We start from the raw sequence: 72,089 nt of genomic DNA on the forward strand, positions 1-72,089 counted from the left end.
GCAACCTATTTTTTGAAACATAGAGACATAGCGATGCAACCATATTTGGTCTGTCATCCTCACATCAATAAACTCTGGCTATGAATGTTTTTTTTTTTTAATTATACTATTGCTGTATGTTGAGACATAACAGGAATGATTTATGCAGACTGGCAATGCTAGTAATATGCATTGTATTTAAATTATTTGATCTAAATTAGATATAACTGATAATACAATTTAATATAGTATAAATTATACAAAGATTATACATTGATACATGCATTAAAAGAAGTAATTTCACATCACACTTCCCACACAGAAGATAGGTTGCTGTAAAAACAACCAGTGCACATTCTGATAATTCTAAAAAAAAAAAACCCTCACAATACTAAAAGAGAATAGTATGTACACACAAACACCCTGCTTATATAAAATGTGAGTATACCCGCGCTTAGGAATAAATAAATAAATATATAGTGAAGTGACTGATAACTGGTGATGGGCTACTGCTGATGACAAAGGTGCATTCCTTTAAATGTTAACTATATAGGTATCAGCGCTGCTCCACAATATAAGATAAATTATGAATATACATATCAATAAATAAAGCAATAAATCAATAAGTGAATAAAGTGCCACGTGCAAATACTTATATCTCAAAAAATGCTGATTTGAAGATGAATGCTGTTGCTAACATCACAGATATATCCTATTAAAATATATAGATATCAGTGCTACAAAATGTGTAATAACATGTTGTAATAACTTATTAAATATATAGATATCAGGGCCGTGATTTATTTATATATGATTTATGTATTTCTTTATCTATGTATTTATTATTATTGATTTATTTATTGATTCATAATTTTTCTTATATTGTGGAGCAGCGCTGATACCTATATAGTTACCCTGCTTATATACACCGCTCATAAAAAAATAAAGGAACACTTTGAAAACACATCAGATTTCAATGTAGAAAAATATCATGATGGATACCTATACTGTTTTGGACTGGGTAATGTGTTAGGAATAAAAATATGCCACATCATTTGATTGAAATGAAAATTATCGACCTTCAGAGGGTTGTGTTGAAAGACACCCCGAAAATCAAAGTGAAAAAATGAGCAGCAGGCTAGTAAATTTTGCTGAAATTTCATTGCAGAAACTCAAAATGGTACTTAGCAGTTTTTATGGTTCCCACGTGCTTGTATGCATGCTCCTAATGAGAGGATAGATGGTGTCCTGGGGTATTTCTTCCTAGATCTGGAACAGGGCATCACTGAGCTCCCGAACAGACTGAGGTGCAATCAGGTTGTGTCAGGTGGACAGAAACATAATGTTCCAGAGGTGTTCGATTGGATTTAGGTCAGGCGAGCATGGGGGCCATTCAATGGTATCAATTCCTTCATCTTCCATGAACAGGCTGCATATGCTCACCACATGAAGCCAGGTTTGTCATGCACTAGGATGAAGCCAGGACCCACTGCACCAGCATAAGGTCTGACAATGGGTCCAAGGATTTCATCCTAAAACCTAATAGCAGTCAGGGTGCCATTGTCTAGCCATGGATATGCCTCCTCAAACCCACTGACCCACCACCAAACTGGTCATGCTGCATGATGTTACAGGCAGCATAAGGTTCTCCACAGCTTCTCCAGACCCTTTCACGTCTGTCACAGGGTGAACCTGCTCTTATCTGTGAAAAGCACAGGGTACCAGTGGCGGGCCTGCCAATTCTGGTGTTCAATGGCAAATGCCAATTGTGCTCCACGGAGAAGTGAGCACAGATCCCACTCGGGTACATCAGGCCCTCAGGCCACCCCCATGAAGTCTGTTTTCTGTTTGTTTGGTCAGATACATTCACACCAGTGGCCTGCTGGAGGTAATTTGTAGGGCTCTGGCAGTGCTCAACGTGTTCCTCCTTGCACAAAAGAGCAAATATTGGTCCTGTTGATGGGTTAAGGTTCTTCTATGGCCCTGCCCAGCTCTCCCAGAGTAACTGCCTATCTCCTGGAATCTCCTCCAGGCTCTTAAGACTGTGCTGAGAAATACAGCAAATCTTCTAGCAATGGTACGTATTGATGTGCCATCCTGGAGGAGTTGGACTGACTGTGCAACCCCTATAGGGTCCAGATATTGCCTCATGCTACCAGTAGTGACACTGACCCTAGTGCAAATGCTAAACTAGTGAAAAACAGTCAGAAAAGATAAGTAGGGAAAAAATTGTCAGTGGCCTCCACCTTTAAAACCATTCTTGCTTTGGAGGTTGCCTCATTGTTGCCCATCTAGTGCACCTGTTGTTAATTTCATTAACACCAAATCAGCTGAAACTGATTAACAACCCCCTCTGCTAATTAACTAACCATATCAATTTCCCAGGAGTTTAATTGACTTGATGCTATACTCTGATTAAAAAGTGTTCCTTTATTTTCTTTGAGCAGTGTATAATTGCTGCTGGAGCTGTATCATAGCTGATTAGTCTGATCCATAGTTAAACTCACGGCTAACTAATAAGAACTGCACAGAATCTCTCCCTACATATATATATATATATATATATATATATATATATATATATATATATATATATATATATATATATATATATACACACACTATATTGTAAAAAGTATTGGGACGCCGGCCTTTACATGCACACGAACTTTAATGGCATCCCAGTCTTGGTCCGTAGGGTTCAATATTGAGTTGGCCCACCCTTTGCAGCTATTGCAACTCCCTCCTCATTGGATTACCCTTACATAGATTATCCCCCCTTCAATCCATAATGAATGCTGCTGCAAGACTTATCCACCTTACCAACCGTTCAGTGTCCTCCAACCCTCTCTGCCAATCCCTTCATTGGCTTCCACTCACCCAACGAATAAAATTCAAAGTGGTAACAATAGTTTACAAAGCCATCCACAACTCTGCCCCCAGCTACATCACTAACCTGATCTCAAAATATCAACCTAGCCGCTCTCTTCGGTCCTCCCAAGACCTCCTGCTCTCTAGCTCCCTTGTCACCTCTTCCCATGCTCGCCTCCAGGATTTTTCCAGAGCTTCTCCCATTCTTTGGAACTCTCTACCCCAATCTGTCCGACTGTCCCCTAATCTATCCATCTTTAGACGATCCCTGAAAACCCTTCTCTTTAAAGAAGCCTACCCGGCTACTAACTAATAACGCTGTTTCACTTGCTCCATCAGCTCATCCCCCACAGCTATTGCCTTTTGTATCAATTGACCCTCCCTTTTAGATTGTAAGCTCTAACGAGCAGGGCCCTCTGATTCCTTTTGTTTCAAATTGTAGTGTAAATGTAATGTCTGCCCTCATTTTGTTAAGTGCTGCGCAAACTGTTGGCGCTATATAAATCCTGTATAATAATAATAATAATAATATAACAGCTTAACCACTTCCTGCCCATCATATAGTAACATGACGGCTGCAAAGTGGCTGCACTATCCTGACTGGGCGTCGTGCAGAGCAGCGATACACCGCATTTCCAATCCCTGTAAATAGCCTATGACGTAGGCTCTTTACCATGTGACCAGATGTGTCCAACCACAGCTGATCACATAGTAAATAGGAAGTGCCGTTGATCGGCTTTCTTCAGTTCACGCCTAACAGGTGCGAGTAGAGGAGATCCGATCGGTGGCTCTCCTGACGGGGGGGGGGTCTGTGCTGGTAATCAGAGCATTGATTACCAGTGCAGACCCTTGGGGGATGCCACTAGAGCCACCAGGGATTTCCCACCCTTGGCCACCAGGGATGCCCACCCATGGCCACCAGGGATGCCAATCAGTGCTCAGGGAGCCTGTCAGTGCCCTCCTCATCAGTGCTGCCCATCATTGCCATCTATCAGTGCCGCCCACCAGTGCCGATCATTGCCATTTATCAGTGCCGCCCACCAGTGCCCATCATTGCCCATCAGTGCCGCCTATCAGTGCCCATCAGTGTCATCTATCACTCCCCATCAGTGCCCATCAATGCTGCCTACTATTAGTGCCAATCAGTGCCTATCAGTGCCCCCTATCAGTTCCCATCAACGCCGCATATCAGTGCCTATCAGTGCCACCTATCAGTGCCCATCAGTGCTGCATATCAGTGCTGCCTATCAGTGCCCATCAGTGCTGCATATATCAGTGCCCCATCATCAGTGCCCCCCCATCAGTGCCTCCTCATCAGTGCATGTCAGTGCAGCCTCATCAGTGCTTGTCAGTGCAGGAAAAAACGTATTTATTTACAAAATTTTATAACATAAACAAAAAACTTTTTTTTTTCAAACTTTTCGATCTTTTTTTATTTGTTTAGCAAAAAAGAAAAAAACTTGCAGTGATCAAATACTACCAAAAGAAAGCTCTATTTGTGTGGGGGGGGGGGGGGGTTGGAAGTGACATAAATTTGGTTTTGGTACAGTGTTGCATGACCACGCAATTACCATTCAAAATGCAACAGCGCTAAAAGCTGAAAATTGGCCTGGGCAGGAAGGGGGTGAAAATGCCCTGTATTGAAGTGGTTAAACTCTTCTGGGAAGGCTGTCTACAAGGTTTATGAGTGTGCGTGTGTGGGAATGTTTGACCATTCTTCCAGAAGCGCATTTGTGAGGTCAGGCACTGATGTGGATGAGAAGGCCTGGCTCAGAGTCTCCGCACAAATTCATCCCAAAGGTGTTCTATCGGGATGAGGTCAAGACTCTGGGCAGGGCAGTCAAGTTCCTCCACCCCAAACTCGCTCATCCATGTCTTTATCCACCTTGTTTTGTGCAATGATGTACTGTCATGTTGGAACAGGAAAGGGCCATCCTCAAAGTGTTTCCAAAAAGTTGGGAGAAAGAAATTGTCCAAAATGTCTTGGTATGCTGAAGACTTAAGAGTTCACTTCATTGGAACTAAGGGGCCAAGCCCAACCCCTCAAAAACAACCCCACACAATAATCCCCCCTCCACCAAATTATTTGGACCAGTGCACAAAGCAAGGTTCATAAAAAACATGGATGAACAAGTTTGGGGGGGTGGAACTTGACTGTCCCGACCTCAACACCCGATAGAACAGGTGTCCTTATACTTTTGACAATATAGTATATACAGTATACAGTATATATATATATATATATATATATATATATATATATATATATATACTGTATATATATATATATATATATATAAATATGGCATAGTGCCACAAAAATGTATAAATATTATTATTTCAATATTATCTAATATCATCTAACATAATACCGTTACATAACTACTAAAATATAAAACTGGAAAAATACATTTAAATATATTGAGATTATCCTTACTATTAAAACATATTCAATTATATCAATAAATTATATAAATAAAAGTATAATTTAAATGTGATCATGTAAAGATTTAATTACTGATTTCTAAACGCTTGAGTCATATTTATACAGCAATGAGTCTGACATTTACAAAACATTCACTGCAGAAGATTCTTCCAGTTTTATGGGTTTAAAACAACATTGATTGATTCACCACCAGTGTATGTTTAATGAAAGTCACATTGACAGTTTCATAAATATGCCCTTTGTTGGTCTGGTAAATGAAACATGAGTCGACATATTGATACATGACTTTCTGTTAAGTCTAGGATCATTCTTCAGTCACCAATACTGAGCTGGTGTCACTGACTATATCTTTAAAATGTACATTCAGAAATGTGTTTGTCTGCTGTAGGAGTACCACTTCTAAACAAATGAAAGTGTTATCCCCATATAGTAACTAAAATATTAGCAAATGTATACCCGTTAATGAACATGTTCATTTAGAATGAATAGTTTTTAGGTTGTGTGCAAGTTATAGCGCACTGGTATTCTTTGCTAGCCAGTCAGACAATAGCTAAGCAGGACACGTATCACTGTATGTGATCAAGGAAAGCATTTAAAGTGGAGTTCCAGCCTCAAAACTAAAATTTTACATCCGCTTGCTCTAAGTAACCCGAAAAAGAATTGGATAATCATCATTTTTTTTTTTGCTTTACTTACCTTGTTTTTTTGAAGAAAATATACTTACCTTCCTTCCACTTCCTCCCTCTGCGGACGCAGCCCGCGCCGTCTCTTCCTGCTTGCATTGATTCCTGGGAGCTGAATGTCATCGCTCCCAGGAATCAATGCACCTGCTTTGGCCCTACTCGTCACTTCCGGTGCAGGCGCGTCATTCCCTGCTAAACCAGAAGCTGTGCAGGGAGGACGCGCCTGCACCGGAAGTGACGAGCAGGGCCGGTGCAGGGCATTCCTGGACTCCGGCGTCACCGAAGAGGACGCTCTGGCTTCAGCTGCCCACACCTGAGATGGCAGCGCTGGACAAGACATTTTCAAGGTAAGTATTTCTTCTAAAAGGTAAGTGAACCCGGGGACAGTTCAGAGGCTATAATTGCTGAAATGCACTAGCCCTAACTGTCCTAGTGTAACGTTCATGTGTTTTTGTTTGTGGATGGATTTACAGCTGCAGAATTATTACACTCAGTAGCCTTGTAGAGAATCTGTTGAACAACATATCCAACTCTCAGGACTTCATCACCGTGTACAGCCTGTTATATACTATATATATATTAATAGATGTTTAATGGAGGGATAGAGTATATGAGGATATATAGATGAGAGACAGGCTATTGTATGGTGAGCACTAGAAGTAGTATAGGAGAGTTGCAGGTGATGGTAAGCAGATAGGTTCTGATGTCAAGTATAGTGCAGATGGTAAGAGGACACAGATGGAGTATACTTTAGACAGAGAAACCTAGTGCAAGGATAGTTCAAGGTAGTCCCAAGAGCTAACAGTCTTATGCAGATGATAGTGAATAGATAGATACAGATAGTCTTGGTAATTGCAGTAGATGACAGTAGGAGATTGGTTAGTAAGAATCCCCTGCGGGGTACTTATCACTTAGATAGGTTAGGAAATACAATGTCCAGAGGAGAGGGGTGATCCCGTAGCGGGATACGGATCACCAGCGAGGTTTCCGGCTTAGTTCAGCAAGGAAGGTATGTCAGCAGCTCCGACTTCTCAGGCGTAGGTGCGATGAACATGTGGGTTTGAACGAGCGATGAGTGAGAGCAAACCGGCGATTGAAATAGCCGCTCATAGCGGCGCTCGGCAGTGATGTCATCCGGTCTTAAAGGTGTATGCGTCCTTTGTATATACAAGATGGGACGCCAAGAGAGGAGAAATATAGGAACAAGGGTACCATAGGTACCGGAACATTACACCTAGGGGTATTTTTATCAATAAAAAAGTTTTGAGGCCGGAACTCCACTTTAACAACAGCTAAACAAGTGGGGAAACAGAGTGTAAGCTGATTGCAACAATGCAGGCTGTAGGAGGGAGGGTGCTAACTGGGAGAAGGTGCGGAGCTGACCATAATTTGTGGAGTAAAAAGAAAGAAGCAGATGATTCTGGATAGGATGAGGGGAACAAAGCAGAAAGTAGGTTTTGTGGTGGTATAGTGGAAAATAATAATGATAGGGTATGGAGAGAAGTTGCACCATGGAGGAAAAGCAGAACAAAAGCTGACTGGAGTAGAAGTAAAAAGGAGGCAATGGTGAGCATATCCAGGGATAGGGAGAGCGGGACAAAGAGAGATAGAGGATGAAGACAGGTGATGGCCACTGACTAGGGGAAGAGGAAGACAGAAGAATGGGATGTGATAAGGCACAATGTATAGAAGAGGTAGAAGTATTGAAGACGTGAAGTTCTTGTAAAACATTAGTGGGTCACAGTGTGATGAGAGGAGAGTGCAAGGGAAGAAGATGATAATTGCTAATAGACCGAAGGTAGAGGGGGGAGAAATGTGTGAGCTTTTCACATGCTAATCTCCAAAATTTCCAGTAAACGTGTAATGTGTTCAATTTGGGTCTGGGGACCAGAAATATACTAGAAGACAGGGGGTTGGCTTGTAGGGTTCCAGCTATGGAAGAAAGGAGTAGCCTGGAAAGAAAAAAGTGTTTGGAGAGTATTTGGCTGGAGCAAGTTTAGGGGTAGGTTGATATCCTACTTGATAAAATAGGGTTTAAGCCAGAAAAAGAAGCAGAATACCCTTTCATTCATAAAGTGTAGGGGAAACAACACCCTAAGTTACTCGTGTCACCTTTTTTGGGCTCCACTTTTGAAAAACATGCCCAGTGATAAAGGTGGGTATATGGGCTTTTGAGGAGTGGACATACCCGCTTAGTGCCACACACCTTTTAGGGGAAGTGCATCCAAAAAGCCATGCATATAAAAAATACCCCACCAGGATAAAGCACCTCAAAGGCTACTATTGCTGTATAAAATATAATTTATTGGACATCAAAAGTACAAAAAACAGCACAAACCCATTGACCGAGTCAGTCAGCTAACCCAAACATCCCCCGACTCCCCCCCCCCCCACCCAGAGAACCCTCCCCCCCACACTACAGTGTCCCAAAAGAGGACCCTAACACCTAATCTATGGGCTAGCATCAACAGCAGGCCTGGGGATCATGGGCTTCCCACGTTGGGGAATGCTAAATTGTTTGAAAACTAGGCAAAATGTAAGGAAGTTAATGAACAATGAGATTCTGATGATTTACTTGTAAACATATTATATAAAATACCTTTTGTAGGTTGCTAAATTGGTCACATGACCACTATCTATGCAGGCAAGAGCTGGAGTAAGGCTGAAGCAGCTTATTACTTCCACTGATGCAATAACACAGCCCTGGGCTGGTGGGGAGGATTACGTACGGAAACTAAAGCAAACTGCCAAGATCCAAAATTCAGAGGCTGGCTGACAGCGCCTTGTCCTTTTTAGAACCGTTGCCAGTCAAGTAAAGGGTGTACAGTCACCAGATGGGCTGGATCACAGGATTTGGAAATTTTGTGGTCTGCCACGTCAGTCTATAGTCCTGAAGGTGATGACACCATTGTTGCTTTGCAAGCTGCTCCCAGCGTTGTCACCATACTAAAGGAAATGCCATTCTGTAAACTTGATAGGATAAACGTTTTGTTTCATACATTGCTGTATAAAAGGCTAAAAAGGTTATGCTAAGGAGGTTTAAAGCTGCAACACTGACTATATTTTATTTTTTTCGTTTTTGAATTGCGTACAGTATATTGAATTATTCTCTAATTCTGTAAGCACAATTGGTTAGCGCTGGACAGCTCAACAAGATATGTTATTTCGCAGTGCAACTTGAATTTATCAAACAGCAAAACAGCATTACGTGCTCTTTTCTTTTTATGTATTTATTAATTGAAGTGTATAGGAGATTGAACAATAAGTGGGAATATAACTTATTTTTTGCAGTTTTTACATTAAAGTATAAAATAATGTTTTTACATTTTTTCTTCCCTATTACCATCCCAGTGCTGCTGGTCTCCTCCAGCTTCTTTCAGCTACTTTCAGTCTGCGTGCATTTGCTCCAGCATCAGCTGCATATTGCCTTCATCAACTTCCCCATAGTGACAACAGTGGGTACACTTGCTAAATCCTGTATATGCTGGCACAGTTGCTTCTAGTCAATACCAGGGGTCTCCAAATTAGGGCCCGAGCATCATATCCAGCCCATTACAAGATTTTACATGGCCAGCAGCAACTCTGAAGTCATGTGTGGCTTCTGATTCACAAGGGTGACTGATGGAAGGGGCGGTGGGGGGTTCTGATGTAAAAAGGGGAGGCATCTGATGTATTTGGAGTGGCTTCTGAAATAAAAGGGTGACTGTTAGAAAGGATGGGGGCTTCTGATATTATGGTGGAGGCTTCTGATGTGAATGAAAGGGGCTTCTGATATAAAAGGGTGATTGATGGAAAAAGGGAGCTTCTGATGTGATGGAGGAGGCTCCTAATGTGATGAAGGAGGCTTCTGATATGATGAGGGAGGGTTCTGATATGATAGAGGAGGCTTCTGATGCGATTAGGGAGCTTTTGATGTAATGGGTAAAGCTTCTGATGCGATTGGGGAGCTTCTGATGTGATTGGAGAGCTTCTGATGTGATGGAGGAGGCTTCAAATGTGATGGAGGAGGCTTCTGATGTGATGGTGGAGGCTTCTGATGTGATTGGGGAGGATTCTGATGTGATTGGGGAGGCTTCTGATGTGATTGGAGAGCTTCTGATGTGATGGAGGAGGCTTCTGATGTGATGGAGGAGGCTTCTGATGTGATGGTGGAGGCTCCTAATGTGATGAAGGAGGCTTCTGATTTGATGAGGGAGGGTTCTGATATGATAGAGGAGGCTTCTGATGCGATTAGGGAGCTTTTGATGTAATGGGTAAAGCTTCTGATGCGAAAGGATGGGGGCTTCTGATATTATGGTGGAGGCTTCTGATGTGAATGAAAGGGGCTTCTGATATAAAAGGGTGATTGATGGAAAAAGGGAGCTTCTGATGTGATGGAGGAGGCTCCTAATGTGATGAAGGAGGCTTCTGATATGATGAGGGAGGGTTCTGATATGATAGAGGAGGCTTCTGATGCGATTAGGGAGCTTTTGATGTAATGGGTAAAGCTTCTGATGCGATTGGGGAGCTTCTGATGTGATTGGAGAGCTTCTGATGTGATGGAGGAGGCTTCAAATGTGATGGAGGAGGCTTCTGATGTGATGGTGGAGGCTTCTGATGTGATTGGGGAGGACTCTGATGTGATTGGGGAGGCTTCTGATGTGATTGGAGAGCTTCTGATGTGATGGAGGAGGCTTCTGATGTGATGGAGGAGGCTTCTGATGTGATGGAGGAGGCTTCTGATGTGATGGTGGAGGCTTCTGATGTGATTGGGGAGGCTTCTGATGGGATTTGAGAGCTTCTGATATGATGAAGGACGCTTCTGATGTGATGGAGGAGGCTTCTGATATGATGGGGGAAGCTTCTGATGTGGTTGGAGGGGTTTCTGATATAAAAGGGTAACTGATGGAAAGGGGGGAGCATTGATGTGATTGGGGAGCTTCTGATGTAAAAGGAGGGCCTTCTGATGTGAAAGGAGAGACTTCTGATGTGAGTGGGGAGGGTTCTGATGTGATTGGATGGATGGGCTTTCAAAGTAAAGGGTGACTGATGAAAAGGGGGGGGGGGGTATGATGTGATGGAGGAGGCTTCTGATCTGGAAGAACGGACGTCTGATTAGACTGGGGGGGAGGGCAGGGATGGAGGGCTTCTAAAGTGATTGCTGGGGCTTCTGTTGTGATTAGGGAGGCTTCTGATATGATTGGGGGAGGGGGGCTTCTGATGTGAAACGAGGGGACTTTTATTAAAAAATGGAGGACTTCTGATGTGAAGTTATGTATTGGATAGTGTTTATAATTTGTTTGAAGTTCATTCATCTATTTGTAAAATATACGAAATGACCCTTGTACTGAAAAAATTAGAGATCTCTGATCTACACCCTGTGACAGGTCGACATCGCAGGAGCACAATTGGATGACAGTTGTCACCCAATCGCAGAAAGTGTTTGAACAAGGACCTTCATAATAGGATCATCATTACTTTCATGAAAGCTGCCGATTTAAAATGATTGAAAATTTATTTTGAAATTTTAACCTGCTAAAGTGCAAATTACATTTTAGTAATTGAGTTTCTTGTACTTAAATACATATGGATTTTTGCTGTTCCTCTTTTACTGTTTCCCTTGATTTCTTTTGGTATCGGTTGTACCTGTATGTACCATGATATGTAAACTGCAAGGGAAGAGTCAGGTGTTGGATAATAAAAGACAGTAATAATATATGTCATGGTGTAGATAATAACTTCCTCTAAGCATTCAGTACTTGGTTTAATAGTTAATGTGTAATCTTTATGAAATGAGTGTGCTCGCTGGCTATTAGTCCCACCCTTAATAATTTGCATCAGAACAGCTGGATATAAGGTAGATTCTTCCCAAGCCTGTATTTTTTCAGTGTTTGTGTGCTTGCTGACTACATAGGAATAAGCTCCCATCACCAATGGCACACACAGGAGTTACCAACCTTCTTTTGTTCCTGGCTCTGGTCATATCCACAATTTTGGGCATTCAGGGCGCTACAGACCCTCAATGTGAAATATTGAGTGCTGCTGGGAATAGCAGCTCGGCCTTTAATTTGACCATCTCTCCTGAAACACTTTCTAATAATACAAACTACACTGGTAAGTTGATTTTTTTAATTAAATTTTATTATTATTTTATTGGACAATACATGGTACTTTATGATCAGGTTAGGTAGCTAGCTTGTATTGCTTTAAAGGAGGTTCAGGCCATCCAAAACTGATATGTAGGTGGATGTCTGTAAGTGGAATAACCCTAACTGATTTTTCTGATTTTTTTTTGGAGGGGGGGTTGTACCCTGGCACTAAGATCTGTGTCTAAACCTGGCCATATACCAGTAGGATTTCATTTCAAAGTTTGTGTGGAAATTCTGAAAAGTCGTTCATCAGAGCATTTGATTTTGCAATTATTAAATGAATTAATTTTGTTTGAATGCCCTTACAATTTCATGCAGACGTCTTACTTTAGTGGTATCCCAGAGGTATTAAACAGGTTTCTTTTGTGCCTAGAACACACACATTACAATATGTACACATTTTCTAGATGTAAACCACATTCACAGTTAGATAAAAACATTTCATCCAGCTCCTTTTTAATTTTCTCATCACTACGATTGAAAGGGATCATCAATTTAACCCTACTAACCATTAGAAAATCGAACATATGTTGTAAAAACCAAAGATTTTTTAAAAATTCTAGTAATGTATGACAATATATAATGTGTAGACATTTGGATGGGTCTTCTCCTTATCTGTGTAAATTTGGGAATGCAACAAGTGGAATAAGACTCCTTTGCTGCAGAGGAATAACTAAGGCAGGCCATACACAGTGCAAATTTCTTTGGTTGCAGGAAAAAAATGTTTGCATGATTCCCCCATCAACACAGATAGTGCTGATACAGGAATCCGTCCTGCCGGGCAATTGTCTGCTCCCAGTGGCAAATACTTAGTGATTACAGTGATTGCAGAAGACAGTGATTATCGCTAGCGGCTAAAGCAATCGCTAACAATAATCGTAGGAGAATGCGGCAAGGCTGGTTTTATCCAAGTTGATCGATTGATTACCTTGGTACATTAAACCTGTCCATTAACAGTTCAGCAGGAACCGCCCGAGATTCGAACCGTGTTTGGCCTGGCCTAAGGCTCACCATACATGTTACAATCTGATTGTATCTTTGTATAAACTACTATAGATTTAGCAAAACCATCCACTATGAGGTCTTTCTTAAACTATTTAATAGATTTTTATCTAATTAAGCAAGCACTTGCACTACATTGATGTTGCTAACGCTAAAGGAGATTGTATAGTCAGATTGCAACGTGTGTGGCAAACCTAATCCTCATTGTAGGACCCCCTGAGTACTATCAGTGAGTGGACTGTTTAGACTGGTAATATGTATCCAGGAATATTCGATTTGAAGCTCTGATAACTAGATTAGTGTTTAAAGCTTAACTAAAACCATTTTTATGACTGTACCTTTGTCTGCAAACTTTTTTCAAGCATTAGGCAGAACAATGGTCACAGAGTCAAACTGCAACCGTTCAACCGTATACCTAATCAAAGCCCTATTATAGCTCAGTTTAACTACCTCATGTTATTGCCTTATGGTTCTTATAGTTTATAGTCCCAGGAGTGATTTCCTGTAGAACAGTTGCAACCTCAGGAGTAATACTACTTTAGACCAGTTCTAGTCCGAGGAGTGATGCTACTGTAGAATAGATCTAGTTCTAAGAGTAACACTGCTGTAGAATAGTTCTAGGAGTAATACTACTGTAAAATAGTTCTAGTTCCAGGAATAATACCACTGTAGAACAGTTCTAGTTCTAGGAGTGATTTTATTGTAGAACAGTTGCAACCCCAGGAGTAATACTGCTTTAGACCAGTTCTAGTCTGAGGAGTGATACTATTGTAGAACAGTTCTAGTTCTAGGAGTGATACTACCTTAGACCAGTTCTAGTTCGAAGTGATACTACAGTAGAACAGTTCCAGTTCTAGGAGTGATACTACTATACAACATTGTAGTCCCAGGAGTGATACTACTGTAAAGCAGTTCTAGTTCTAGGAGTAATACTACTGTAAATCAGTTCTAGTCCTAGGAGTGATACTACTATAGAACAGTTTTGGTCCCAGGAATGATAATACCATAGAACAGTTCTAATTCCTAAGAGTGATACTACCTTAGACCAGTTCTAGTTCGAAGTGATACTACAGTAGAACAGTTCCAGTTCTAGGAGTGATACTACTATACAACATTGTAGTCCCAGGAGTGATACTACTGTAAAGCAGTTCTAGTTCTAGGAGTAATACTACTGTAAATCAGTTCTAGTCCTAGGAGTGATACTACTATAGAACAGTTTTGGTCCCAGGAATGATAATACCATAGAACAGTTCTAATTCCTAAGAGTGATACTACCTTAGACCAGTTCTAGTTCGAAGTGATACTACAGTAGAACAGTTCCAGTTCTAGGAGTGATACTAATATACAACCATTGTAGTCCCAGGAGTGATACTACTATAAAGCAGTTCTAGTCCTAGGAGTAATACTACTGTAAAGCAGTTCTAGTCCTAGGAGTGATACTACTATAGAACAGTTTTAGTCCCAGGAATGATAATACTGTAGAACAGTTCTAGTTCTAGGAGTGATACTACTATAGAACAGATGTAGTCCCTGGAGTCATACTACTGTAGAAAAGTTGGATATTCTGGAGTAATACTCCTTTTGAACAGTTGAAGTCCCAGGAGTGATACTACTGTAGAATGGTTCTACTCGCAGGAGTGTAACTGCTATGGAACAGTTGTAGTCCCAGGAATGATATTACTGTATAACAGTTCTAGTTCTAGAGTGATACTATTTTAGAACCATTGTAGTCCCAGGAGTGATACTACTATAGAACAGTTCTAGTCCCAGGATAATATAACTGTAGAACTGTTCTAGTTCTAGGAGTGATAATACTATAGAACAGTTATAGTCCCAGGAGTCATACTACTGTAGAACGTTTGTAGTCTCATCGGTAACTCTACTTTTGAACAGCTGTAGTCCCAGGAGTGATGCTACTGTAAAATGGTTCTAGTCGCAGCAGTGTTACTGTTGTAGAACAGTTGTAGTCCCAGGAGTGATATTACTGTAAAACAGTTGTAGTCACACAAGACATGCTACTGGAGAATAGTTGTAGTATCAGGAGTAACACTACTTATGGATAGTTGTAGTTCCAAGGGTGATACTATTGTAGAAAAGTTGTATTACCAGGAGTGATACTACTGTAGGACAGTTGTAGTCCAAGGAGTCATACTACTGTAGAACAGTTAGGCTCCATGTACACGGGACGTTGTAAATGGCCGTTTAGGAGCAGTTGGGTGTTTTTTTCAGAAGCCCCTGAACCCACCTACATGTTATCTTACCTGTCCATGTACACAGGGTCGTTTACAGTCATTTTTAGGCAGTTGAGTTCAGGGACGTTTTTTGGAACGCAATTATTTGCGTTCGAACGTGTGTTTCCCGGCGTTTCAAATGCAAAAAAGGGGAATGATTTTTTTGACCTCTAGGAACGGTTTTAAATGCAAACGCCCGCAAATGCCCGCTAAAGGCCCGCTAAACGCCCTAAAAAAAAAAAAAATATTCCAGCATTCAAGGGACTTTTAACAACATTCCGTGTACATGGAGCCTTAGAGTATCAGAAATACTACTACTTTTGAACAGTTCTAGTCCCATAGTCCCAGGAGTGATACTATTGTAGAACAGTTCTAGTCTTAGGAGTGATACTACTATAGAACAGTTGTAGTCCCGTGTGTGATACTGCTGTAGAATTGCTCTAGTCTGTCTGTTTAAGGACAACACATATGTATCCTTTTTTTCGAGTCACAAATATATTTCAGTCACAGTGAAAAATGGATGTACGGATGGGAAACTGCCTATATATTTCCCATATGTGATCTTGCAGGAAAAATTCTATTTTTTGAGTATGCTTTATTGCCTTTATACTGTATACAGTTTAGTGATGTTTTTATGGATGATCATAAGTGTTATACTGTATAAAAGTTGTCAGTTTTTACAATGCAAAATTGATTTATATGTTTTGCCATATATAACTTCAGTACATTTCCTGATATTTATTTCATATGACATAATTATCCCTTTAAACAAACAGGCCACATAATTACTCCAGGAAGAAGGAATACTGCATTTAATTTCCTCTCTTAATTAAATAATCAAAATAAGCTTGAGCCTCCTGCAGGATCATCTAGTCAATGTTCACACCATCCAATTGTGAATGTCTATGTCTTTTCAAAGATCGCTGATGCAAGCCAAAGACAATAAGACAATTCTTATTATTTTTGGATAGATTGGTGAGATAATAGAATCCTTGCCAGGATTGCATTACTATCTGCAACCCTATTAGAGTAATTCAGTATCTCTTTTTAACCTGGTGACCTTTAACATTGGGAATAAAAGCAGAGAAAATCTCATATCTTCTATTGTCGAGAGAATAGCAATCATAGGTGTGCACACAGGGTGTGCCAGGTTTGCCTGGGCACACACTAATCACTTGAAGTGGCACTGATTCCCTTTATTTAAACCCCTGATATTTCACCAAAGTCCCCTACTGGGGCTCCTAAAAACTTAGTAAAAAAATAATTCAAAATAAAACTACAGATATCATTTAGTGCCCTACTGACACCAATCCCTACCCTACTAACACTGTCCACTGCTCTACGGACACTGTCATTATATATACACAGGCACATGCACATATGTGTTTGAGCTTTGGAGTGCACACCCTAATGCAATACGTTGTACACACCTATGATAGCAATAGAAGGGGAATCTTTCAATAGGGGCATAAAGGAAAGGTTTGGGACTTTGAATGAGGTGGAGACCAGAACGCTGGGAGACATGGGTAATAAAAACATTTTATTCCTGTACAACATCAATAGACATAGTACAACATGTAAAATAGGGGCACTTCCTCTAGTGTCAACTGTCTAATAGGGCAGTTCCATCACTTTGAATAGATTTTCTTTCACTTCCTGGTCTGCCCATGTGAAAAAACAATAAAACAAAAGGACTGACAGAACTTTTAAAAACTCTCCACTCCAGTGAAAAAAAGTTTTCACTTTAGTTTTATTTGAACTTGTTGGGGAGGGGGGGAGTTAAACATTCACCTGGAAAATTAATTCTGATCACTTAATCTTCTACCAAGGTTAGTCAGCTTGTGGGCTTCTGAAAAGGAGAAGGTGCATACCTTAAACATACAATCATTTTAAATCCTACTGTTATCAAGATGATAAGGACACAATGATTGACCAGTACCTTTTGGATACTGAGGTTGATTTACTATAGGCAAATAGGCTGTTTTCTTTGCAAAGGATGGTACACTTTGCGGGAAGATTTGTCCCAGAGCTTTCAAAATGTGGTGAAATTTCACTTTGCAAGGCATACCCAATTACGTGAAAAGAACATAAAATAACAGCATATTTGCTTGTACATGATTGAATGATGGGATTAAACAGAGCTTCTCCCCATTTACTAAGCTCTGGGGATAAATCCCTTGCAAAGTGAGCAGTCTTATAGTCTTTAGTAAATCAACCCAACTGTACAGTATCTATGCATATTCCATCAATCGATTAAAATGACTTATGCTATTACCATATTGTGAATTTCCATGATAGCTTCTTTTACTACCAATAATATTTTCATTAGGGATCGACCGATTATCAGCAAAGCCGATATGTCGAGGGCCGATATGCACTTTGCCCGATATATCGAAATCGGCCTTTTGAATTACCGATATTGCCGATATTTCGGGAAAGTGCTTGTACCGGGGTGAGGCCTGCAGCTAGAGGCATCACCCCGATACCGGTGTCCATAACCGACGCTCGGCTGTCTTGTAATGACAACCGATGCGGCTGAGAAGCCGCTCGGCTATCATTCCAAGGAGCGGGAGGGGACGCCCCCCCTACCGCCGACTTCCGCGGCTCGCCCGGGTCTCCCGTCACACCGGGAGACCCGAGCATCCTACCTTCACCGCCGCCTTCTGACCGGGTCTCCATTTCTTTGAATTCAGCACTGCAGAGTACCCGGAAGTGATGTCATGACATGACATCACTTCCGGGTACTAGCGGTGCCGAATTCAAAAAACGTACAGCATTCAAAACAGCCACACTTGGCCTTTTGAATGCTTTTAAGTGCAGAGGAGGGATTTGGTGTCTTTTAGACCCCCAGATCCCTCCACCACAGTACCTGTAGACATTACAACAATAAAAAATATTTTTTAATGTCCGAAAATATTGGCAGATATCGGCCGATAACGATGACCAAAATACCGGTATCGGTATCATCGGTAAAAAAAAACAATTTCGGTTGATCAATAATTTCCATCACTAATCTTTCTTTCTTTTTCCTCTACCAGTTCTTCTGTTAAAGTTAATAGCTACAGCTAATACTAAAATTACTACTTGTTCCATCATTAGGATTGCTAAAACTCTTTACAGAAACTACTAATGCTACCATAACTAATAATTAACAAAACATGGGTAAAACAGGTTTCATTAGATAAGAATTAATTGCAGTTGTACCAACGCATTGCATAGTTATTGTCATTACCTACTGTTTACACAATGACAAAAGCAGTTAGCAAGCTTTGGCTTAATAGATTTAAGTACTGACTTGAAATAAAGCCACCATAGGATGATAGTTTTTAGAAAGCAATTCTTACTTTACATGTCCTAAGTTAAATAAGAATTCCAGATTTGGAGATTTTATACATAGTTACATTGGTCCATGCATATACTATACCTGGCCAACGCCCCTGGAAGCTTGAAATCACTGAAGAAGAAACCACTACTTCGGTGATCTCCACTTGTTTCTGGGTCCAATGCCATGTGGCTGCATTCTAAACACAGGATATTGGCCACTTGGCACAGGCATCATTCAGAGAAAACTTTGCATTTTCAGATTTAATGCAAAGCATTCTGTGATTGGACGAGGTGTAGAAGTGGGGTGGTGATGTCAGCTTGAACCAATGTAACTATGTATAAATTATCCATACGTGGACTTTATCTTTCCGGTCAGGTCTGCCTGAAAGATGGACAGGTGGACCTGAACTGAAAGCTCATGTGAAAGGGCCCTCGCTAAGTGTTTTTTTTTTTTACCTTCAAAGATTTTTATTAAGTTTTAACAAAACAAAATCCATCAACAGATAACAGCATTTAGCCATATAAATTGGTAGGTAACTTACAGAAAGCTTCACCATACAAGTTATGACCTGTGGAGTGAAAAATGTCAGCCATAAACAACAATGCAGGTAAAGAGGCTCCTATGGAGGAAGAGCAACGTGAGTAAAAGTAGATCATGCAGTCAGGGGGGACCCCCCTGACCCCCAGGCAACCCACCCCAATGGGATCGCAATCTGTCGCCCGGAGAGCCAGGAAAGACCCCACCTGAATAAGTGATCAGCAGCAGACTGAGGGAGTTCAGAATACAAAATAGTGAAGCCGGTTCGGATGAGAGTCAGGACCGCTTAGGTAATTTGCTAAGGTCTCTGGTGAGGAGCATAAATCAGGAGGGCAGTAACATCTGTGCTCTGATGAGAAGCATAAGTAGTATTTTCAGAAAAAAGGTCCTTGTAGAAGGAGACCGTAGGAGAGCAGGATCAACTAGATTCCTGGCATGGTTACCCTAACAAAAGCAGATACCTACCAACAGGGATGGAGAAAGGGCAGAGAGACCAGGGGGTAAGAGAAGACAAAGGGGATAACGGACGAGAAGAAGAAAAGAGAGGGGGGAGAAGAGTAGGGGTGGGATACATATACACCCTGGAGGTCCCAAAATCCACTAATAGTGTGAGATAGACCCCTCAATAGATAGGCGAGGTGTGAGTATAGGCAGCCCAGGGTTCCCAAATAGTCTCAAATTTTTGGTACGTATTCAGGAGACTACTAGATATTTTTTCTTGGGTCATGATCTTTTAAATAAGATGAATGAGACCGTAGGGCTCTTCCATGCTTTAGCTATAGTCAATTTCGCCCCCAGAAGCATGAAATGGATCAACCACCTTGATACCCTAACTAAATTTGGATCACTTTCGGGCCTTGTTGTTAACCCACGGAAATCTCTAGCCCTCAATGTATCCCTCTCAGCCGAAGACCTTAACCACCTCAAGTCTTCCCTCCCGTTCCCATGGGCCAACTCCTACATCCCCTACTTGGGCGTCAAGTTCACAGCTGACCCTGTTGAGCTCTTTTCTGCTAATTACCCTCCCATGCTATCAACGCTTACATCGTTTATGAACAAATGGTCCTCCCTACCTCTTTCCTGGATGGGGAGAATTACAGTCGTCAAAATGTCGATCTTACCCAAGATCTTGTACCTGTTTCGGGTTCTCCCGATTGGGGTACCAGCTTACTACTTACGCATTTTACAGAAACGGGCTTTGGAATACATTTGGGGTAACGCCAAACCCCGCTTACCCCGACCGACGCTGTATCGACCACGTATCCGAGGCGGGCTTGGGGTGCCACAGTTCTCCAAATACTACTATGCTGCACAGTTGGCTCAGCTCCCTAAGTATCATGCAACAAAGGAAGTCCCATTGTGGGTCTCCATAGAAGCAATGGACTGTGATCCTCTCTCTGTGGCTAACCTCCTCTGGCTCCCACCCTCACAACGGAGATGTGTTACCAATCCTATCACTAAGCACAGCCTAACCCTTTGGGATAGACTTAAACGTCGTTTTCACCTTCAGTCCCCCCATAATCCCCTACTTTCTTTTCTCCGCAACCCCTCGTTCTACCCAGCCTGGTCCTCCCGGAATTCTTTCTCCGCGTGGACTAGGGTTGGCTTGATACGTGCTTACCAGTTCTTCACTCCCCGGGCTTTTCAAACCTTCCCAGCCCTGCGTGAGGCCCACAACCTCCCTCCTGGCGAATTGTTTCGCTACTTGCAACTGAAACACTTCTTTAGCCAGAACGCACCGGCGCGCGATAGCTCATATGCGTTCTCCACCTTTGAACGGGCTTGCAAAACAGACCCGCATAGGCGGGGGCTCATTTCTGATCTCTATGCCCAACTCCTGTCGGTTCAAGAGACTACCCCCCCGGCATATGCTTCCAAATGGGAAAGGGACCTACACCTCTCCTTGGAAGACTCTGACTGGATCCAAATTTGGCAAGCCACTAAATCGGCTTCCCCAAATATTGTAGCCTTGGAGACAAATTACAAAGTCCTTACCAGATGGTACTTGGTTCCAGCCAGAGTCTCCAAGTATGTGCCACAATACTCACCTCGTTGCTTTCGTGGTTGCGAGTCTCTAGGTACCCATGCACACATTTGGTGGGAATGCCCCACGGTCCGTACCTTTTGGTCCGAAGTGTATCGGGTTTTATCTACAATCTTCCACACACCCCTTACCCCCGATCCTGCTTCTGCGCTCCTGAACCGCAAGCCACCTGACCTCACACATCGCCAATTTAAACTTTTCCTGTATGTCACCACAGCTGCCAAACAGACCATAGCGAAGGCCTGGAAAACTTCCTCCCTTTGTTTCCTGACCATGAAAAATAGAGTCACTCAAGCTATGATCCATGCTAAAACTGAAGCTATCCTGCTGGATAAACTTATACCTTACGAAAAGCTCTGGAGACCATGGATTGACAACTGTCTTCCGATAGGCTTTGATGAATCTCTTGTACTAGCTTGACCTGTGGTTACCGACTCCCTGATGGCTTTGTCGATCTGAACCACATCAGTGGCCCGGGACTCCCTCCGGGCACCCTTCCTCTCCCGCATAACCCCCCCCCCCACTGTTTTGCCCTTCCTCTCCCCCCCGTCCTCCTTGCCCCTCTTACTCCCTTCTTTTTCTCCCCCCCCCCCCTGTTGCCTCGAGTTGGCCGCTACCTAATTTGTTTCCCTATTGTGGCTGGACCACAAACTTTTGCTGCACTACGGCTTCCCTTTTTGCCCTACCCCCAGCCGCCCCTGTGCACTGTGTTTATCCCTTGTACCTGTGTTCCGGGCGCCCAGCTTGCCCCTTTCCTATTCCTTAACCTGATTATGCTACTACTTGCTGTTCATGATGTCATTTTGACGTGTATTCATCTGTTATGCACCACTGTTACCTATTGGTATTGTTTTGTACTACATTCCTTCTGCCTTAATAAAAAACGTTTGAACAGAAATGGATCAACCTTTTTTGACCCTTGGTGGCATTGTTCAGAGCAAAGTTTAAGAGGGTTTTTTTTTTTTTTATGTGAACTTGTTATTTTTCAATCCTAAGGGTACACAAACTAGACATGTGCGATTCCTGTCGTTCCAAACTAAAATTCTGACATATTTTTAGTTATTCGGAAATATGTACCTGAATTCCAAATCACAATAGTAAAGAATGTAAACTAATTCTCTGAAATAACGAAACAAAAATTGTCCAAAGTAATGAAATTCAAATTCAATTTGAATTTGGAAACTAATATGAAATGTGAACATGTTACAATTGTTAGATGTGAATAAATTGGCAGCATTCGAATTGAAAACATTTGAATGTCGATTTGAATTTTCAGAATTTGGCCAAATTGAATTAAATTTGATTGAATTCTGAAAATTTTAATCAAATCTGAAAACGAATAACAGAAAACTAAACTAATTCTGAAAACGAAATGAAATTAGGTAATTAACTAATTGAAATGAAACGGAACGAAACACATTTTTTTTTGTTCTGTACATGTCTAATAGGAATAAGTTGAATTACTAACTAGAACAGAGCATGTTACCTTTGCACAGTGACTTTTCACAAAAGCTTAGTAAATAAAGGTGCGCTGACTTCAGTGATCCAACCATGTCCAAGCAAAAATCCTGCTTTTTTAATTTTCCTTGCACATGAATTGGTAATCTTTTGCAAATGGAATGTTCCCTTTGCACAGTATTTTTCAACAAAGTTAGTAAATGGGTGAAGTGAAGTAAAAATTAACTTTGTAAGCAATAGCCAGTCACATGCAAAGGAAAAGTAAAAGAGGGTTTTTGGATGAGAACAAGATTGGATGATTGAATGATTTTGGAACAAGATTGGATGGTTTATTGAAGTCAGCACAGCTTCACCTCACATGCTAAAATAAGTAGAAATTTTCTTTGTGACTGCTATGGGGCCAGAGGTAAAAGGACCCAGTAGGACATCCCCCAAACCACTATCCCCCACAAAGCTGTTCTGGGAGCTTGATTCACATGTAATCCAGTCCAACCTACTGTGCCACCCCTGGATGGCACTTGGGGGTTGATTTACTAAAAGCAAATAGACTGTGCATTTTGCAAGTGCTGTTGCTCCAGTCCAGAGCTTAAATGAGGGAGAGTCCTGCTGACTTCTATCATCCAATCATGTGCAAGCAAAAATGTTGTTTTTATTTCATTTCTCTTTCATGTGATTGGGTATTCCTTGTAAAGTGAAGCTCTGGAGCATCTGCTGCACATCCTTGTACGTCTTTTAGTTGCAGTGGTTATACCGGGACGATGCCTGCAGCTACAGGCATCATCCTGGTATCTTTATTTTCAGCAGGCGATTTTCAGCTAGATCGCTTTTACAGGCGGTGGGAGGGGGGTCACCCTCCTGCTTCTGCTGCCTTCCCCAGGCTCTCCCTTCCAAACTAGGGAATCCAGGATTGCAGTTGATAGAGGTCATGGAGGACCATAAGGTCCCTGATCACCTCCATGGTCTAAGAAACCGGAAGTGACGAGTATTTTGTCATTTCTGGTTTCAATTTTGTGTTTATTGGTTGGGTGCAGGCCAATAAAGCATCCAATCAAACCAATCTGTCTGATCTGCTGCTTTGGGGGCCAGAGGAGATGTTTGCGGTGTAATAGAGCCCAGATCTCCCCATAAAGAGTACCTGTCACTGCCTATTGCTTTCACAAGGGATGTTTACAATCCTTGTGACAGCAAAAAAAAGTTATATAAAAAAAAAAAAAGTAAAGAAACAATCTAAAAATACAAAAATAAAATATAATATAAAAAAAATATATAACGCCTGCCTGTCCCCCCGTGCTCACGCGCAAAGACAAACGCATACATACGTAGGTCACACAGTCATATGTTAACGCTGTTTGCACAACACATGTGAGATATCTCAATGAACGATATAGCGAGAGCAAAAGTTTTAGCACCAGACCTCCTGTGTAACTCTAAGCTGGTAACCTGTAAAGGCTTTTAAATCGGCACCTCTGGAGACTTAGGCACCGTAGTTTGGCACCGTTCCAGTTACGCAATTTTAAGGCATGACATGTTAGGGATCTATTTACTCTACATAACATCGTCTTTTATATTTTACCAAACAATTTGATATTAAATTGTGTTTTTGTGCATTAAAACACATTAAATGGTATTTTTTCCCAAAAAATTGTGTTTGAAAAACCACTGTGCAAATATCACTTGACATAAAACTATGCAAAACCATCACATTATTTTCTATGGTTTCTTCCTAAAAAATATATAATGTTTGGGGGTTCTAATTAGTTTTCTAGCAAAAAAAATTAAATTTTTACATTTAGGAGAGAAATGTCAGAATAGGCTTGCGAGGCAAGTGGAAAAACTGTAAAACCAGGGCCTTTTCATGTTGGAATGGTTTATTCCTGTCATGTAGTGCACTTCTCAAAAAGGTCAACCTACACAGAAAAAAAATGGAGGCTTCTTAAAATGCTAGCTTACTGGCTACCATAGTGACCCACTTCAATTCTCTAAATCACTGACCCAGAACACATACACAGGTCAAGACTGTGGGGTTGATTTATGAAAGCTGGGGAGCGCAAAATCTGGTGCAGCTCTGCATAGAAGCCAATCAGCTTACAGGTTTTATTGTCGAAGCTTAACCACTTGCTGACTGGCCTCTGTGTATTTACTGTGGCTGTGTGGCTCTATTGTGCAAAACGACGTACCTATACATCGTTTCGTTCAGTAGCCACTAGAGGGCGTGATCATGCCAGATCGCAATCAGATTGGCTAGCGGGGATGTGAATCAGCGGGTCCGGAGGACCCCATGTCTGCCAGCCACCCGCAATCATCCCCGGAGAGGCAGAACGGTAGTCTGCCTATGTAAACAAAGCAAACTGCTGTTTCTGCAAGGGGACAAGATGGAGGAACCCGGATCTTTGTCTTCCCCCAATCAGTGCACACCTCCTCCCCCCCACAGATATTAAGCACCCCTTAGGGACACATTTAACCCTTTGATCACCCCTGATGTTAACCCCTTTCCTGTTAGTGTCGTTAGTACAGTGACAGTGCATTTTTTTTAGCACTGATCACTGTATTACTGTCACTGGTCCCCAAAAAGTGTCAAAAGTGTCAGTTCGATGTCCAATTTGTCCGCCGCAATGTTGCAGTCCCACTAAAAATTGCTGATCACCACCATTACTAGTAAAAAATAAATAAATAAATAAATAAAAATTCCATAAAAATATTGCATCGCTTGTAGACATTATAACTTTTGCGCAAACCAATTGCTTATTGGGATTTTTTTTTACCAAAAATATGGAACAGAATACATATTCGCCTAAATTGATGAAAAAAAAAATAGATTTTTTACATTTTCTTTATTGACTGTGTTTTATAGCAGAAAGTAAAAAAATATTGTTTTTTTTTTTTTTTTTTTTTTAATAGTTGATCTTTTTTTGTTTATAGCGCAAATAAATAAAAACTGCAGAGGTGATGAAATACCACCAAAAGAAACCTTTTATTTGAGTACAGCGTTGCACGGCTGCACAATTATCAGTTAAAGTAATGCAGTGGCTTATCGCAAAAAACTGCCTGGTCATTAAGGGGGTAAAACCTTCGGGTTCAGAAGTGGTTAACTGAGCAAGCTGAAGTTAGAAGCTGATTGACTTCTAGTAGTAGTAAATCAACCTCTGTATATTTTTTCGCAGGCTGGTGATTTAATAAATAGTAAGGCCAGGGAATCCACATAGAAGCCAGCCAACTAATATTTGCAGAAGGAGGTCAGGGGTGGATCTACCCACAATTCTCTCATGATTTAATTTCTGATGGTGGCTTTCCTTGTAATACTTCTCGGAATTTGCCACATACTATTTACACGGTCTTAACTATATCCTGTAATCATTTGTTTAATATGAATTCTGGGAAAGCATGTGTCTTTCTGTTGAGCACTTAAAGTAGAACCCTAGCCAAAAATAACAAGATAATAATTGATGGCCTACAAAAGATAAAATAACAAACCAGCTGATGCTTTATTATTCATCCTCAATCTAGAGATATCCCCTGCAGTACTTTTTCCTGCTGCAAGATATCCTGAGTTTGATGGCCAGGATTATCTATCCAGGTCATCCTGGTCCTGCCCCAGCCTGTGACTGAACAGTGAAAAGAGAGGCAGCAAAGTGATGAGCTCATCTCGTTGTCACTCTGCTTTCTCTTCCTATCAGCATGATTCTTGTCATTACATGATTAAAGGCAGAAGTTTTTTTTTTTTTTATCTTAATGCATTCTATGCATTAGGATAAAAAAAAAAAAAACCTTCTGTGTGCAGCAGCCCCCCTCAGCCTCCCTAATACTTACCTGAGCCCATCTTTATCAAGCGAAGTTGCAGGAGTTTCACAGCTACCTGGAACTCCCCTCTTCATTGGCTGTGCAGCATGATTGGCTCCCGCTGCTGTCAATTAAAGTCAGTAGGCCAATCAGGGGAAAGAGGAGGCAGGGCTGGGTAGCGGCTCCGTGTCTGAATGGACACAGGGAGCTGTAGCTTGGCTGGGGTGTCCCCATAGCAAGCTGTTTGCTGTGGGAGCACTCATCAGGAGGGAGGGGCCAGGAGCACCAAACAGGGACCCAAGAAGAGGAGGATCTGGGCTTCTCTGTGCAAAACCAACTGCAAAGAGCAGGTAAGTATGACATGTTTGTAATTAAAGAAAAAAAAAATAGAGACTTTACAATCACTTTAACTTCATGTGCTGATGTTTCCATTCATGCCTTGCTGTACAAGGACTACAAAAGGCCAACATCAGGTCAAATTCAATTTCAGCAGTGCTTGAATTAATGCTGTATTAATGATTACAATGCAGCATTTATTTTCTGACTTTGATATCTAGAATTCATATTTCAAACATATGTAAAACCTTTTTTTTTTTGTCTTTTTGTTTTTTTATTGTAAGATTTTTAATCTTATCTGTGTCCCACTGAGGACATTACCCTACCCTACTGTCCTGGAGCCATATAAGAAAATCTCTGTTGGATGATTGTCACTAGAACAGTTGTCCTTGTCGAAAGATTTTCTCTCTAATCATGTTCTGGTGACAGACTGTCTCGGTGACAACGGTCAACAGAAGAAATGTTGTTGGCCAATCTCACCAGTGGGACACAAAGAAAAGAACCTGACAGGGGCTTTAACCGTCTTTACTTTATCCAAAAGTAAGGCAAAAAAGTTTTTGGTAATAGATACACCTAAGACTGGGTACACACGTAAAAGCTTTTTTTCGTTCAACTTAGCAGGCTGAACAGAAAAAACTGAGAGGCACTAACAGAGATGCATTGTTATTGCAGTGATCTCCCTTGCAGCCTCGCTGTGCCTTTGTGTTCTAACAGGGGGACTATACATCCACCAGAACACACTGATCATTGGCTGTCCACACTAACCAGATGTTGGTTTTCCAGCATGTCCCTTCTACAAAAGTTGGTCATTGGCTGTCTGCACTAACCAGATGCTGGTTTTCCAGCATGTCTCTTCAACAAAAGTTGGTCGGTAGGCCAGCTTCTGTCAGAAGGACGGCTTTACACACTGACCCAGTGTCGGTCAGTTCCCGTTGAGCTGACCAATAGCGACTGATATTTAGCCCGTGATTACTTAGCCTTTTAAGAATGGGCAATTTTAGGACATTGAATGAGACACAAGCCCTGTAAAGGCTCTGCATCTCCATCCCTGTGATAGAAATAAGGAAAAAAGATTGGGACTTTGAATGAGGTGCGTGAGAACAACCGGCCCTAAGTAAACCATACTAACCGACCAGTCTGCTAACAAACCAAATCAACCTGTCTAACAATGTAGGTTAAAAGCAGGGGTTTAGTTAACACACATTTGCAAACACATGTGTAAGCTGCAAGGCCCCTTCACGGCACCCTGTATCACTTTCAGTCCTAACAATACTAATTTATAAGTGTCTCCACAGTGGGAGCACATGCTAGTTAATGGATAGATGAGGGACAGGTGGGCATGGAGATAGCCCAAGCCTGCTCCAACCTGCCCCCATCTATGACTGGCCATCAATGTATATTGCAAAATCAAAGGTAAATCCAATCCAATGGCTATGTGATAGCCACAGGGTTGAAACTAACAATGAACGGCTGAGGAGCATGCACCTCCATCCCGGATTGTATGTTAAGAATGGTGATTACTTAGCCTAAACCACAACAGGTTTGTTTACGATTTATATATAATATAAAATAATATAATATATAAATATACATATTTTTTTTTCTAGTTCATTTGGAAGGCAGCGGTAACGTCACAGTGATCTTACAAGCATTATCCTCATCCAGTTCTGTTGGAAATTGGTCTAATGGCAATATTAGCTGCAATGGAAGCCCTTTGTTTCAAAATCCATTTCAGAATGGAAATCGATTGCAAGCACAATGGATATCACCGGAAAATATAACATCTGTTAACATAACGTGAGTAGTCACACTTTGATGAAAAACTCTATTAACTCCAAAAGCTCAATAAATGAAACCGATATAAAATCCAAAAACAAAATTTGAATATATTGCAGCTTACCAATCTATAGATGTAGAGGCTGCAATAGTTTTCTTTTTGATTTTTTTACTTGATTTACCTTGGTGATCCAGCCCAGTCAAAAACTTCCTATATTAGAATGTCTCCACTCTGGATGGAAACATTGTTAGTCTGAGGGGAGGGTAGTGTTAAGCCTCGTACACACGATTAGATTATTCAATAACTTTTTGTCCATTTTTTGTTGCATGCTAGTCTTGAAAGTGATGTGCTTACTTTCATTACAAAATTCACGTACGACAGAATTCAACTTCAGAAGTGATGTGATGTGTTCAATTGTTTTGTATGCATTCTTTTGTTTCCAAGCATGCATAGTCTTGCTCTTATGATTTTTGTTGAACAAAAACTGTACTATCAAAATTGGAAGTTGTGTTCACGTACAATAAAAATTTTATAACCTGCACATCCAGTTTTTTTTCGTACGAAAATTCGTAATTGGCTGTCGAAAGCACTTTACTAACGATCCAAAAATTTGCAGATCGTTCGTCGGATGAAATTGTACTTCTGATTTTCTTTTTGTGTGTACAGGCCTTTAGACTATCAAAATTAAATGGAATTGACTAACAAATTGAAGCTTAATTTCAGCTAACATTTCTTTTTTTTTTTAACATTTTATAAGCTGTTTCAGCAAAATGTTTTTTTTTTTCTTTTGGGATAAAGTTTTTACATACTAAATAAATAAAAGCTGACCATTGTAAGCAATTTTGTCAGTGTTAATTGGTTTGTCTCAACCCTCTAACTGCTACTTCGTCCACCACGAATCACTGACGGTCCACCACGGACCACCGGATCTGTTGAATTAAACTGAAAAATAACATACTGGCTTGATCACCAGGTGAAAATAAGGGAAAAAATCCTAAAAAAAGAAGACAAATGCAGCTAACACATCCAAGAATTTGTGAAATACAATTTAATACATTTTTGTTTTTGGGTTTAAAACCTGCTTTAAACTTAAAATATATCCAAAGTTTTTTTTTTTTTTTTTAATTTGTAAGGATAAGGATTTGTGGTAAGGATTTGATTTATTGTTAGGTTTTTATTGCTGTCTGTGTTCTTGTTAGGGTCCTTATTCTGATCACCAATGTCACCAGGAATGAATGTGAGGGTAAATCCAAAATTTTGAGATGCCTCCAGAACAAGAATAAAAGGGAAATCATCCAATGGGGTCATTTTTCCCATGAACATTTTAATAACATTCTCCTTACTACTAGCAATGTGTGAACAAGACTCAACTTTGTTCAATAGAAAGATAGCACTTTCACATTTTGGATATGCTGTCTTTTCACCATTTTTTATGTATGAAAGTTTGAATGGGAAATGTTAAAAAAAAAAAAATTTGAGAAAAAACTATGTCCAATGCTATCTAATTACAGTATGGCCAAGAGTTTTGGGGCACCTGACAATCACACATACATGAGCATTTTAAAATAATGGGCGTTAATATGGATTTGAGCCCTATTTGGCTATAACAGCCTCAGATCTTTGGGGAAGGCTTATCACAAGATTTTGGAGTGTCTGTAGGAAAATGTGCACCTTCAGCTAAAAGACCTCCGAAATCAAGTTCTTCTGTGCAATAGAAGGACCTGGCTCACAACTGGCATTCCAATTCATGTCAAAGGTGTTAAGTAGAGGTGATGTCAGGGCTCTGTGCAATTCACTCAAATTTCTCCACACCAAAATCATGAAATCATGTCCTAATTGAACTTGCTTTGTACACTGTACACAGGAGTGCAGTCATGCTGGAACAGAAAATGGACAACCAACCTCTCAAACTGTTGCCACAATGTTGCCAGCACACAACTGTTTAAAATGTCTTTGTATGCTGTAGCAAAAACAGTACCCTTCACTGCAAATACCTGAACCTTATCATTTTAAAGGGTCTACTCTGGCCATATAGGGGTTGATTTACTAAAGGCAAATAGGCTGTTCACTTTGCATGGGAAGCTGCACTTTGGGAGGTTATTTTCCCAGCGCTTAGTGAAGGTAGTGAACTTTCACTTTGCAAAGAACACCCAATCACGTGCCTGCACATGATTAGATGATAGAAGTCAGCAGAGCTTCACTCCATTCTGTAAAGGAGAAGTATAGCCAAAGCTATTTTGGCTATACTTCTCCTGTAGGTCACAGGAGTGCAGTTCGTTCTGCACTCCTGTGACCCCTTTTAGCCTACTGCCAGCTAACTTTACCCCACTGCCAGCTAACATCACTCAGCCGATCAAGGCTCAGGAAAGATCCTGAACTTACAGTTTGGATTCCCCAGATGACTGGACCGGCAGCTGGCTCAGCTTCTCAGTGAGCTGCTAGTAGATTGAGCCAGCCTCTTCCACCCCCTCCACAGCCCAGAGAGCCAGGGAAAGATGGAGGGGCAGAGCAGAGAGCCTGACAGTCACCTATTCTCTGCTCACTGAAGGCTGAGAACTGATTGATTAGCGGTCTTGGATCGCTCAGTTCCCAGTCTTAACCTCCCTGGCGGTATCCCCGAGCGTGACCCGGGGTGGATGTGCAGAGAGCGCAGCGGTGTCTCTTACCTTCTCCTGGCGATCCAGCGATGATCTCTCATTGCTGTGACCGCCAGCCGAGAGTCCCGCCGCTCGTCCGTCGGTGTGATGACTTCCTAGTTCCGTTCCCTGCAGCAGCAATGCTGCATGGGAGCGGACCTGGGAGGGAAATTCAAACGTTGCACAAAACACAAACACATTTTATATATATATATATATATATATATATATATATATATATATATGCACACACACACACACATATATATATATATATATATATATATATATATACCTATATACACACACACACATATATATATATATATATATATATATATATATATATATATATATATATATATACACACACATATATATATATATGTATATATACATACACACATATATATATATATATATATATATATATATATAACGCATGAATTATAATCTAATCAATAATATCATTTTATTATATATATTATATATTATATAATAAAATTAAATTATTGATTCGATTATAATTCATGCGTTTGTGTTTCAAATTTATCACATCTGGGATGTCTACTAAAGTCTTGTTTTGGTCAGGTTTAAGTCAGTAATTACTAAGAATTGTAGGCCTATAATACATAACGCCAAATTTCCATGAAAAAAATTGTACCGCTTTGGTACATAATTCCTGACATAATCATACCGCCAGGGAGGTTAAAAGCAGAGGGGGGACAGATGCAGCATCAACCTAGGTGAGTATAATTGCACTCTGCAAATGCAATTGCTCCAGAGCTTAGTAAATTAGGTAAATCTTCACTTTGCAAAGAATACCCAATCACGTGCAAGGAAAATTTAAAAAAAATAAAACATTTTTTGCTTGCACATTATTGGATGATGGAAGTCAGCAGAGCTTCTTCACATTTACTAAGCTCTGGAGCAACTTCTCATGTAGAGTGCAATTGCACTTTGCGAAGTGCACAGTCGATTTGCCTTTAGTAAATGTACCCCTTATGCTGGCCATACACTAGCCGAAATATCGGGCAAACTCGTTTTTGAAAAAATGAAAAATCGTTCAATAGACATAAATGAATTCAGTTTGGTCACATATGCCTAGTGCAAACAGGTCGGCCGAGAAACACATTAATCTTTCAATTTATCGTTCGTTTATCGATCGGCCGGCAGATTTTCAAAACTGTTCTTTCGATTTTTCGGCTCTGTAAAGTTGAAAACGATTTTCTATTTGTGCTCATTCACTGGAGGAAAAACGGACAATTGGACCAAATGACAGATTTTCGAACGATTTTTCGCAGGTGTATGGCCAGCATTAGAGTCCATTTATGCTTTTCCGTAGATGTGTTTAAAATCCATATACACCACATGCTACCTGTGGTTATGTGTGAATTGGTCTTTATGGTTATGCCTGAGTTCAAATAACTAAAATTATTGCTACTGGGCACTAGTACAGCCATCAACCTGCAACCAAATAAACAGTTTAAATCAGATTTAACATATCTGGTGTTTCTGTGTGCTAATAACATGCCTACATATAAATAAAACTCAACTTTTTTCTTTTTTATTTCTTATTTTTAGTGCTCACATACGCAGTGCCAATGGTACTTTCATTGTTTCCAGAACATTAAGTCAAGGTAAGTTAATGTTTTACAGAAGCGTTCCTACCTGTCCACAGGCCCTACCAACAGTACATGTATTTTGGATATCTTAAAAAAAAAAAAGGAAATGTAGTTAATCATTTTGTGCTCCAGAAAGGTAATCCTCAGGCAGGTGGGTCTGAGAATCTGTGGTCTGTGACCATTTAATTTCACATTAGGAATATGTGAGGAGAAGGGCTACATTATTTGCAGATGTAAAATGTAGTGTACAGCTTCTTGCACATAATGCTCCTATTTGAGCATCTATTTTTTCAGACTGTTTTTTGTATGTATTTGCACGTATTTACGCGCATTTTCACATATATTTGACGCAAATGCACCAAAACTTATTCTCGCGTTTTTTGTTCTGCACAACATGTAAATAGGCATTTCCGCACGTTTTGTGTGCATTTCCGTGTATTTGTGCGCATAATGTGTAAATTACTGACCAAAAAAAGCAGATTTTTCTATTTGTTCTTTTTACTGAAGAATGCATGGCGCTTGTTTATGCTTGTGTGCATAGGCACATTACAATTAATGGGTTGTATTTTAGCTCAGTAAAAGAAAAAGCTGTACTAAGCATATATATATATATATATATATACATATGTGTATATATATATATATATATATATATATATATATATATATATATATATATACACATATATATATACACGCAAACACATATATTTATTTATTTATATTCTTTCAAGGTGCACTTACCCGACCCTTTTTCTTTTTCTTGCACATTTCTACTACTAAGTACTGCATTCCAAAAATGTGCAGATTTACAATAGGAAATTTGAGGGACTGCAACATCAACATACTATATGACATTTATTACTTTTATTACTAACTATTTAATAATTTGTAGGTATACGCCTATATACTGTGCAGTGTATATATATATATATATATATATATAGATACATACATACAAAATACATATATATACAGTATCTATCTATATATATATATATATATATATATATATATATATATATATATATATATATATATATATAGATACATACATACATACAAAGTACATATATATACAGTATATATATATATATATATTTCTCTTTATTTGCAAAAATGAGAAAGCATAAGCCAATGTTTTGGGTTTGGGATCATGTAGGATCCCGCACTCAAAGTGATCATGTGCCTGACACTCTCTATTTCCTTTCCACCATACATAATTCTTCTGACACTGCTTGTAACAAAACTGAGTTCCTATAGCAGAGAAAGGGAATTTACCCCCTGGGACTGCCCATGGGTGTAGCCAGATTCTTTTTCTGCCTAGTGTCCTACTCCTGTAGGGGGCAGTATAACCCAATGGTCAAGAAGATAAGGAGCTGTGTCAACCAGTGAACATCAGAGAAATGCATTTTGCGGTAGGTCAAAAATGCCATTTATATAAAAAAAAAAAAATAATAATAATTTAATAGAGCTGTAAAAATAATTGCATACTTAGGCAAGCCATAGAAGGTGCAAAATTTCTTTCCTGCAACCATGCATTGCAGGAAAGAAATTCACAGGATTCCCCCATCAACACAGACAGTGATGTCCGGGGAATCCCTCCTGTTGAGAAATTGTATTCTCCTAGTAGGGGGGACTTTCCCCACCGGGAAAAGACAGTGGATATTGCTAGCGGCTATAGCATCTGCTAGTGATAATCGCAAGTAAAGTCCAAGAGGCTGGACTTAAGTTGATCAATCGATCAGCTTGGTACATTCAGCCTGCCCATACACGATTCAAACCGTCTATGGCCAGCCTTAGCGTATCCAGGTGAATTATAACTTGTTTTGTTCAGGACAAATTGGGCCTTCATTTGGTGGCAAATGTTGATGGGTATCTCCTGCTTTTTATAATAATATTAAAACTGACTTAAATAGTAAAAAAAAAAAAAAAAAATAGCAGTATATTGTTTGCCATTACCATGACCCACAACCAAATACAAAAAATACTCCCACTCCTGACGTTCACGGCAATTCATATAAGTGCCTAACATAAAACTTAAAACCCACACTGAACTCTGACCGCAACCCTAAACTTTGACACTGACCCTGACTTCCCGTGTGGACACAGGTACATGTATATGTGGAGCCTCAGAAGAAGACACAACTCTGTGCCACCCACAGCTCAGCAGCAATTAATTTAGGCTAGGAACACTAAATTATAGAGCAGAGTTACTCTTCTATTGGCTTGGACTAAACAGGCCAGCCTTGGCTCCTCACATGCATCTGTGAACCTGTCGCTATTTCACTAGTTTTCCTTTACTGGACCACTCTTGTTAGGTCCTGGCCACTGCAGACCGAGAACATCCCACAAGAGCTGCAATTTTGGAGTTTCTCTGCCCTAGTTGTCTGACCATTACAAGTTGGCCCAAAGTAGCTCAAATCCTTATACTTGCCCATTTTTTCTGCTTTCAACACATCAACTTCAGGGACAATATGTTCACTTGCTGCCTAATATAGCCCACCCACTTCCAGATGTCATTGTAACAAGATAATAATGTTATTGATTTTAAATGTCAGTTGTCATACAATTATGGCTAATCAGTGTATATTGTGAGTTAGCAATAGCCCTAGCAATAGCATTAACCCTGTTTAGACACAGATAACAGCCAACTATTGCCTTGACCTATTTTCTCTTCAGGCGGCAAAGTGATGGCTATATGTCTCACCTGATATTAAATTGACTTCAGGGAGAAGTGTATTCCTAGAGTCAACTTAGAGGTTCCAGAATGTATAAAACAGAGTTCTAAGTGGGATGTAAACCCCAAATCCCAGATCTCCAGGGTCTCTGTTAGTCATTCTTATGTATACATTCATACATAATATATACGTAGCGCTACCCCCTCAGCCACTAGATTTTGGGTCCCTCTTCTTCTACACAGCCAGGCAACATGCATTTTCCAACTCTCACACGAAGACTGAAATCAGTCCATGGGCTTGTTTTTGTTGTTTTATGGGGGGCAGTTTGGATGGGAAATAGGGATTATGGGATGTCCAACTTGACTTGATAGAACAACACAAGGACAACTTCCTTCACTATGTACACTACAAAAATAGCAACTCCTGGACTGTATTCCCACTGGAACAATAACAGTCTCTCTAGAAATGAAAGTAAGAATTCTCCTTGTAGGGGCTCTGTGTTCCCTCTCTTGAAAATATCAGCCCATATGGCTGAACTGTAAAGTGTCCCAGGACAAGGAATTGGGTTTAGCTGTTGGCAATGTCCCTGGGAAGCTTGCTGGATATTGCATCTGTCAGCCTTCTCTCTTTTAGGCCCCTTGGGTGTAGTCTGTGGACAAGACTGCTGTTCAGGGCTCCTGCTGTCCAGGTCTACCTATGCTATCCAAAGTGTCTCCTAAAAGAGACTGAAGGCTAGTGGACATACCTTTCTTCAGCTTCACTCCTTCCTCAGCTCCCATTAAGGAGGCAGAGCCCTCTTAGCCCAAGGGCCCCCTCCCAAGCTCCACGACACAGCCTCAGCACTCCATCTTCCACACGATAACAGCCTGCCCTGGCCAGGCTCCACCATATTTATGGGCTGACACAACCACTCTGCCTGGCCTCTTGCCTGGGGATTGATCAGATTCCCATAAATATGCAGATCATAGCCTCATCCCCTCTGTCCACTAGCTTCTAGAAACTTCCAATAGCTTCTAGAACCTCAGGGAAGTACCAGAGGCCTGACCCATAGACCCCTCTAGCCTGACCTACAATAACCCTAACCACTTAACAGACTACTGTGAGTTAGAAATACATTTTCTTCACACTAGACTGTACATTAGAGGGTGCTACATATATTTATTTAGAATTTTTTTAAATTATGATCTAAACATTCTTTTCTCTTCCTTATAGAAACCATCAGTCCGACAGCGACTGCAAATAATACAACAATTGGTAAGTTAAATTTAATGGAAGGAGAAGTGAATTGAGGTTAATGTGGACTTTCATGATACCATACAAAGGCTTGACATGATCATTAGATTAAAATTAAACTTTATTCCATAAACATATTAAAACATACACATGTCTAAAAAATAGACAGAAAGCACTGTGTCCTAAACATTTGGCTTCATAAAATCACAGATGGAATGACTTTTGGGAAGTAACCATTGTCCATTTTAGCAAATATCATCTGAGTGTTGGACGCTTGACATGTTTCGCAGGGAGCCCACCGCTTCTTCAGGAGCTTATAGCACAGTATTATAGAGCAATTATCACATTTAATGCTGTAATACAGAATAATAAGAGTAATCAGTTCAAGTTACAGACTGTAATAAAATTGTGGTGAAAACCCATGCATGCTCTTCTACCAGAAGTGAGGCCACCCGCAAGAAACCAAAAGGCACACGTCTGTCCCTGCCAATGCGGGAATCCGACCCAATAGGGGGGCACACAGTCCCTTGTCTAACAAAAAGGTGATATAGGTAATATATTGAAAAAATATATGAATTCAAACAAAACATTTTTGATAAAATTGGTGTTTACAAAAATATATATTGTAACGCACCGTGCTGAACATTTGAGTTAGGTCGGATATGGCAGGATACTATTTATTTTCATATTGATTACTCCAACATGTAATGAAGGCAGAGGCAACAGCTGCAATGTAATAAGCATAAGACACTTTATTGAAATAAAAACAATCCTCACTACATCAAAGTAAGCAACTGAAGATAGATCCTCTCGCATAAGCAGCCCTCTCCACATCTAAACCCTGGCACCATGCCAAACACTCAGCTGTTGGGAACACAGCGAGTGAGCCACAAGCTGTACGTCACTAGCTCCTCCTACGCATTGCGTCACAGACACGTGACTTCCTCAGGATTCCTTCATCCACCTCGCTTGTGTGGATGGAGACATCTATTCAATTTTTGTGATCCTTGAATGCCCAGCCTAAAGCTAGCTATAGAAGGCACGGTTTTCTTTCCTGTAACCATGGGAAACCTCCCTGTGGAGCTATTGTGTTCTCCTAGTAATGTCGTGTGAGGAGCTGTCCTTCCCAGGAAAACACAGTGATTATTGCTAGTGGCTATAGCGGATGGCAATAATAACATGAAAAATCTGACATGCTGCTTGTACCCAAGTTGATCAATTGATCAACTTGGTTACAATCAGCCCACCCATACATGGTTCAAATCTCGACTGTTTCTTGCTGAACCAGTCAAGATTCAGATTGTAAACGACAACAAAACAAGGGCGCACCGGCCTAGTGCATTATCTCTTAGACAGGTTTATTATAATAATAGATTAAAAATACTCACAAACGAGTTTCTTGATAAAAAGCACATCAAATAGAATAAAATCCTCAGCAACAAGATCGGGATTGAATCGTCCCCTGATCGTCAATCCCTATCTTGTTGCTGAGGATTTTATTCTATTTGATGTGCTTTTTATCAAGAAACTCGTTTGTGAGTATTTTTAATCTATTATTTTAATAAACTTGTCTAAGAGATAATGCACTAGGCCGGTGCGCCCTTGTTTTGTTGTCGTTTATAGTGTTTTCCGGACCACCCTGGTCCAGCTAGGGGCTGCAAGGCTGAAGTATTATCAAGTTGCCGTGTCATCTGTTCTCATCTACAAGCCTACAGTCAGGTTGGACTAGAGGATTGCACCACTCAGAGCGCAGGGAATAGGTGCTGCATCGACAGTACATTTACGTGTAAGATTCAGATTGTCCATGGCCGGCTTTACGCTAGCTGAGACCACTTCTCAACTTATAGATTGGACTATGAAAAAGCAGTAGCAGACTGATATAGTCATCCCTCAGCTGTCTGGAGTTTTACTGTCAACACTTGTACTCCAGCACACCAGAAACATTGTAAATACATCCTATATTCTTGTACAACCTTGTACATGGTCATACACTGACTAAAACAGTAATAAATAAGGTCAATGCCAGTTTATACAACTGATCCATTAAGGCTGAATTCACACTATGTGCAGTGACCTGCATTTTACTGCAGTGTTAAATGCCGGTCATGGCAAGGACACACCAAAATCAATTGTTTTCTATGGGGTTGCGTTACTAAAACAGGAGTGTGCAAAATCTGGTGTAGCTCTGCATGGTAGTCAATCAGCTTCTAACTTCAGCTTGTTAAAGAGGTTGTAAACCTCCGATTTTTTTAAAAAAAAAACGAACACCTGAAAGAAAAACACATAATGAGCTAGTATGCATCGCATACTAGCTCATTATGAAATACTTACCTAAGAACGAAGCCCCACAGTGCCGACCGCTTACCTGTCCATGGACGACATGTTCTGTCGCCCTTCTTCCTGGTTTGCGGCATCCGTCCATCTGATTGGCTGGAGCCGCAATGACGTCACTCCCGCGCGTGCGCGCGGGAGCCGACGGTAATGCCACGGGGCTCTGAAGGCACGAGCGGCCGTTCCTTCAGAGCGCATGCGCCAGTGATGTCACTGGCTGCATGCAAAGTAAATATCTCCTAAATGGTAAATGTTTAGGAAATATTTACAGTGCCTATAGGTAAGCCTTAATATACGCTTACCTTTAGGTACAAGTTGTAGAGGAGCGTTTACTTCCTCTTTAAATTAGGCACGGAAGCTGATTGGTCTCTATGCATCGCTCCACCAGATTTTGCACTCTCAACCCCTGTGTTTCCCCATTCACACTGCAATGCAGCCCAGGGCAGATGTGCTGCAATTTATCACAGTGCACTGTACATGACCGCATGTTACTGTACAGCAGCACAGTGCATCGCTCTGTTGTACAGTGGCACGAATGAAGTGTACTTTTGTACACTTCAAATAAAGTTCAGTGAAAACAAAAAATAGGGAGCTATGTGATGTGCTGAATCATGAACCACACCACCCCCTACTGCAGCCAGAATGGACAGGCGGAGAGGAATCCACTGCGGTTTACCTCTCTGGCAGCTGTCTGTTCTGTATGTATTAGCCTCAAAACAGGCTTGACTTGAACAGGCAGTACTGGTTTTTGTACATCTGTAGAAGTGCCATTTTTTTTTAAAGTATGGATGTTGTTAGTGGACATATGTGGTTCTTAGAAGATTACAGAGGTTTACATTATGAAAACTTTGTATCAGGATATGCAGTGAGCATACTAATATTTACTTTAAGCTACATGAAAAACATGAACATTTTTCTTTTATTTTGTAATTTCAGCACCAAGCACCAACAACAGCACAGCCAACACTTCAACCACAGGTATGTTTATAAAAGAAAAGCAAAGGCCCTTTTCACACTTGTGCGACTTGTCCTGCGACTTGGGACTGCAAAGTTGCATGACAAGTCCTACCCTATGATTTCCAATGAGTACCATTCACTTCAAGTCACAGCAGCTTCAAAGTAGTCTCTGCACTACTTTGGTTCGACTTTGATGCGACTTGAAGTCCATAGACCTCAAGATTACACAGGCATTGCTTCAAGTCACGTCAAAGTTGCACGGCACAATCGCGGCAAAGTCGCATGACTTTCAGGTCGTATAAGTGTGAAAGGGGCCTAAATAGCAACTTTTATATTTTTAATAATTAGACTAGACCTATGCTTTGCCAGTGCCATATCATTACCCCCAGTAGCATATAGTTCACCCCCCCCCCCCCCCGCCGCTCAGTTCAACCACTAGGAGCAAAGGAAATACCTATGGCTTTTAATGTATGTGACTTGCTCCAGTTGGGCTTGCTGATTGGCCCAGCGCTGTCACAAGTTGATGGAAAGAAAAATAAGCTCCTTACGGATGGCTTACAACTTACACAGGACTTCCTATTTACACTCCAATTGGGTGAAAGGAAAAGAGGGGGATCTAAATAAAGGTGAGTATGTTCTGCAGGGAAAGTGGCATTAAAACCCGCTTCTTTGCACTGCATGGACAAAGCATTGGTTTACACCATGGGTGTCCAACCTTTTGGCTTCTCTGGGCTGCATTGAGTGTAGAGAAATTTTCCTGGGCCGCATATAAAATATTTACTATAGTTAAGGTATATAAGTAATAAAACGCTGCTTCGTCCTTCCTGTGCTAAAGCCCCCCCAGCACTAATTTAACACAACTAGTGGATGATCCCCTCCGAGGCAGCCTCTGTGGCGGTGCCCCCGACTCGACTTCCTTCCTCCCCAGCAGAAAAAGAAAAATGTCAAGGGGCAGTGGGCCGCATTGCCTGCGGGTTCTGGGCCGCATGCGGCCCCAGGGCCGCAGGTTGGACATGCCTGGTTTACATCATGGTTTTGAGCTGCTGTATTTTTTTAATTTCCTGACATAGGAAGAACAGCTAATGGGAAAAAATGTATCCAAAATATTATATTATATTATATTATAATCTCATATCAAATTACACAAATATACTTAATATATTGTAGCTTATCAATCCTTAGGTGTGGTGGCAACATTAGAATCTTTATTCAGGCTTTTTTCCCTTCTTTTCACCTGGTGATCCTGCCAGTAACACACTTCAGGATCTTAGGGTGACAACTTGCCCACGCCGCACTGTATGTTTGAGGAGCATTTTCTCTCTAGGACAGAAAGTTTGTCTAAACGACCCCTCCATCTATATTACATAAGGAAGACAGCTTTTGTAGTTAACATTGATTGAGAATTCAGATGGGTGCAAAGAAAGTTACAAAGACACCACATTTCTGGCAGGACTAACAGGTATTTTCTGTAGTTGCAAAAAATGAATTTTGCTTGAAAAACTGAAAACCACTGTAGGCACAACATCTATTGTAAGCAATATTTTACATTCTTGTTCTTGGGTTTACAGCAGATACAATTCAAGGCAGTGAAAAATCACTAATCTAATGTGCATGACATATATGTAGAACTGCAAATAAAGCCAAATATTCATTACATTTATTTTTTAGTTTCAGCTTCAACGCCTGCAAAAACCACAAGTGCCAGTTCTGCAGTACAGACCAGTCTCCTAACTGTGGCTTTATTTCAGATCCTTGGCTTGCTTATCATCACAAGCAAGTAAATGTCCTGAAGACTTCCGTTCACCACTTACCCTGTATGGACATATTCAAAGCTGTACATATGTTTGTCACAACTCAATATTTTATGTAATGTCCTACAGTGCAACCAGCAGCTCAACCAATATAAATTATCTAAATTTTTATTGAACTCAAAACATTGATCATAGCAAGAAAGAATCACATTTTGGAGCTTATTGCAATATAACAGAGGGGGAAGTCAAATATGGTTTTATCTTTATCACTTTGATTTGCACTACAGAAATTAAACTAACGTGTGTTTAGTTGCTATGCATTTTACTGTGTAATGCACTTCTATAGAAAGCCTTATGGCCCTCCTGTACTTGTTTTTATCTATCAAGAAATGAATGAGAGAGAGTGGTTAGACCACTCCATTTGATGGAAAACACAACAGAAACTCACCTTGAACCTGCTTGGACTTTCAGAGCAAACATAGCCGAGGGGGAAATTGCTTCTTTAGTAATTTACTACTCTAACATATGCAGAAGAGTCAATACTGCTATCTCTGACTACATTAGTAATGGTAATGGATTGCAAAAAGTCTTAGTAGCAGAATGAGCACCTACACTGCCATCTATAATAAATATACTATGATTATTCTGTATTTTGTACATTTTTAAACAGATTCTTCCACTAAATTAAAAAAAAATTGCAAGTAAAGCACAGAAAAGTCAACTATTGAAAATCACATTATTTTTAGCTTATATACAATGTGCCTTTGACTTGCTTGAAAATCTGACTACTTCAGGAAGACTAATTTCCCCCAAACACACACACCTTGCACATCATAGTCCTCTCCTCTTCTGGGAGTTTCTAATTACTCTAAGTGCTGGCCCAGCTCCTCTGCCCATTCACTCTCCTCCCTACATATCCTTGTATGCAGCTGTCAGAGAGAAATGAAGGGAAATACTATGTTTTATAGAGTGTCAGTTGAGTGATAGTTTTACATCTGCTGAGGCTGGTGAAATCAAATAAAAGACCAGCATTAGATGTTCTCAGGTCAATTTAATGTTCCAACAAGGGAGGCTTTTATAGGTATATAATATGCCTGAAATACATTAAATGCATAAATTATCTTATGGGGACATTACTAATGAAATGAATGGTCTTGTAACATGTTCTCTTTAGAGAATGAAATGTTGAAGACACTGTGTTTGGTATTTTTATTAAAGCTAATCTCTAGGCAAATTTTTAAGAAATGTGCTCCAGCTTTGCTATAGGGCAGTGAAGGCGAACCTTGGCACCCCAGATGTTTTGAAACTACATTTCCCATGATGCTCATGCACTCTGCAGTGTAGTTGAGCATCATGGGAAATGTAGTTCCAAAACATCTGGGGTGCCAAGGTTCACCATTACTGCTATAGGGTTTTGCTTTAAGATGACGCCAGGTCTTTCCTTCACTAATTGAGCTATAAATGCTGGCTACTAAAAGTTCATGTGAAAGCATATCCCATTGAGGAGACCAGTAACCCTGGGTAGCTTTCTGTGCCCTGGGTGACCCATCTCTTTAACTTCCCCACTAGCTCTGCAGGAGGTGCCTATGTGATGTACTGTGCCCTACAGACTCCTCCTCCTTGCATCACTGGAAGAAGAGGCTCTTGACGTTGGGTTATGAAGATGATTTGATGATTTTTTTTTACCTATAGGAGCTAGATAAGCAGAAAATGAAACAAGCTGATTCTCTAAATAGGTCTTTAGAATAATAAATAGAAATGGGCTTTGAAAAAAAAAAAACTTGTGTTGTCTATATGCAATCTTTTATCTTTTATACTGGACAGAAACATGATAAAATAATAATTAAATTCTGAGATCTATCCAACTTATTTCAACATTAATCTATAAAAGAACAGTCTGTAATAGAAAATTGTATTGTTGCATTTTTTGCCAATTTACAGTTGATTTGGCTTTACATATAACTAATTTATTTACAGTCAACATACCAATTCAATATTTTATAAATTCACATTTTGAATTTTAGTGTGAAAACTGGAAATGTGTTTTCTAGATATGATCACTAAAATGTAAACCAGTTTGTATTTTGTTAGCTTTCCTTTATGCTAACACATCAATTATTGCCAGTGGTTAATATCTCCATTACTAAAAGTGTTGTTGTAATAATTAAGATTCAGAATATGAAAAAAATGAATAAAAATCTCATGAAAATATTTGTGTTTTTGTGTATAAATTGAGTCTTTTAAAACTGAAGCTTTGCATACTATTGGTTTTATTTAAATCAAATTTCGTTTTTTGATGCAGTGGGGGGAGGGTTAATGTCAGGTTTTTGTTACTGTCTGAGTCCCCATTGAGGACATTTTACCCACTTTCTGTCTTTGTTCAGGTGTCGCAGAAATAGGGAGTGAGAGAAAATCTTTACAATGGGGTCACAGATAAAAATAAAATCTTGCAGAAATGTTTAACTATAACTTCACTTTTGTTGAAAAAAAAAAAAAAAAATTCCCTTTGGGTGAATTATGTATATTGCAGGAATTTTAACAATTTTAGTTGCTGATTCCTAACCCTTTCTGCTATGAAAAAATATATGTTTGTTTCATAATGTACTTTCCAGACAGATTCCTGAATGGAAGGGTTTGATTCAATATAACCTCCTCTTGCATGCTCAGTGTTCTAAAGAGGAAAGTTGCAGTGTCCTCATCCCTTTAGAAGCAGTTAACCCTTGGGGGGGTATCGTAGCCAAGAAGGAAGCAGGAGGATATCCCTGCAAATAAGGGGATTGCTTGGGGACCCCCAGGTCACCAGAACTAGTGTCTTCATTGAAAGATTTCCCCTCTATTACTTTTCTGGGGACAACCCAAAATTTGGGGTTTTCTTTTACTTTCACTTTCAATCATAATAGTAAACAGGACAAATAGAGTGGATGAATCTTCTTAACCTCCCTGGCGGTATATGATTCTTTCGGATTTTAGGTGCTGACAGCGGTACCATTATTTTGCATGTAATTCTTAAGAATGAGCAGCCCAAACCAACTATTTACATATGATTTTTTTTTTTTACTGTGCGTTCTTCTTTATGACATCTCGGGTATGATAAAGTTTGAAACACAAAATCATAAATTATAATATAATAAAAAAACTATAAATAAGTTGTATGTATGTATATATATATATATATATATATATATATATATATATATATACATATATATGTGTGTATATACAGTATATATATATATATATATATATATATATATATATATATACACATACATACATAAAAGTACAATAAAACTGCAGGAAAGGGCACTGGGGGGCAAACGAATGTGAATTTATTTTATTTTGTAATGTATCAGTGTGTTTTACATTCGAATTTGCCGCCGGTTCCACCCCCCTGCGAACGTCACGTCGCAGGAGGCGGAAGCCGGGGCACACAGAGGATCGGGAGGAAGATCTGCCGCCACACACCGCCGGGATACATCGCTGGATCCCGGTGACAAGGTAAGTAACCCCTCTGCCAGGATCCAGCGATCTTCCTAGCGGTCCCCCGAGTGTGGCTCGGGGTTACCGCTTTTGGCACTGAAATTTAACCCCAAGCCACACTCGGGAATACCGCTAGGAAGGTTAATGAGGGCACAGACAGCAATAACCACTTATGGACTGCCCTATAGCAGATATACCGATACAAGGCGCTGGCCATTTTGTGCAGAATCACGTATATATACGTGATTCTGCACTTCCGTCTAGGGGGCGTCCACTGCCCTACTGACATTATCCCCTGCCCTACTAATACCATTCACTGTCCTAATGAAACCATTCACTGCCCTACTGGCACTGAAATGTAGTAGGGGTGCCTACTACACTGATTTCCAGCTTCTAGAGGAATTCTACAGGTATGGTATATGCATAGTTACATTCAGGGCTGCTTTTAAAAATCAGGGAGCGCCATACAACCTACCTGACAGGTTTTACACCCCCCGACAAAAATAAAATGTTTTGTTCTAAAATGCCACAAACGTGATGCCATGGCAGAAATTATACCCCCGTTGAACAAGCCCCTGCAAGTGTCAACGTCCACAAATGTCAACAATAAGGCAGTACAGCCATCCCTCCTGCTTGGCAGGTGCCCAGGCCCCCCTTTTAAACTGATGGGGCCTGAGCCCAGTACAGGAGGGCCAGCTGTACTGCCTTATTAGCAGCCCTGGTAAAATTGGTCAAGGCTGGACCAATGTAACTACAACATTGTATGTAAAAATACCCATGCCAGGATTTCTTTAAGTTTCAGGCCCAATGTATCAAGGGCAAGGTTCCTCTTTTCTTAGTAATAAAGACCTATTCTACCAGGTGATTAGTTCTTTCTGGCTATTTAGCATCAACCTTCTGTTGTTCAAGTTGTAAGCCTGCTACCTGGTCTTCTCTTATTCCACACATTCCACCACTGCAGTCCAATCCTTTTGATCTTGTTGCTATCCCTCGTGTTTTGACATCACTTAACATCTATAGGACTATAATTCATGTCACTAGGAAGCAGCCTGGGCACTTCCACTGCCACTCTGCTGTCCAGAAGAGAGAACACTCCAAACTTGTCCTGTCATGAGATCATGATTTCAGGTAAGCAATTAGGTATTTAGGCTAGTTTTGTTTAAAATATAATGGGGGGTTAGCTTAGGAGGGTAAGATGGACGAGGTGTAGTTTTGGTAAAGTAAAGGGTTACTTTAAGTGTAAAAATATTTGCAAATAAATGTAACTTAAAAATTGTCATACGTAAATTTAGATCTTTATATGAAGTTAGAAGAAGTCATTAGATACTGCTAGAACCTGTTACAACCAAGTAGTATTCTTAGATTAACAACTGTGTAACTTCTAAAATATTACAATAAGCGAAATGTTGTTGAGAAGTGTAACCCAGGTGCAAGGTCATCTGATCAATTAAAAGCAAATTTAAAAAAATGAACAGGACATAGGTGTACCAAGGAATGTTTACTGAAGTGAGCAGGAATACATTAGGAAAAACACCCACATTATTTTTAAGTGGAATGCTCTACTGGGGCATTGTATTAAAAGTTAATATTAACCCCTCTGTTCCTTCAGGTGTGATAAAGTTACGTTAGTATTATGTGCTAAGCCATGTGGCATGGGGTTCTACATTTAACTTCCTGTTCTGAGTTCACCTGTTCAGTTCATTTACTGACAGCTCTTTGGTTTAGCTGTCCTCTGTGTCAATAGCAATGGAAAACAAAAAAAAAAAAGCAACAGTCGAAGTCTTAAGCGCCAATGTAATTCTCAGCATGTATGTAAAGCAGAAACATTTTTATTTGACAAAATAGGATTTTTTTTTTCATTGTGCCATTGCCCAGGTTGCCCTTCAAACCCTTAACTACTTCAGCCCCGGAAGGTTTTACCCCCTTAATGACCAGGCCATTTTTTGCGATTCTGCACTGAGTTACTTTAACAGAAAATTGCGCGGTCGTGCGGCGCTGTACCCAAATACAATTGATGTCCTTTTTTCCCCACAAATAAAGCTTTCTTTTGGTGGTATTTAATCACCTCTGCGGTTTTTAGATTTTGCGCTATAAACAAAAAAAGAGCGACAATTTTGAAAAAAACACCATATTTTTTACATTCTGCTATAAAACATTCCCAATAATAAAAAAAAAAATAATTTTTTTATCAGTTTAGGCCAATTTGTATTCTGCTACATATTTTTGGTAAAAAAAAAATCCCAAAAAGCGTATTATAATTGGTTTGCGCAAAAGTTATAGCGTTTACAAACTACGGGATAGATTTTTGGACATTTTATTTATTTATTTATTTTTATTAGTAATGGTAGCGATCGGCGATTTTTAGCAGGACTGTGAAATTGCAGCGGATAGATCGGACCCCTAGCTGACATTTTTGACACTTTTTTGGGACCAGTGACACTAATACAGTAATCAGTGCTAAATAATATGCATTGTTACTGTATAAATGACACTGGCAGGGAAGGGGTTAATACTGGGGGTGATCAAAGGGGTTAAATGTATGCCTAATATGCTTACTGACTGTGTGGGGGGATGGTTCTGTGACAGGCATAGACAGATCACAGTAAGCTTAGCTGAAACTGCTGATCTTTTCCTGCTGATCTTTCCCTCCCTGTTTTACAGAAGATCGGCCTGCTTTGTTTACATAAGCAGGCGGGTCTTCTCTCAGTTTCTGGGATGATTGCAGGAGGGAAGCGACAATCGGCACCGCTCTTCCTGCAGCCCGCCTCCCGCTGTGTCTAAACACAGCGGGAGCAAGGCTCCGGCAGCGTGCGTGCGCCGCCGAAACCACATGCACTCCAAGCCGCCCTGCCGCAGTAAAAAGGAGGCGAGCGGTCGTCAAGTGGTTAAACACAGCAGAAGGTGGGAGGAAAACTTTTCAAAGTGCAATAAATCCTCTCTTAGATGTGTAGCAAGGTTTCCAGGCCTGTGGCCTGATGTGGGTCTGCCATTAGTACCGGAATCCTCTCCAGCCCATGTGAGCTGAGTCCCCAGGTGTGACAATTGAACAATGATAACTCCGGCTTTGTTTGTGGTTTTTATTATAAATTAAGGGGATGGGAGAAGGAAAGGAGTGGGATACTCCTCTCGGCTTGAAATTATTACAATTGGGACTTTGAACCTGGAAAAATGCCCATTGGCGCTTCCTTGACGCTAGCCAGCGCCAGCCAACGCTCACTGACTCTGAGAACACTCTGTAAAACAGAGGAAGTGTTGAATCCCCGACCTATAGTCCAGTAGATCCAAGACTGAGAACTGTAGAAACCCTGACACTGCTTCATTGTGTAAGTCTTTGAATGCTTTTCCCCCGCCTGGCACAGCTTGAGGTAGTATTTTGTAGACTTCCAAATAGTTAACACTGTAACTGTCACACGCAATACCATTCAGGGCCCAGACTGCAGGTGCCCCCTTTGCTCCTTGAGCTCTTCAGGGTCCACTGACTATGTACCCCCTTTACACTTAAGGGTCCTCAACCTAGGTACCCCCTTTTCAGCTAGCTGACCTTGGATCCCCGAACTTCTTCTGGAGTGGTCCCCTCTGACTCTAGGCAGACCCCCAGGGGCAATCCTCAGTACTTACGACCTGTGTAGGCTTTCCTGGGACTGGACCCCTCTCTCCCTCCACAGGCTCTCAGCATACTGGATCCCCCTCAGCTCAACTCAGCACTCTCCGGACTCTCAACCAACACCCCAAGACATCCACCTTCCTCAGACAGGAGGAGAGACAGCCGCACTCTCCTTCCTGGGACTCTGCTCCCACCAAAGACACCGTGCCACGCACTTCCCCCCAAACTTAAACCCACTCCCAGAATACCTTGCAGCATAATCTGCCTTCTGGGGTAGTTACAAGCTGGGATGTGTCCCCTGATTGAGCTTCCCACACTGCCCTATGAAAAGCCTCTTACAGGAGCCAGTGGGGATACTTCTCCCCTCAGTAGGCACATCTGGAAGCCCTGTCACCCTGACTAGTTAAATCACAGCCCTGCTGTTAGGAAGACAAGACCCACTATAGTTTTATCTAGCACCTATTTGTAGGGTGCTACAGATGTTTTTCATCACAACAGGTTCCTTCATCCCTGTTCTTAAAAAAAAAAAAAATAAATAAAAAAAATGACAAATGTTACTAGACTAAAGGTTAAATCTCATCAATAGTGATACAGGCAGCAATTCAATTTACAGCTTTTGTAACCTTTTCAAATTAGTGTAGTGTTAATTTACCCTAGGGGGAACAATGCAAATATCATGAGGCAGGAGATGACCCAGTAGTGACAGTATATATCTGGAGCCAGATAGTGGAATGAGTATTCCAGTGCTAGATGCCAAACCCGCAGACCCTATTAGGTAGAAGGTTGATCCGCCCAGTTGTGCTTGCATTGCATCCTTTGGCTGGCTGTTCCCGGATTGGACTGCACCAAACATCCCCGCCCTAGGTATGCCACCTTGCTTTGTCTGTCCAAATTATTATGTTCCAGCAGGAACATTTTTTTTATTGCTGTCACCTCATTGTCTATTATATAGTTCCTGGGAAATTGTGGCACAAATCTAATGTTTAGCAAGTGTCTGTACCTTGTTCTACATCTCCATGATAAAAAACTATATATGTAGCCAGGCGCTTGGCTTGAGACAGACGTGAAAATGTGGGTTAATTTATCACTAAACAGTCTAAAGTTTGCTTTTTGTTACTGAACTTCAGTTTTTTGCAATATATCTGTATCTGTACTCTCAATGGTCCCAGTAGCAATGCAGTATCTATTTGCTTAACCTGGTGTGTCAGTTGGGCTGAGGTTGTTTCAAAGAGTCAAGGCAGAAGAACAGAGAACTCGGTCTTCCAAGTAGCTCCTGCATAGGTAGCGCAACATACAATATATGAGTAAACAAGTTGTCACTGCTATATATTTTTGTTAATGTTCTCCACCATATTCATATGTACATCCTGCTTTGACTGATTATTTGGCACTGCTCTATATTTTTGGTAATGTCCCCCGCCATATCCTGTCAAACTTGTATATATAAAGCTAGCTCTGTAACAAATGCACTGTATTAGCAAACTGACTGGTGATTGATTGATCCATTTGGCTCTTGTGATCAAAATACTCAATTACCTTTTATGGCCCTGGCCTGTGTTTGTGGCTGTTCTGATATTGTCAATCTACCATCCCATATTCAAGTGTCTCAAATGAGATCCTAATTTGACCAATTGACAAATTCTTGCCTACTCAATCTCCCAATAAATATAAAGTGGCCCATAAGAAGGGCGCAGACACCACATCTCTTTCCTGAGTGTCTCTTTTACACCCAAGCTATGCTCCCTGCTCCTCTCAAGACCTCCTGCTCTCTAGCTCCCCCATCTCCTTCTCCCATGCTCATCTCCAGGACTTCTACACAGCCTCCCCTATCCTCTGGAACTCTCTAACTCAATCTGTCTGGCTACCTACTACTCTGGCTGTCTTCAGGCGGTCCCTGAAAACTCATCTCTTCAGGGAAGCTTATCATGCCTCCAACTAATCTCTTATCACTTCTATCAGCTCATTCCCCACAGTTACAACCTTTTGTAACACTTGCCTCACCCTATTAGATTGTAGGCTCTTCTGAACAGGGCCCTCTTAACCATATTATATTTTATTGTATTGTAACTATATTGTTTTCCCTTTTATAATGTAAAGCGCTGTGTAAACTGTTGGTTCTATATAAATCCCGTTTAATAATCATAATATTATCATCAGAATAACATGACCACATTTATAACTTTTTCTACACAGTAGTTGGTTTTTATCAGATATGAAATAAACACATGTAGTAAACATAGTTTTAATACTCCTGCTCTGTCATTAGATATTGTTTCACTCAACAGTGAAAATGCAGGGGGTAAAGTGCACAAAACTGTTACTTATATTTTAATAGCATTGGCCATGGCATCAAGCAGGAAAATTTCAAATTTGTACAGCCATTCAAGTTCCTCTTTAGATCTCTTATATATTTCTGAAAATTGTCCCTTTAACCAGTCATACAAAATTATTTTATGTCTGAGTTTTCCCCGCTTTGAGGTCATTGAGAATTATTGGAATGTGCCCACTTTCACCAATTAATGCGGTAGCGCACAGACGGTATCGGTCTGGCGGTTTGATCCCAGGTTCAATACCCTAGGTCTCACCCAGTCACTTGAGGCAGAGAACAGGCTGTGCATGCCTTTTCATTATTCTTTTTTTATTTCTGGGTATGAACTTGGATAGGGTGAGGGTGAGCCTAGGGATACTCCAATAACTGTAGAACTTGCAATTGAGGACATTAACTCTGCACTAATAATTCAGGGTAAAAGCACCCCCTTTGAAATGTAGAAGGATGACACCAAGCAGGTAATCCTTAGCAAGAATACAGTCCTAAAATGTAGGTCCAGAAGGCTAATACTCACTGTTAGCTGAATACTGTGTAGCTACTTTCAGTATCAGCCAATTCATGTACTTGGATTGCCTGTATCCTGGATCTCTGCAATCTTCAGGAGGCTATGCCAAAGGTCCCCCAGCTAATGAAAAAGCTGGGACCGCATAAAGGATTCTTGGAGCTGCAGGTGAACTCCCAGGGATGCCACACCCCTAAGGCTGGGTCTAACTCCCCCAGGAACAAGAGACCTCTGCTCTTGGTTCAAGCTCATTTATACCCCTCTCAGTTCCCTACTGGTCGCTCACCATACTGACCAGAGATTGGCTTAGGAGGTATTAATCTGCAGGCCAGGGTCTGTGGTCTTTCACCCACTATGTCCCAAAGCTCTCTGAGAAAACAAGGCAAAGTAATTAAGCCTGCACCAATAGAACCCAGAACAGACTTAACCCCCCTGGCGGTAATCCCGAGCGTGACTCGGGGTGGATTTTTTAGTCTACGATCGGTATCCCCGAGTCACGCTCGGGGTGAATGTGCAGAGAGCGCAGCGGTGTCTCTTACCTTCTCCTGGCGATCCAGCGATGATCTCTCATTGCTGTGACCGCCAGCCGAGAGTCCCGCCGCTTGTCCGTCCTCCGTCGGTGTGATGACTTCCTAGTTCCGTTCCCTGCAGCAGCAATGCTGCATGGGAGCAGAACTAGGGAGAGAAATTCAAAACGTTTCACAAAACACAAACACATAACACATTTTATATTATATATATATATATATATATATATATATATATATATATATATATATATATGTATATATGTGTATATATGTGTATATATATATATATACATATATATATATATATATATATATATATATATATATGCACACACACACACATTTATATATATATATATATAAAATATATAACGCATGAATTATAATCAAATCAATAATATAATTTTATATATATATATATATATATATATATACGTGTGTATATAGGTATATATGTGTGTGTGTGCATATATATATATATATATATATATATACAGTGGGTACGGAAAGTATTCAGACCCCCTTAAATTTTTCACTCTTTGTTATATTGCAGCCATTTGCTAAAATCATTTAGGTTCATTCTTCTTCCTCATGAATGTACACATAGCACCCCATACTGACAGAAAAACACCGAATTGTTGACATTGTTGCAGATTTATTAAAAACTGAAATATCACATGGTCCTAAGTATTCAGACCCTTTGCTGTGACACTCATATATTTAACTCAGGTGCTTTCCATTTCTTCTGATCATCGTTGAGATGGTTCTACATCTTCATTTGAGTCCAGCTGTGTTTGATTATACTGATTGGACTTGATTAGGAAAGCCACACACCTGTCTATATAAGACCTTCCAGATCACAATGCATGACAGAGCAAATGAGAATAATGAGGTCAAAGGAACTGCCTGAAGAGCTCAGAGACAGAATTGTGGCAAGGCACAGATCTGGCCAAGGTTACAAAAAGATTTCTGCTGCACTTAAGGTTCCTAAGAGCACAGTGGCCTCCATAATCCTCAAATAAAAAAAGACGTTTGGGACGACCAGAACCCTTCCTAGAGCTGGCCGTCCGGCCAAACTGAGCTATCGGGGGAGAAGAGCCTTGGTGAGAGAGGTAAAGAAGAACCCAAAGATCACTGTGGCTGAGCTCCAGAGATGCAGTCAGGAGATGGGAGAAAGTTGTAGAAAGTCAACCATCACTGCAGCCCTCCACCAGTCGGGGCTTTATGGCAGAGTGGCCCGACGGAAGCCTCTCCTCAGTGTAAGACACATGAAAGCCCGCATGGAGTTTGCTAAAAAAAACACCTGAAGGACTCCAAGATGGTGAGAAATAAGATTCTCTGGTCTGATGAGACCAAAATATAACTTTTTGGCCTTAATTCTAAGCGGTATGTGTGGAGAAAACCAGGCACTGCTCATCACCTGTCCAATACAGTCCCAACAGTGAAGCATGGTGGTGGCAGCATCATGCTGTGGGGGTGTTTTTCAGCTGCAGGGACAGGACGACTGGTTGCAATCGAGGGAAAGATGAATGCGGCCAAGTACAGGGATATCCTGGACAAAAACCTTCTCCAGAGTGCTCTGGACCTCAGACTGGGCCGAAGGTTTACCTTCCAACAAGACAATGACCCTAAGCACACAGCTAAAATAACGAAGGAGTGGCTTCACAACAACTCCGTGACTGTTCTTGAATGGCCCAGCCAGAGCCCTGACTTAAACCCAATTGAGCATCTCTGTAGAGACCTAAAAATGGCTGTCCACCAACGTTTACCATCCAACCTGACAGAACTGGAGAGGATCTGCAAGGAGGAATGGCAGAGGATCCCCAAATCCAGGTGTGAAAGACTTGTTGCATCTTTCCCAAAAAGACTCCTGGCTGTATTAGATCAAAAGGGGGCTTCTACTAAATACTGAGCAAAGGGTCTGAATACTTAGGACCATGTGATATTTCAGTTTTTCTTTTTTTTTAAATCTGCAACAATGTCAACAATTCTGTGTTTTTCTGTCAGTATGGGGTGCTATGTGTACATTCATGAGGAAGAAGAATGAACCTAAATGATTTTAGCAAATGGCTGCAGTATAACAAAGAGTGAAAAATTTAAGGGGGTCTGAATACTTTCCGTACCCACTGTATATATATAATATAAAATGTGTTATGTATATATATATATAAAATGTGTTATGTGTTTGTGTTTTGTGCAACGTTTTGAATTTTGTGCAACGTTTTGAATTTTTGAATTTGTGTTTCAAATTTATCACATCTGGAATGTCTACTAGAGTCTTGTTTTGGTCAGGTTTAAGTCAGTAATTACTAAGAATTGTAGGCCTATAATACATAACGCCAAATTTCCATGAAAAAAATTGTACCGCTTTTGGTATATAATTCCTGACATAATCATACCGCCAGGGAGGTTAACCAAATGATAAATGCTCTCCCTGGCTACAGAGAGGCCAAAACATTCAATGTCCCCCATCCATTCCCTCTAATGACAGGTCACTGGAAGGTCAGAACTATTGGTGGCTCTCTGCACAGCCTTTGGTGATCACTGCTAGATGCACACAAAGTGCATCGAACAACGGTCACCACAGGAAATTACTGGCTGTGCAGAGAGCCGTGAATAGCTTAGAATGCCTGTGACCTGTCATTATAGTGAACAGGGTCAGCAGCTGCACCTAGCTGCTGAGAGCCACGTCAGGAACTTCCACTACAATTCACACTAACCTTAATCCCTGGTGAAAATGTAGCCTTACCGTTGGATCTAAGGAGACCCCAAAAAAGGAATATTTATAAAGCATAGAATGTGACATTTGCCAAACATTCAGTGCCATAAACCCAGTGATTAATTTACTTGTAGTAAATGTTTGGTGAATGTCACATTCACTGCTTTATAAAAATGACCTATATTTTCTGACATGGAAAGGATTATTCTTTTTCTGAAATTATTTCTGAAAATGAAATCAATTTCTGAAATTGAAGAGGTTACGTCATAAAGGCAATTTAGATACGGCAAAGATATAGTCATGTTCTCATTTAAACTGTTTTCTTTGTGTGTGAAAGGGATGAAAATGTATTGTTAGTTTTACTAAGTATTTAAGCCTTTTCTTATTTGTATAAGAGGAAGAAAAGAGTGTAAAAAAAACTTTACCTTCAGGGGAATATTGTTTGTAATGGTTTTACTGTCAGATCCCATTGCTGCCTCCAGAAAATAAATACTATACACTCAGCCTCACCCTATCCGGAAATTTTCCAGTTCACAGAATGCAGAATGCAGAATGCAGCCTGGCCAGTCCAGGCCCAAGTGGAGAGGTTTCCAGGAAGAGTGATGGGTCCCTATATTTTCCCTACTCCTCTGGCACCTTTCCCTACTGCTTATACTGCCCCTAACAGACGGATGACCTGACCCTACACTACCCAAACGCTAAATGAATGCCAAACACAGGAGCCAATGTATTTAAGTGGTTCTAAAGCAGAAACATTCTTTATCTTAATGCATTCCAAGTTTTGGTCCCTCACCCCCCCTCCCCCTTTTACTTGCATGAGCTCCCATTAGAACCACGTCTGCAGTCCTATCTCCCCTTATTTCAGTGTCTCACTGACTTTGCTGGGGCTCCCACTGCTGTCAATCAAATCCAGTGACAAGGGGGTGGGGGCCGAGCCCTGCTGTCTGTGTCATTGTGTCCCAGCCATTCTTGCAGATGAATGGAGCACACCTGGAAGGAAGACCAGAAGAAGATGAAAGCGATTAACAAGCATCCATTGTCAGGTAAGTAATCCTGAGGATGCGGATTAGCAAAACGCATTAAGTAGGCTTTGGCCATCACTTTCAGTAACTACTGACATCATGTCCGGACCGACATTTCCTGTTTGGAGCACATGCCGACTCCGGTGGAGTGGAGCGGTGTGGCATCTTACTGCTGACTACCAGGCTGTATATTTTTAGTGCCTAATCGGCACAAAGAAATGTAAGTGCAATACATATTGTTTTTAATGGGATTTTTATGATAATAAACTTTGCTACACTATGAGAATTTCTCCTGTCATTTGGCATCTCCAGTGAGCTGTGGAGGAGAGATGGAGGTTTATCCTGGGCAACCCTTACTGTGAACGCAATGAGAAGAGTGTGTACCTAGAGCAGTGGAATTTCCTCTCTTGTCATACAAGGTGCACATTGATCTTCCTGGGTTCAAGGTTTAAAATGTTGTGTGAGCACTTTACACTCCTGAGTGTTCAGAGACTGAGTTACTGTGAGGACACAGTCTTTGCTGAACTGAGGAGTGGAGTCACACCAGGTCACCCAGAAGTGAGTGGACATCTGACGAGAGGGACCACTGCTGTTGTATAGCTAATACTGGTAAGAGGGCAATGCTGCCATTAATCTATTGCTGCTAGCAGAGACTGAGATCATAGAAACTATCCACATATCTAGCAGCCTTACCAACTACATGCAGACTTTGTTGAGACTATGCTTGTGTGCACTACCATAAAGACTGGGCCCCAATGCTAGCTGGCTGAAGAATTAGGGCAAAGAACTGTCCCCTCAGATAGTTGTCCTATAGAGGGCTCCCTTCTAACTTATTATAATGGTAACATTGCCTAGTGAACTGTTGCTGGTCTAATTCTTTATTCTTTATTTTGCTCATTTTTACCATGCTATTTACTTCAATCAAATTTACTGACTTTATTTACCACTAACCAGTCTGGTGTTTACTTTCTGATACTATATCATAGGTATGTGCTGGGTATCATAGGAGCGGAGCCCTATGCCTGCAAATAATTTAATTAGCGCAGGCATAGTGTTCCACTACTTTCACACCTATATGTGTGTATGTGTATATATACATATATGTGTGTGTGTATATATACGCCTACACAGAAGTCCAGATGTCATGCCTGCCTCCAAAGATGTCCACAAAAAAGCCCAATAAACGCCTGCAACAAAAATGGCCAGGTGTGAAAATAGCAGAGCTCTATGCCTGCTCTACTGCAATTCTAATTCAAACAATCTTTTTTTTCTGGTTCTGGACATGCTACAGAGCTGAAACTTCACAGGTACACTTTTTAGACCACCCAGACACCAAATCCAAAGAAATCTCATTTTTTTTTCAATAATTTTTTCAATAATTGGCTCTCTATCAAAAACGATAATTTTTAACAACTTTTTTTTCGTGTGATTCATAGTCCCTGGAGCATGACCCAGAAACCTAGGCACTTTTTAGGGGCATTTATTGGGTTTTAGGGCTTCAAAATTGTGTTTTTTGATTACCGAAGTTCGGGTCCCATTGATTTCAATGGGGTTCTGGAATCCGGACCCGAACTTTCGGGAAGTTCGGGTGTTCTGGTCGAACCAAACTTTTCAAAAGTTCGATCATCCCTAGTCAGGAAGCCAGTTCAGCTAATACTAATTCTCATACAGCTAATGCTAATTCTTCTGCAGCTAATGCTAATACTTCTGCAACTAATGCTAATTCTTCTACAGCTACTGGGCATTCCCATATGGCTAATGCTCAGGCATGTATACCAGCACACAGAGGAGCTCAGGCTAATGTACAGCATGCACTAGTGTGCATGTCTTCACGCATTGGTGCGAAACAGCCTATTTAAAGGAGACCCTGATGAATGCTAGCTGCTGGATGTTTTTCAGCTTCCCCTGATCTGTGTTCCTATGTTCTTACCTGTGCTGAACGATATTCCATTGCTGACCCAACTTGTTCATAATGTCGCTCTGTGGATTCTGAATTCGGCTTGCCTCTGACTATTCTCTACCTCATCTCCTGGTGCTGACGTTGGCTTGCTACTGGACCTTGCTCTGCCTGCTTCCCTAATACCGACCCGGCCTGCCTCCTGACCATCCTGCTATCTTATTGTATATGACCCTTGACTACGTCCCTGACTGTGACAGTCACCTGCAATCAAGCTACCAACAACAGTGCTTCTTTGAGCCTTGCACCTCTGTCACCACCTCCAGGGGTGCTCAGACCGGAGCTGCAAGGGAAGCCCTCTCATCAACTCGGCCTCCAACCAAGTTACGTGACACTCTGTTATCAGCATGGGTCACTTCTGAGAAGTTTTCCCGATACAGGAGATAAAATGTTTACCGGGGAGGGAGCTCAGCACAGTTCTACTGCTGTTTGAGGGGGCGTGTGTTCCTTTCCTCCAATCAGCACTCACACAGTGTAACTGCAATCTCTCCGCCCCCTCCTCTGTGATACTAAAAGATGAAGAAGGATTTTAACATGATTCTGCCCTTTTGAAGGGGTGTCGAGAAGAGAAATAAAACTTACAGTATGTAGGAGGATTTGTTTCATCCCTGTGTATCATCTGAGGCTGTTCACTTCACTGGGTATATATGAGGGATTACATCCATTTTAACCAATTAAGGACCGCCCCACGCAGATATACTGTGGCAGGGCGGCCCTCCTGCGTGAACTGATGTACCTGCACTCTGAGTCTGGGGCGTGCTCGTGCTTTGGGTCTGGGGCGTGTGCACTCGCCGCTGGTGAGCAGCTCCTGCTGTGATTGGACACAGCAGGAGCCAATCAGCAGGTCCATCGGATGCAATGTCCGCTGGGACCTGCTGATCGTTCGGAGAAAAGGCAGAGTGGTGGTCTGCCTATAATTCTGTCAGAGAGGAAGATGGAGATTTTGTGTTTCTGCTAAACAGAAACACGGATCTCTGTCTTCCTCCAGTTAGGCCACCCCAGACACAGTTAGAAAGCACTCCCTAGGAGCACACTTAACCCTTTGATTGCCCCTGATGTTAACCCCTTCTCTGCCTGTGTCATTAGTACAGTTAAAGTGCATTTTTTTTTCAGCACTGATCACTGTATTGGTGTCACTGGTCCCCAAAAAGTGTCACTTAGTGACAGATTCACCCGCTGCAATGTTGCAGTCCCGTTAAAAATTGCTGATTCCCGCCATTACTAGTAATAAAAATATAAATTCCATAAATCTATCCCATAGTTTGAAGACGCTTTAACTTTTGCGCAAACCAATATAGCACTTACTGGGATTTTTTATTTTTTTTTTTACCAAAAATTTGTAGCAGAATACATATTGGCCAAAATTGATGCATACATTTTTTACATTTACATTTTTTACATTTTTTTATTAGGTGTATTTATATATAGCATAAAGTAAAAATATAGTTTTTTTTTTTTTCAAAACTGTTGGTCTTTTTTTTGTTTATAGCCCAAAAAGAAAAAAAACGCAGACGTGATCAAATACCACCAAAAGAAAGCTCTATTTGTGGGGGAAAAAAAGGACATACTTATTATTTGGATACATCATCGCATGCTCACGAAATTGTTAGTTAAAGTAACGCAGTGCCGTATCACAAAAAAATGGCCTGGTCATTAAGGGGGTAAAACATTTCCGGGGCTGAAGTAGTTAAGGTCTGTGAATTGGCATAACAAGCAGGCAACTAGCACTTTCAGGATAGGACAGTTACTGCAGCCTCTATATTCTCATCTCTATTATTCATGTAGGAGAGATACAAAGCAAACCCTGTTTGCATATACACATTTACATAAACCTGGGGTGCTTCTACCAGGCAAATCTTGAACAACTCCACTACTTTTGATTGAAACAAGTGCAGTGAGAACTCTAGATATGTATTTTTGTTCCACATCTGTGCGTAGGAAAGTCATACAGATAACTTGCATGTTCAGGTCAGCAATCATAATGTATTTTCTTATGGCAGGTTTCTTTAAAATCTCATGGGGCCTTTGCTAAATCAGAACACTAATCTGTGGTCAATCCTCTTTTGGCCTTTCCCTATGTTTGTGTACCAGTGAAGTTCTTGTTTTGGAAATAAAATCCGGTCTATGTTGGCGCTTACAGGACAATACTATATACAGCGTTGCAAACTATTACATGAAAAGTGCAGTTTGAAAACTATACATCCACAGGGTTATTTACTATGGTAACTATGCAATCTGTCACTGGCAGAAAAGCCAACCAGAATTCATCTTATAAATCTCTGTCTTCAATGAACTGATAGCTGGTTGGCTGCTATGGGTTGCAAACTGTTCTATCGCCTCTGCCCTTTGCAATGCATTACTTAAAGCAGAACTTCACCCTTTCAATCACCAGTGGCTTTTTTAATCCTTATGCTGCTAGCATTAGTAAATAAATAGGAAAGGTCTAGGCAAATGATGTCATACATCCCAGTAATCTTTATGAGGGGAGGAGGAGATTTCTTAGCTAAGCACACCCTCCGGCCTGCATGCCTGTGCTAAGGGCAGATGGATTCCAGAAAGTAAATGTTACATGCGTCAGATGGCCACAGCAAAAAATGCTAAGGGGTGCTTTTCAGAGTCATTTTTCAACAAAATCAAACATGGAAAATTGGATGGTTGGGAGAATTTTCTTTGAATATTGAAAATAAATTAGATAGCATTTTTGGTTTGTGGCCTTCGGATGCAGTGTAGTTCTGCTTTAATAACCCCTGTTCAGTATGTTTTCAATCTATCTTTTCTGTCATGTACTACATTAGGTTAACCTCTTCTTGACCACTATCTTATGCTATATGCCATTGGTCTCCAAACTTGGGCCTAGGGACCGGATGCGGCCCTTTGCTTGCTTTTATCTGGCCATTGGGGCATTGTCCCCCCCACTGTTGCTAACATAGCTCCTGCCACTGACACCAAACCTCTTACTAACAGCAATGATGGCACACTCTTCCTCCCATTGACACCAATGATAGGGCACTATTCCTCCCACTGATACCAACGATGAGACACTATTACTCCCCCTAATATCAATCATGGAGAGTTGTTAACTCCCACTGATGGCAGGACATTTTCTTCTCCCAATGGCCACAGGCCGGACCCCCTAAAGTTTGAAGGACAGTAAGCTGGCCCTTTGTTTATACAGTTTGGGATTCTCTCACTTTTCTTCATATATATTATATATTGGATATTTATACATATATATGGTTTTTCACTGGAATTTTTTCACTGGATTATTTTCCACTGAACTATTGTTTGGACTGGATTCATAGTTCACAGTGATTATTTTTTCACATGTATCTATTTATTTTTATATGTATCTATTTATTTTGATCACATATATTGTGTGTACACTTTGATTTGAGCGCTGCTAGGTGGGATCACACTGTTTCACTTTATTTGCCTTATTACTTTCTATTTAAGCAGCAGCACAATTATTCTACTTATTTCTTCTGATGCAGGATCAGTTTACTAGCGCAGGAGCCGGCCATATATATGCTATGGATATGTTTATAAATGTTATATTGCCGAATTGTGCTGACAGTTAGTTTATTTATATTGCTGTATTGTATGTGAGAGTAGACAAAAAAAAATTGGCCTGGGTTCTCCTTAAAAATACACAATAGGCCCTTATCCTTGAGTCTGCTATTGATTTTAAGAGGGATCAGCAGGCATCGGGCACCAAGACTGATGAAGATCAGCATTGCTGAATGACATAGATGACGGCGTTTGTACAGTTTGCAGCATTTTTACTACCCTTTACTCATTCACATGGGGGGATTCTGATAGATTCCTCGCCTGGCGCTTGTTCTCATCAGCATAGAAGCAAGGTGCTTTGCCATGGGGGTCTTCCCTGGCAAGGTATCGCCCATTAACTTCCCGAAGACGCCATATCCGGTAAAATGCATTGAGGTTAATCTCGCGGCATCACTCTAGATTATGTCATTACTGGGCAAGGTGGAACACAGGAGAAATGCACGCTATGCCATTGGTGTTTCCTGGTTACTGTATAAAGGCGATTTGAAGTTAGTGCTACTGGAAGCACTACTAAATATGAGTTTTATACACCTTATTTGTACTCTGCACTAATGTTTTAATAAATATGTCTGCGCAATCAAAATATTATCTGCTAGATATTCTTGAGTTCCAACTACATCTGGGTGAAATCTATCTGAAGGGGCTTGATTTATCCACCAAACGGATCCAGATCCAGTTAGGCTCAATATCAGCTCTATAGGTCCTGGGGGCCTGAATATTTCTGGTGATTTGCTTATACTTATTGAGGTGGAAGAGCATGGATTACCCACCAATAGCACAAGCCTTGAAGCACTGATCACTTTAAAGGGGAAGAAGGAGATTTTACACCCCAACTAAGAATTTATGTACTATTTATCCACACAGAAACTCATTTGAAGTCACATCATTTACTGCACCTATAATATTTTTCATAATTTTTACAATTTTTATCTTTTCTGATATATGCGAAAATCTATCTAGAATGCACAAATCCATATTTTGAGCACTTTGGAATACACTGCACTTTGCATTTTACACCCACAATTGCACAATGGTTTAATACCTATGAATTTATGCACGTTTATAAGCACTTTAAATATTTATCTGAATGTATAAGTAGTATACCAGAATAATATTCTTTGCACATTTAATGCACCTTGCTATCCATTTCATATTGCACACTCTGATTGCACTTTAGAAAGCACGTTTGCACTTTTATATAAGATTATTTATTGTATGGTTAACCCATCATATACCTATACTGTGAAATAAGGGTAATAGTGCCTCACCATACCATATAATAAGGTATCTCCCATGTTGAGGACACAAGGTCTGGTACAGTGCAGGATGGGGAGCATGTTCTCCTCCCCTGACCAGCTAGGCTGCATGCTAAGGGTCTGGTGTGGATTTTTTGAGGGGGAACCACATACCATTTTTTTTTTGTGGGTCCCCCTTAAAATTCATACCTGCATTTCATATGTCAAGAACATGACATATCTGGCATGAATTTTAACTATCCCTGGCTACTAGTTTTACAAACAAGAAAACAAGCAAAGTGCTCATCCCTACTTATAACGTTTTAGGGATCACATAACATTGTTTATAGACAAGTCAGCACTAACTGGCTGTAAGGGTAATCCCAAAACTCACGGGTTTCAATAACATTTTGACTGTTGAAGCCAGATTGAAAATTATTTTTATTTAGACAAACATGTAGATAGGATGCCATGTTTGGAGAGCAAGTCAATCGCATTACATTCTGTTGGCTTAATGAACATTGCTCTAACTGGCTAGGGTTTGTAATACACTTTTATACACTACAATGGGTGGCACCTAGCTATCTAATTTCTTTTGAAGTCCCATCTGATGACATCTTGGAGTCTTTTGGTATGCGGACGGCCATTCACATAGATGTGTGACTTCCAGTTTAGTTCCTTGAACAAATCTTTAAAGACTTGAGATAGCAATCTTGCAAATGAAGGGCTGAACACAACAGCTGCTCTAAAATATGACTTCTCACACAAGATAAATCCAATATATCTGCTTAATCACAAATCCATGCCCGATAATCATAAGTAAATATTTGATAAACAAAATGGCTGCTTCCCTTTTCCTCATCAATAATCCTCCTGTTGGCAATATATATTGCCACAAACAAAACTGTCCCTTCCTACATTGGAGTTCTGGAAACATATCACTGCTATCTCAAGCAATCCACACACTATTTGTAGTGAAGAGTTGGGCCTGTGACCATTAACAGTGTAGCGGTTTCCGCTCTGCTGTCCCTGTGTGGTGATCTCACATCACAGTCACTTTTGGTAACTGTTAAAGCCACATATGGCTTTATGGAGGTGCTGATATGAGGAAGAAGGAACAAACTAGGTCTCATAACACATACAAAACCTAACATAAAATGCATTTTTAAGAAAAGCAGATAAAATTACAATTCCTATCAATCCCTTCTGAATTCCCTGACATCTCCCTCCAACTGCCCAATCTTAGTTTAAATATATATATATTTTTCTAGTTCATATTTCTCCTGAATTATGTATCCCATTTACTTCTGCAGAAAAATCTCATTTTGCTTTGTCAAGGCTAAAATATACAAAATATTCAAAAATAAAAATGTGACAAAACGAACCTAAAAATCAAAAAAAATCTAAAAAAAATGATGTGTTGGTCTAACAGTGTATGAACGCCAAGTCTTTTGTTGACTCCTCCTTTGACAGCTAGTCCTCCATAAGACTCCACTGCAACACCTAAGAACTCATACAATGTTCATACATAATATTTTTCTCTTCAGGACCATCACAGTCCACATGACAATAAACTTCCGGTAGGTGTGCAGATCTTTTTGCAATCATAGCAAACTGAGCTTTAACTTTTCTAGACAGCTGACATGACAAGTATCAAAGTTCTTCAGATATTAAAAGGCTTTTTTAAAGCGCTCTTCTCCATCAATGCTGTTTGTGGTGATGTCATAACGTGCAGGAAAGAAGGAGGGTATTTTTTGTTGAAGATGGCGTCACTCAGATTGTTAGTCCAACATTAGATCATTAACAAAAAAATGCCCATAAAGCTGTTGAGTTTTTTTTCTGCTGAAGTAAATCTATGTTGTGAAGGGTAATAAGACCTAGAAGAAAAGAAAACAAAAATGTCTTAATACAAAGAGAAAACTTTCTATTTTCATAAAATGCGTTATTCAACCACCATCCACACTAAACTGTGTACATTATCCTGAATTCAAAGGAAACATTTATCATGAACAATAGGATGTCTCAAAGGGGGGGCCTATCGCCTATGGCTGGGGTCAACAACCCTACAGTAGACCAGGAACATGTAAATGCAGAGACAAAAACTTGGATAACACAGAATACAATATTTACAAGAATGGCAGGAGTATAGTGCAGCACTGGGGTTCAGGGCTTACAGGAAGGCAGGTAATTTTAAGACAGGAGATGCTTAATTATCTAAGGCATAGAAACTCATTAATGCCAGAGCTCATAGATGTCAGATTAGAACACATCAAATATCTGACTCCCAATTAATAAGAAATTAGAAACTGCTACAAGCAGTACAACACCAATATTAGCTATATGGGGATGAAACCCATAAACATTTACATATGAAAACAGTTTAATAAACCAGAATTAAACAATTTGGAAACAATACTTCCATTGGTGAACTGTCTTTGAAGGCTGTGATCTGCCTCTGTTCCGAAAGTCCCAAATCAATAAAACCAGGGCATAAAAGAGATAAGCATCAAAAAAATTAGTAACAAAACATTATATTTTCCTCCTAAAAATAAAACAAAGGTTATGTATTTAGCATACAGTAAGCGTTTTAAACATTTTCTTTCTTGGATGTTTTAACAGTGCACTTTTCTGATACCAAAAATTGTTGACGTCAAATCAATTATTACCACGTGGATTTTTTTTATTCATTTATATTTTATGGTATACCATAAATTAAAAAAAATATTATTGTTCACCATGGTTAAAAAAATGAGCAGCTCAAAAATAAACATTAATAATTTCCTGTTTGGCTACAAGCAAGTTATACGTCACCATATTTGGACACATTTGGAAAATTCTTCAAAAACTGTTTTTTTTTTTTTTCTACAAAAGCAAAAATTATAGTTAATACACATCTGTATATACAATTAACATATTCTTTTGTACTTTCCTCTTAAAATTTACTCAGTTCAGTCAATTTGCATGACAATACAGCTGTTCACACTCACAAGCCTTGCAATAAACCTGTGTCAAAGTAGAGGGGGGGATTCAGCAACTTTAAACTAAGACAGAGCTCCTGAATTTCAAACTTTAAACGACATTTGTGAAAATACTTTTTTTTTTTATGTCACTAAATGCTTTAACATCACTTTCCTTCTTTTAACCACTCTGCAACCGCTCACAGTAATACTACTGCGGCAGAGTGGTTCGTTATCGTCCAGTCACGTAGTATTAACGTGACTGGACTCCTCCCCTTCTGGGCGGCGCTCACAGCGGGAGTCGGGCCAGGGGAGGAGCAGCGGCGATCGCCGCTGCTCTTACCCGATCGTCGGGGATCGAGTCTGGAGATCCGCCCGCTGTGTGTAAACACAGCGGGCGGATCTCCATAGTGACAGGGAGTGACAGATCGGACTGTTCAGCATAGCTGGACATCCGATCTGTCCATGAATCACATAGTCACCTCCCCCCCTACACGTCAGTAAGCACCAGGCATACATTAACCCCTCCCTCTCCAATAAAATTAACCCCTTCCCTGCCAGTGTCATTTTTACAGTAACAGTGCATATATATAGCACTGATTACTGCAGTAATGTCACTGGTACCCCCAAAAGTGTCAAAAATGTCAGTCAGGGGTCCGGTCTGTCCGCCGCAATGTCGCAGTTACGCGTTAAAAAAAAAACACCAAAAATGACAGAAATCTTTCCCTTTGTTAGTAAACGCAATAACTTTTGCGCAAACCAATCAAAATACGCTTATTGCGATTTTTTTTACCAAACATATGTAGCATAAAACAAATTGGCCAAAAACTTTTAAAAAAATTGGTTTTTACATCTTTTTTGGGGGGAATTTCATATAAAAAAATGTGAAAAATATTGTTATTTTTTCAAAATAAACGCTCTTTTTTTGTTTATAGCGCAAAAAGTAAAAATCGCACAGGTGATCAAATACCACCAAAAGAAAGCTCTGTTTGTGGGGAAAAAAAGGACGTAAATTTCGTTTGGGTACGGCGTCGCACGACCGCGCAATTGTCAGTTGAAGTCGCACAGCGCCGAATCGCAAAAAGTGGCCTGGACGGAAGACAGCAAAATCCTCCGGTTGTAAAGTGGTTAATTAATTTTATTAACTGCATTGGATGTGCCTCCAATGATCACATGATTAGCCACCCCAGCAAGGGTTTATATTCACGATTTTCACGAGTGTAAAATTACTGTACATTCAAACAATTTTAAAAGTTCAAATTGCTCATGATTTAGAAATAAAAATAACATTTTTAGTCCTTTTAAGGTCACACTTTACACACCAAATATATTTTCTTTCTTCTAAAAGTTGCCATGACCAGCATAGCACTGATTTACCTTTAGTTGTACTTGTGGCAAAGGCACATCACTTTAAAAGTCATAAACACAAAACAAATCATTATGCAACCAATATTCATTAAGTGTAACCAATGTTTTGCTGATACAGCACTTTAGGAACATTATTAGAACTAACACAACATAACAACAATCCATTAATCTCATACACCTCTACACGACTAAGGTTGCCCATACACGATACAATTTTCATACAATTTTCTGTACAAATTTTTTTTTTTTTTTTTTTTATTTGAAATTTACCTTCAACTATGTACTACAAAGGCCTGCCTAATTGGATACAAGTGAAAGTGTTTAGCTTTGACCTCATATTATCTTGTTTGTGGTAAATCGAACAGAAAAATTGTACAACAAAAATTGTAACATGTATGGCCACTCCAGCATAATATACTCTTACAATTAGCTAGTTAAAACCTGTAGACAAAAATATTAGTACACTTATCTAATAAAGCTGCACTTTCTCTACTTCTGGACTGTACCTAGTCCAGTTCAGTAGGACTCATCTTTCCTCTCTTTTTTTTTTTTTTTTTTTTGTGTACAGTAGGGTCTAATCTATGCCTATACTTAGGTCATTATAAGCGATCTAGGTGGTAGTTCAGGGTACAATGTGCCTACAGTTATTTAAGCAATATTATTATTATTAGGTTCTTTACATCTGTATTCATACAAATTTCTCATTGGTTCCCCTCAATCTCCTCTTCACCATGTTTTCAAACTGTATTCACTTGCATTTATCCATTTATCTAGTGCCTGCTTTTGCTTCATTTGAAAACACTTGGATCATACTTTTTACATTCTTTAGAGAACTTGGGGTTCTAGGGGTACAAAACCCCTGTGGCCTTAGTTCCATTTCTTCAGGGAACGAACTGTTCCTGCTCCAAAGTTACAACTCAGCCACACAGACTGATGGGCAATATCTTTGACGGTCCAGGAAGGGTTCACAGTGGGATCACACAGATCCTCATTTGAGGTGTACACGGTGGTACAATTCCCCATCTCACACGGTGATGAGACTTCCTGAAGAATGAATCTATTACCAGGTCACCAAGTCACACAGACACAAAAGTACCTAGGTAATAGCAGGAACTATATATCTGGCCCCAATCCTTGCCCAGGATCTATACCAGACTATAAAGTATAAATCAGCCACACAGACTGACATGCACACACATTAATTAGGGTGTTCAGTATTAAAATAGTTCAAGAATGTAAAAAGCACTCCTCTTTCAGTGATCAACCACTCATATGCAGGACACACAGCAAAACATATTCCAAAAAAAAATGGTGCAGTATAATAGGATAAATCTGTGAAAGAGAGAGAGAGAGAGTATATAACCTGATAGTTGTGCTTTCCTAAAAAGTCTTCCACTTCAGTTTATAGGCACTGTTGTGAAATAGAGAAGACAGTACTCCTGCGTATAGTGTCATTTTATGAAGAATCACGCAGAAGAGAACGGGAAGACAGTTTTCTCAATCATAATAGTACTAAAGCTTCAAGCAGTGCTGTTTTTTAAGCAGCCCATCACCCTCGGCAATAAACCAGGGCCCCACCACATATAGTACTTTATCAATCACACGTTATGAATGATCTTGAGTCCGAAGACCCGATTCCTGACCTGGTCGGTTTCCCGATCACAGGAACTGCAGAAATCCTACCTAACCACACATTGCTCCTGAAATAGGGCAAATCATTCAGCAGGACACACTCATGCAAAGGACAGTAATAAGTAACAGATAGTACGGAAAGTAAAAAGAAATTTAAAATAATAAAATTCAACAGCCAAGGTTCTTTGAAGGGTATTTCTCCATTACATCGACTTACATAAACAGCACAACACAAGGGGAAATCGCAGTAAGCATAAAGTTAGCTTACCTTTTACTGAAGACGTGAATTCCCAGCTTGTGTTGTCCTGTTTCTTTTAGCCATGTCCATGGATTTTCTCTACCCGGCTACGAAGGACCATTTGTAAGGGTAATCCCAAAACTCACGGGTTTCAATAACATTTTGACTGTTGAAGCCAGATTGAAAATTATTTTTATTTAGACAAACATGTAGATAATTTTTGGAGAGCAAGTCAATCGCATTACATTCTGTTGGCTTAATGAACATTGCTCTAACTGGCTAGGGTTTGTAATACACTTTTATACACTACAATGGGTGGCACCTAGCTATCTAATTTCTTTTGAAGTCCCATCTGATGACATCTTGGAGTCTTTTGGTATGCGGACGGCCATTCACATAGATGTGTGACTTCCAGTTTAGTTCCTTGAACAAATCTTTAAAGACTTGAGATAGCAATCTTGCAAATGAAGGGCTGAACACAACAGCTGCTCTAAAATATGACTTCTCACACAAGATAAATCCAATATATCTGCTTAATCACAAATCCATGCCCGATAATCATAAGTAAATATTTGATAAACAAAATGGCTGCTTCCCTTTTCCTCATCAGGCTAAATTGTCAATGTACAAGTGGTTCACATGCACATTCACTGGAGTGTCCCGATTGCGATATCTCGGCTCATTGTAACAAGACAAAAAATTCCCCTGTATATCTTATTTCCGAGCACTGCCCAGCACTCACGTGACCACCCACCTCTCTCCTCCTTTCCTCCCCTTCTCCCGACTGAAGTCAGCGGGGGATTCACAGCTCCACCCACTGTAGCTGTAAGATTGGGAGAGGGTATTGCGGGCGGCCACGTGAGCACGTGGCGCTCGGAAATAAGGTATACAGAGGCATTTTTTTAATAAAGCACATACAGGGGAGAGATTGCATTATCTATCACAGGGGATTGCCTGAAAATGATAAAGTGTGTTTACAACCACTTTAAGGGCTTGTTCACATTTGACGAAATTTCGAACAAATTGCTTAACAAAACCCTCCTAGTTAGTATAGGCATTAGACTCGCTTTAATTATCTTTAGTATAGGCATTCGACTGGTGTTTTACAAGTGTTAATGAGAAGTTAAAAATGCTCCCCAAATGCCCTATGGGCAGTTCTGAAGTGTTTGAACGAGCGTTAAGGTGCATTAAAACTGCCCCAAAAACACCTATTCCATTACAGTTAATAGGCTAATCTTAACCCCCGCAACCACACCACAACTGCCTGCCAGAGCGTTTGCGAAGCATTACCATAGACTTGAATGGGAGGCATTGAAAGGCTTAAAACGCCTCCTGACTCGACATGAGGCTTAAATTTTGAAGCAACGCAATGCTAACACTTCATGTTTTGATAGTGTGAACAGCACTATGTGCTGTTTATTGTATCTCATGCATAGGTGTTTGAGGGGCATTTTTAATGCCTCTCAAACGCTTGCTTTTAATGCCAATGTGAACTCAGCCTAAGTATTTATTCCAATAAAAACAATAACTATAATTGACCGACTTATGGCAAAAACAAGCAGCTTATAACACTTACATAAGTGCAGTGATAAGGGCCCCTTGAACCTCCTTTAGGGAAATGGAGCCTTGACTGCTGGAAGCATGGCACCACTGTGGGTGTGAACTAGGGATGGACCGATATGGTTTTTCCAGGGCTGATACTGATATTTTGGTCACAATGTATCGGTATCGGCCGATATGGGTCAATATTCTGCACATTCAATCACACATCCAATGCAGAGTGACCAGTGCCCCCATCAATGCAGAGTGACCAGTGCCCCCATCGAATGCAGAGTGACCAGTGCGTGGGGATTAGAGCGCTGCCTGATTACACAAAGAGCAGGGTTCTTCTGCTTACCCTGGACCGGCTCTTATGATAGACGTCACCAGTGTGCTGTCTATCATAGGCAGGAGGTGGTCCAGGAGGTGGGACTTCGTATGATAGCGCCCACGCCGGGTAAGCAGAAGAACCTTGCTCTTTGTGTAATCAGGCAGAGCTCTAATCCCTATCCCCCTTCCCCTCTGGAGGCAGCCCTACCCTAAGAAAATATCGGTCATATCGGCCAAGTTTGTGGCCGATACCGATACTTTAAAAAAAGTGAATAAAAGGCTGCCGATTATCGGCCAAACCCATAATTGGTCGATCCCTAGTGTGAACCTAAAAGGGAAGTTAAGTAGCTCCCTTAGGATTGGCTACAAAGACCTGAGGTGCCTGGGTCGTGCCTGAACTCTAGGAAAAGGCTACGCTGGGGCACATCCAACTGCTCTGAGGAGATTCAGCTATCACAAGAGTTGTCCTTGTATTGTTCCTGTATCATCATTAACACAGGACTTTTATTCAGAGGTTAGGCTGACTGGTTGCTTCCTCTTCTTATGGTGAGACTGTCCCCTCAGCTCCTACACCTGACCACCCCCTGCTGCCAGGCCACTCTCTTTTAGGGTCATTCAATGCAATTTTCCTCCATCTAGACCAAGCCTCAGCTCCTCCAGGGTCACTACTAATACAGCCAGACACAGGGCCCAGTCTGGAGCTACTGGCGCTGAAGGCGCTAGCTCCACTCCATCTCTCCTAGTTTCTCACTCTGCCAGCATCCTCCTTACCTATTCCCACCACAGCCCGGCCTCTAATACAGCATCAGCCTCTGTTAAAGGACACCACCTGCTCCATTCTAGGATTTCCAGAGCACCGCCATCACATGTGAATGGACCTCGGATGCCTGCAGCATCTCCTTCCCTGGATTCTGTCAGTGAATGAACTCTTTGCATCCTTGCTTCAGCCTGCATACCAGCCAGCTCTCTTCTTCAGCAACAGCTAGAGGCATCACCCCGGTACAACCACGCAAAGTCAGCCGACGTAGGTCTACGTGGCTAGATGTTAAGTGGTTAATGGTGATATTGATCAGGAGAAATCCCGGGACTAATACTCCACTTCTGATACTGCAATTTCTTTCCTGAGTTCTCTGGTGCTTCTACCCTTCTGGTAAAGGCTTTCGCTTCCTTCCTGTACATTGTGATTGTTCCATCCCAACAACACGGAAGGTCCTGCCCATCTTCTGTCCTTTTGGGCATTGAGATTGACTTTGTGGAGATGGTCTATCAACA

General features: G+C 40.6%; 1 protein-coding gene and 1 long non-coding RNA gene across 2 annotated transcripts; both read left to right on the forward strand.

Moving 5' to 3' along the window:
• Window positions 1–11,822: 11,822 nt before the first annotated feature.
• On the forward strand, window positions 11,823–42,512 carry LOC309568869 (uncharacterized protein). Its single transcript, XM_082274653.1, has 6 exons — window positions 11,823–12,072; window positions 28,425–28,614; window positions 32,815–32,923; window positions 36,749–36,790; window positions 40,037–40,078; window positions 41,698–42,512. The coding sequence occupies exons 1-6, from the start codon at window positions 11,892–11,894 to the stop codon at window positions 41,836–41,838; spliced, it is 705 nt and encodes a 234-aa protein (XP_082130779.1). The 5' UTR covers window positions 11,823–11,891; the 3' UTR covers window positions 41,839–42,512.
• Window positions 42,513–42,880: 368 nt separating this feature from the next.
• LOC309568578 lies at window positions 42,881–44,019 on the forward strand. Its single transcript, XR_014226029.1, has 2 exons — window positions 42,881–42,959; window positions 43,243–44,019. It is a non-coding gene; the product is annotated as an uncharacterized lncRNA (long non-coding RNA).
• The last annotated feature ends 28,070 nt before the right edge of the window (window positions 44,020–72,089 follow it).

Source organism: Pelophylax lessonae, assembly GCF_965119305.1.
Source record: "Pelophylax lessonae genome assembly, chromosome: 12".
NCBI lineage: Eukaryota > Metazoa > Chordata > Amphibia > Anura > Ranidae > Pelophylax > Pelophylax lessonae.

Excerpts from the sequence above, each read along its gene's own strand:
- LOC309568869 (XM_082274653.1), top strand. The coding sequence starts at position 11,892 with ATGGCACACACAGGAGTTACCAACCTTCTTTTGTTCCTGGCTCTGGTC. Across the intron at positions 32,924-36,748 it reads GTCCACAGGCCCTACCAACA|AAACCATCAGTCCGACAGCG; the intron begins GTACATGTATTT and ends TCTTCCTTATAG. Across the intron at positions 40,079-41,697 it reads AGCCAACACTTCAACCACAG|CCAAATATTCATTACATTTA; the intron begins GTATGTTTATAA and ends CTGCAAATAAAG.